This window comes from Kogia breviceps, chromosome 11 (assembly GCF_026419965.1).
Source record: "Kogia breviceps isolate mKogBre1 chromosome 11, mKogBre1 haplotype 1, whole genome shotgun sequence".
Taxonomy (NCBI): Eukaryota; Metazoa; Chordata; class Mammalia; order Artiodactyla; family Physeteridae; genus Kogia; species Kogia breviceps.
The window spans coordinates 88,298,403-88,368,582 of NC_081320.1; the positions used below are offsets into that span (position 1 = coordinate 88,298,403).

Sequence of the window (70,180 nt, forward strand, 5' to 3'; positions counted from 1 at the left end):
CAACAGACTTCAGAGAGTGCCACCTACCAGCACATCTGGTGCTGTTGTTCTCCATTCAGCCAGACATGTGCTGCAGCCATCTCCCCCAGAAAGACCAGGAATGTGGCTGTGGGTATGGGAAGATCCCATCAGGATTCTGGCTCAGTCCCATCTGATGTCCGGGTCTGGGCTTCCTCAGGCTCAGAAGCATTTCCCATGCTCAGTGGAGGGCTGCCTCCCCCCCAGGTTACCCAGGGCAACAGCTCTGGCATCCACACCAGGGTTGGCTGCAGCCCGGGCCCCGGCCACTGGCTTGGCCTACCTTTGAGTGGGGAGGGGAAGGGACCGAGAAGAAGGGAGTGAGATAGCTTCTTTTCCAGAAGCTTCACGGGGAGACCTCTCAGAGCCCTTCCTTGGGTTTGGGACAAATGGCAGCAGGCTGGCGGATACTGCCATCTTCTGGTCACTGGGTATAACAGCCTCACAGTGTGGCTGAGCTCCCTCCCGCTCGGATTTACAGACCAGGCCAGTCTGGGAAAAGACTCAGGAACCCCTGCACCCGCACCCTGCAGTTGAACCAGCTTACCTGGAGCTCTCAGGTATCCTGGGAGTTGAGGGGACAAGGATGACACACCTTCGCTGAGGTTGGGAAAGAAACTAGAATATGGGGTCATGATAAAGATCTGGCTTCCAATCTACCTTTGCAGTGCACCAGCTTTGTGACCTTGATTCAGTTAATTAACCAGTCAACCTCCATCTTTGAATGGAGACAGGGATTCCTACCTGTCAGGTGTGCCTAAGAATAAAGGGAAAAAAAGTAGGTAAAGTCCTTACCATAGTGCGTGGCTCAATAAATGGTGGCTTTTACAGTTTTCTAATTAAGTAAGTCCTGGTTTAACCAGTTGGAAGGCTGATCTAACCTGTCCATCCAGTCTCCTCTGTACGGCCACTGTCTTTGAGGCATTTCCCCTCTATGAATATCACTAGTCTGAAGTTGTGTCTCCATTAGATTTTTCTTGGAGACCTTTGTGGACACATGAGATTAAAACAAAACAAACTCCTTTTGGAATAAAAACTGGTAATTCTTAGAATGTGCAGTGATTTGGAATGCCCAGTCCTCCAATCTTGGTCAGGTAGGAGCCCAGGGTTTCTGTTCTAGACACACAATGAGTAGGGAACCAAACTGTCCTCTTTGCCTGGGAAGATAGGTGCTGACAGACATCAGGGGCAGAGTTGGAGGACCCAGAAGTTGTGTCCCCCAATCCAGGAGGTGAGACTTTGCAGACGCCCCAGAGGATGAGGACATTGGGACCAAAACGTCTCATGGTTCCCACAGCAGAGTGTCGAGCGGGAGCATCTCGGGGCAGACCCAGGGACCTGGTGTCACCAAGTTGGGTGGCCTGCCTCAGGTCTTCTGGCCCACATGGCAAAGGCATCTGTGAGATCTTCAGGGGGCTAGTCTCTGAGGCTGCCCTGCAAAGGGTGAGGCTACCTACGAAACTGGGGGCTTGGCCTTAAGCCACAGCAACCCCCGTGTGCTTCCCACTTTCCTAGGTAGCTGATCCACCTCTAAATAATACCTAATTTAGGGCAGAGCGCCAGCTGGGTTCTGTCCTCCCAGACATTTTTTCCTGGCTTGGATAAAGAGTTGGAGAACTCTGATCAAAGTGCTTATTGTGATTGCTGGGGGCACAAATCTGAAAGAGTTAGAAAAACATAGGGTGACAAAATCAAAATCCCAAAAGTCACCAGCAAATCATTGCACGTTGAAAGAATAGTGGGATGCCATTTTTCTTTACTTCTCAGGTCAGTAAAACTGAAGAATGTAAAAATCCATTATTGGTGAGAGGAGAAACAAGTGGGCATTCTACATACCCTTGGTGGGAAAATAAGTTCAGAGACATTTTTCCAAGAGCACTGTGACAGCAGCAATATTTTAAAGAAGGAAATCCTTTGATTCAGCACTTTCTTTTGTAGAAATTTAATCTGTTACAGGTATACTCACACAACTGAAGATAAACGTGCAAGGCTTTTGAAAATTGAGCTAATAGTGAAAACTGGAAATGACCAAAATGGCATTTAATAGGGTAATGACAAAATAAAGTATGATACACCCTCACGTGGGTTGGTTTTCCCCAATTGTAAGAATGAGCTAGATTGCGGGCATCTTTCTGTGCTCAGCTACCCACACGAATGGTCAAGCCACACTGGGGGACGTGTGTCTGTCCAGGTGTCACTGTGTCTGTCACTGTCCTTCCACCCATGCTCTGTATCCCAGCCCTCTTACCTCCTCAGGGATCTCTCTCACTTCTTTCTGCTCTGTCTAAAAACAGATTCACATTTTTACATCATGAAACAATTCATCCTCCTTGGAGAGCTTCATTATCAGATTTCAATATAAACGAATTCCCATGCAGTGCTTGAAGTGGAATTGACAGATCAGGACAACAGGATAGGGAGTCCGGAAGCAAATCACGATGTTTGTAAATATTTGTAGTACAATAATGGTGACAATTCCAATGGAGGAAAGGATGATGTGCTCAATAAAACTTACTAATGAATGATACTGGGTACTTGGCTAAGTATTTTGGGAAAAAAAGAAAATGACCCTTGTCTCATGACATAAACCAAAATTAATTCCTAGTGAATCAAGGAATGGATTGGAGAAAACATATTTGGAGGAAATATGTGAATATTTATACAGTCTGGGGTAAGGAACACTTTTCTAAGTATAATTTCATTGTAAAAACAACCACCAAGAGAAATGTCCACGGTTGGAGCTACATAAAAATCTTAAAACCTGCATGTAAAAAAATTCTAAAAACAGAATGGACCTTGACCAACTGACCCAACTCAACATCACCAATCACGGGGACGTTGACATCATGTGTCCCCTGATGTGGTCACCAACGTAGTGCTCTTGCCAGATAGTAACCTGCATCGAACCATGAAATTAAGTAGACACATCCCAACCCAGGACCATCCTAACCATTGGTGTGGGCCCCTCAAAGATGGCGGCGTCATGGATGATGGAAAAGCCCAGGAACTGTTAGAATAAAAGAGACTAAAGGAACATGACAATTAAATACAACGCACAGCCCTCCATCCAATTCTTAATGCGCAGCGGAGGGAGGGGAAAGCAGTTGTAAATAAAAGACACTATTGGGACAACTGAGCAAATTGGAATATGATTGTATGTTAGGTAATGGTATGGTGTCAATGTCAAATTTCCTGCCTATGGCATTGTGGTTATGAAGGAGAATGTTCAGGTTCTAAGAAATCACTCGCTGAAGTATTTATCAATAGAATGAAGCATCATGATGTCTACAGCCAACTCTTAAATATGTTTCAGGAAAAACACAGAGACACAGAGAGCGAGAAAGGATGAAGCAAACATGGCAATGTTAACAATTCTGCGGTGCATCTGAGACAGGCAGCCCACTCCCCTCTCCACGACTGAAGTGCTCATCCCCCTTTCCCTGCTGCTGAGAGCACTGGCAGTTCTCTGCTCAGTCCTTCCTGGGGCTCATCTTGGCTGAAGAGAGCTGCCTCATCCAAAGTCGGGCCCCTCCTGGGACGGCCCACATCCGAGACTGGTCGATGTCCGATGTCCGGAGTATAAAGGTCCATCCCCTTGTCTCAGCCCAGCTCCCCCTGCGATAGGCTGGGGCCTCTGCTGTGTTTGCATCACACTCAGCTCCCTCCACCCAGCCCCCTACCTCCACTACGTCCAGGTGACGTTCCTGCTTGTTCCATTTCAGACAGAACCCAACTTAGGTGAAGGGTGTACGGATGTAGTATGAACCCTTACACTTTGCTGTGAATCTGAAACGTTTTCAAAATAAACACTTAGGGGGAAAATATTAAAAAATAAATAAGGGATAATATCACAAAGTGTTAGTACCTTTAATATATAAAGCATCCTTAGAAATCAACAAGAATAAGAGCTTTTTTAAATGTGCAAAGGAAATAAGCAGGAGAGTTAGAAACATTCTAAGACCAACAAACTGGTGAAAACGTATTTAACCTCACTTGTAATCAAATAAATGTACTTCTAAAACAGGAAATATCATTTTTCACTTAACAAAGTCGAGAGGATTTAAGAAAATGAATGCAGGGCTGGAAAGGGTTTGGGAGGCACACTTCATCCAGCCTTTCTGGGACAGTTTGGTGGTAGATGTCAAAGCCATGGAATAAATTTTGCAACCCTGTGTGCCAAGTTCTCAGCCTTCTGCGGTCCTCTTTCCCCTAATATCCAAACAAAAAAGCTGGATTTGCTGTGACCAGGCAGTGGGGATTCCTGAGGATTCCCTGGAGCCTGTGCTTCCGCAGTCATGTTTCAATTCATGCTCCTTCCTAATTGCTGCTTACTTGTCACTGGAACTATGGTGCTGTGAACTCTGCATCCCACACCTGGTGCCATTTCCTTCCCTTATTCCAAAGATCATTTCCCCAAGACTGGTGTGCATGGTGGCTTGTGAGGGTTTGGGTTACAGAGCAGAACGTGCCTTCTCCGCGTGGTTGGGGGCCCCCCTTTCATCTCTCCCAGAGCTCAGGTAGATAACTCCCCCCAAATTTCTTTTATTTCATAACACAAAGATATTAAACTCTGGGTCTCATTTCTCTTCTCCCAATCTCCCCAGACCCTCCCTCCCTCAACAAAGTACACAGAGACTCACCAAAGTGTTTTCTGACACTCTAGCGCTTTCCCTCCAAACTTCCCCCTCATGTATTTGGCTCAAACATCAGCCAGCATTTCAAAGCTCACCCAGCCATCTCCCACCACCCACAGGCCACCTTTCCATCGTATACACGTAGCTTAAGGACTGGCCAAGTAAGTTATGGTACATTTGCACACAATATTCTAAGTAATCATTTAAAATGATGGCTTGGGAGGAAATTTAACATGGAAAGATGTTTACAGGGTAGTAAATGAAAAAGCAAGTTACAAAACAGTATAGCCAGTAAGATTATGTATCGTTTAAAAGAAAAGCTAGGGACTTCCCTAGTGGTGCAGTGGTTACGAATCTGCCTGCCAATGCAGGGGACACGGGATCGAGCCCTGGTCCGGGAAGATCCCACATGCCACGGAGCAACAAAGCCCATGCACCACAACTACTGAGCCTACGCGCTAGAGGCTGTGAGCCACAACTACAAAGCCCTCACGCCACAACTACTGAAGCCTAGAGCCTGTACTCTGCAACAAGAGAAGCCACTGCAATGAGAAGCCCGCGCGCCGCAATGAAGAGTAGCCCGCACTCGCCACAACTAGAGAAAAGCCTGCGCACAGCAACGAAGACCCAATGCAGCCCAAAAAAAAGAAAGCTAATTTCTTATACTTAGGAATAGAAAAAATGTCAGGAGGGCAAGAACAACAAAAACATTAATAATTGTTACATCTGGTATCAAATGAGAGGTGCTTTTTATTTTATTCTATGTTTTACTATCCATATTTTCTAGTTTTTCAGCAACAAGCATGAATTATCTCTGTATAATAGTTCTAGAAAATCCTCGGCTTGCCTCCTCTGCTTCAGAATCGAGCTTCTGAATGGTGAAGATTGTGCCTTATCTGAGATGCATTATCTGGTGCTATTGAAACATTGTATTAAAACTATCTGGAGGGACTTCCCTGGTGGTGCAGTGGTTAAGACTCTGCACTCAATGCAGGGGGCCCCGGTTCGATCCCTACTCAGGGATGCATGCCACATGCATCCACATGCCACAACTGAACATCCTGCATGCCACAACTAACGACGTGGGGCAGCCACTAAATATATATCTATTTAAAAAGAAAAAAAAAAAAAACTATTTGGATTAATGAAATAGATTCCGACGTCTACTGGGATAATTTGTATTTCTTTTCTCGAGATTTAATGCCAAAACTTTGTCATGTGCTTTAACTATATGACTATATGTTGTCCTCTTTAATAAACATTTTTAGCTAAGTTGCTTTGTTTCTTTAATCAAATATTTTAAATGATTGTGAAAATAAAACAATATATTAAAAAAAAAAAAAAAGCTTCTGGAAGAGGGTGCCACACTCACTGTCCTCACCTACTCACCTCCAGTCCCCTCCTGGGCCCTCCCTGACTCGGCTGTCATCTTCCTAGGCAGACATGGCTCATCACACCCCAGTTCCCTCGATATACTCTTGCCCTTTTGTTCGTTCTGTGAGTCCACCCTCTGCTTCAGGATAAATGTCAACTCTTTTGAGTGGTACACGAAAGAGTTTTGCGTGGCCTCGTCTCGCACACACTTCCCTACCCACATGAGAGGGAACCCCCCACACACACGCTTCTCCCCGAGGGAACCCCCCCCACGCTTCTCCCCGAGGGAACCCCCCCCCACACGCTTCTCCCCAGCTCCCCAACCACACGGTGGTTCTCTGAAGACACCCTGGCTTTGCACTGCCACCTAGAACATACTTTACCTCTTCTTTTCCTCCTCCTCAATCATCCCTACCCCATATTGAACAGTTTTAAGGTCAGCCCTCATGTAAGTACTTCATGACTCTACCAATAAGGACTCCATTGCAGAAAACCCTACTTAGAGTGGTTTAAGCACTCACTCACACAAGAAGTCTCAAGAAATTCTAGGGCTGGTATGGTAGTTCATGTGCCATCAGGTCCCCAGCCTTTTCCATCCTCCCTGTGTAGGCCCCAGTTTCACATTTGTGTCTCATTGTCACAAGATGGCTGCTGTCTCACAGGCTTCCTTGGTGGCGCAGTGGTTGAGAGTCCGCCTGCCGATGCGGGAGACACGGGTTCATGCCCCGGTCTGGGAAGATCGCACGTGCCGCGGAGCAGCTAGGTCCGTGAGCCATGGTCGCTGAGCCTGCGCGTCCGGAGCCTGTGCTCCGCAACGGGAGAGGCCACAGCAGAGAGGCCCGCGTACCACAAAAAAACCAAAAACACCAAAAAAAAAGATGGCTGCTGTCTCTCCAGCATCGTATCTCCTTTCTAGGCAGAAGATAGGAAAGGTACAAAGAGCTTTCTCCTAGCAAGGTGAAACCTCTGCAGGAACTTCTGTGCGTATGGCCAGAATTATGTCACATGGCACCTTCTAACCGCAAGGGAGGCTGGGAGCATGAATGCTTTAACTGTCTCGCCTCTATGGTAGTAAGGCAAAGAGGAAGGGGCTGTGAATGGCTTTGGGGTAGCTCAACTACAGTGTCTGAATTTCCCCTCATTTCAGTCACATTTTATCTCACTTAACTCACAGCAGTGCTGTGAATTAAAGATTTCCACCATGCCCATTTCACCAATGAGAAAACCAAGGCTCAAAGAGACAGCACCCACTTTTTCATGCCCTGAGTCTGGCACCACCTCCTCCTGGAAGCACCCCTGTATGCCTCAACCCCTGGCTGAGTTGGTTATATTATGCCCTTCTCCATGCACCCTGGGCCTGTACTCGTTTGGACATCTCCAACTGTCCTGAGTGGTATGTGAGCCCCGCCAGGGAGGCCTTCTGCATCCCCAGGGCCTGGAGAGGCCACAGGTCCAGAGCTGTGCCCAGGAGCATTGGCTGAGCGACAAATGAGGTGGTGGTCTTGCTAGATTTGGGGTGCTCAGCCCCCTGGAGCACTAGAGCATCACTATAGAGGACAGAGACAAATCAGCAGGTCCTCAGAAGACCCACCCCACCAGAAACCAGGGCAATGTTGGTGTATGGCAGGGCCAGCGCTCAGCTCAGTCTCCCTGTGGGCTGTGGTGTCTCTAACTGACCATACTGGCCTGAGGTCCAGCGACTTCCCTGGGGGGTGACTGAGGCCCAGAACGTTCCTCCCAGGGCAGCGGAAAGGGGGACTGTAAGATCCTAGGCAATGTGGTTTGTGTTACTGTGGCTGCAGCCATGGAAGGGGCTCCTTGAGGCAGGCAGGAAGCAGAAAATATCAGATTTAGATTCCACATTCCATGCATTGTATACAATTATCCGCTGGAGCCACATAGGGGCACGTGGGACAGAAAATGGGATTGCCTCAATAGAGGAACATGTGATGCTGGAGGTGGGAAGGTGAGCAGAACTGCAGAACAATCCAGACTGGGGACTGTGGTGGCACGAATTAGGGTGAGGGCCGCCCAGCTGGAGAAGAGGGCACAGGTGAGGGAGAGACTTAGGAGCTCGAACTGGATGAGACGGAATCGAGTGCGTATGGGTGGGAGATATGAGGCAGAAAATGGGATCGCTCTGGGGGACGGGGTCACTCCTTCATGGGGCACCAGTGGGATTCTCGGCAGGCACCAGGTGTGCCAAGTTCCCCCACGGCACGCACTCGGGAACCCTGGTGCCAGGGGTGAGGCTCGTTTGTCTGCAAGTCATGGATGACCGGCGTGCCACCAGCCCCAGCGGTGACACAGCGTCCCCCTCTTCGCAGCCCCGACCTGTGCTCGCCCTGGAACATGCGCGCTTCTCTGCACCTTCCTGGGCTGTCTCCTCTGCAGGCTCAGCTTTACCCTCAGCTCCAGTAGCTTTGTGACCCCCGCATCAGGGTCTCCAGCCAGGCCTGCCTCCCGGGGGCCAGAGCCACAGTCACCTCAATGTCCCCACGCCCTCAAACACCACCTGTCCAACACAGAACTCACCATCCCACCCGAAATGTGTCCCTCCTCCAAGTGCCCTGCCCCAGAGACTGGACCACCGTCCGGCTACTCCCCGGAGCCGAACTGAAGCAGCGTCTCGACTCCTCACCTTCTGCTCACCTTCCCACCTCCAGCATCACGTGTTCCAAACCGATGTCGGCAGCAGAGCTGGTCGGGCCACTCTGACGTTTGCAGTCCCGCGGTGGCCTCGAGCTGGCCTCAGCGTCAGCGCGAAGCCCTCAGCCTGGCGCACAGGCTCCTCTATGCCTGTCCTCCCCCTTGAGCTCCCTCCCCAACTTGTTCCCTGAATTCTCTTTCTTGTCGCCAGGACTTCATAGACGATATTCCTTCTCATCTCTTCAGGTTAGCCTTGGACCGTGGCTCCTTTAGAGCGTCCTCTCTGACCCCTACCCCACCCCAAGTATAAGGGCAAAGAAGCTCACTGCAGGCAGCGACTACGCCTCGTCCACTGTACTCTCAGCGCCCAGCACAGGGTGTATGGTCTACAAGTGTCTATGCGGTGGTGACCGCATGACCGGCTGGCCCTTCCCAAGGGCTGCGCCGCGCCGGCCTCTGGGGCGCCGAGGCTCACACCCTTTCTGCCTTCTCTGAAGTGGGGCATGTCGATTTAAACTCGACACGGGGGCCGTCGGCTCCCTCAAACTCTGCTCTGCAGACAGACAGACGGGCAGGTGCGCAGGCAGAGCGGACAGCGGGCTGGGGGGCCCTGCAGCCCTTCCGCTCACTCGTCCTTCTGCTCAGTCTCGCTCATCTTGTCCACGAACAAATTTGAAACGAGCCATTCAAGCATATGAACACATATATTCATTCAAGAGATGAAGTGGGGAAAGTGATTCGTTTTTCAAAACTTTTCACTGTAGGATTTCTTCACCAAAAGCGGAGTCAAATGCAGATAATAATGATGCTGGGGGGGGTGGGGGCAGCGGGTGGGAAGCCGAGGTCCACGGGGACACTGCGCTGGCCCTCCTGTAGGAACCAGGCTGCACACTACCCCGTCGCGCATCTCATGCCGCTACGCCCAGCTTCTGCTCTTCTCTGTCGGTGGGGCTCTCACGGACAGAGCACAGAATACCTGTGGCGATTTGCACTTTTCTCCAGGCCCTGTTTCCAGACCGAGCTTTCCTCTTTCTGGGCCACTGTGGCAGGTGACACAACCTCCGTTTCTCACCCCACGGACAGATGAATCTCTGATGAGAGGGTCTATTATGTCTGGCGCACCTCTACCCCAGAGTAGTTTTGTGATGGAGTCTGACTAGTAGCAGAAGCAGAGCAGACAGACCTGTCTTTTTAGATGCTAAACATTAGAGCAACGCAAACATTCGCACTGATTAAATGTCACTATAGGCCAGGCGGAGCTAAGTGTTTTACAGGTAGTTGCAAAGAGCTGGGACATGGTTGATCAAAGTTCCAGGGCGGTGCAGGTGGGGCAAGGGGCTGGTTTTGGGGGGAAATTCAGTCATGCAGAAGCCCCATCTCCTCTTGCCAGAGGGCAAGAGGAACAGCATGGAGCGCGGGTGTCATGAGGAGAGGAGGAAAGGAGGAGTGGGTCTGCACACACAGCGGGGGGAGAGAGTTTTTGCAGCTCCCTGAGAGGGAAACTTAGGGCAACAAAGACCCTCTCCTTGACCAAACTTCAGGCTCCTCTGAGCCCTCTTCTCAGCTAGGCCTTTGACCTTGGTCCCTGCCCACTCTTTGGCCTGCCCAGCCCAGTCTTAGCAAGAATCCTGCTAAGTCAGTTTAGAGAGGATCCCCACCCTTGATATTTGATCACTCTTGGTCTCTGATCAAGTTCCTCATCCCCCCCCTTTGATGTCTAAACCCTTGGCCTGCTTTCAGCAAGAATTCCCCTACCCTTGTCGGCCCCTCCCTGCTCCATGGCTATCAACCCCACTGTCTGCTGTATTCAAGGTTGAGCCTGAACTCTCTCCCCGTTGAGTCAGTCTTGACCCCTGTTGCCAGAGTCTTGAATAAAGTCCTCCTTACTGTTTTTTTTTTTCTATGTAGCATTCACCTTAATTTTATTTTATTTTTTTTAACATCTTTATTGGAGTATAACTGTTTTACAATGGTGTGTTAGTTTCTGCTTTACAACAAAGTGAATCAGTTATACATATACATACGTACTGTTTTAACAAGCGTCAGAACAACATTTGCTTAGTGAGCGAGAAGAAGGACACAGTTCTCAGAAGCTTTCTCTGGGAAGGCCCTGTAGGCCGTCTTACAGAAAGCCACTGGAAGGCCTCAGGGGTCGGGCTGATGTTTCTTCGGATCACCACCCCTCGCACCACAGAGGGGTCTGATTTATCTTGTTTTCTGGACTCTCCTAACTTCTCTCCGAGCATCCCTGGGGCCGTGAGCACCGCTGCCTTGTTTCCCGGGCACTCTCCCCAAGGAAGGAGAACCAAATAATTTCAGGAGTGTCTGACACTCGGGAGCAGGGAACGCGCTCAGCTCCGCCGGGGCCTCCAGCAGCGACGAGCGCGCGCAGGACTCTCAGCCCTGAGTCTCCGCCCAGAGTTCCAGAAAGGCCTGGAAACGCGCGAGCGCGGTGGCCACTAGGCGGCGGGCCAGGACCCGGGACGCGGCGACGCCGGCGCCCGCGGGTCTCGTGACCGCGCGCCCCGCCCGGAGCTTCGCCGTCATGCAGTCCCCGGCGGTGCTCGTCACGTCCAGGTGAGCCAGACCCCACGCCCGGCGCTGCGTCTCGGGCAATGTGGAGTCGGGTGCCCGGGAGCCGCGGCCCGATGCGCCCGGAGCGGAGGAGCCGGCGGAGGCGGCCGGTCCCGACGATCCCGCCCGCCACCCGGCGTCCCCAGCGCGCCGGCCGTTGACCTGGGCTCGGCCGCTCCACCGCCCAGCGGGAGAGGCGGTCGGCGGCGAGTCCCCTCCCCCCGCCCACCCCCTTTTACAGATGGGGAAACTGAGGTCCCTAGAGGGTAACGAACTCACCCCAAACCCAGTGGAAGGCCTGGACTGGCTGGTCCCGGGCAGCAGGCAAAGAGAGGGCTCTTCTCCCCCCTTTCCAGTCCACCTGTCTTCCTTTCTTTTCGAAGATCTAGTTCTGCATCTTGTCCGCGCTCACCGTGCGCCAGGCCCCGGGCACGGCACTGGAGATGGGGTGAATCAGGCAAGGCTCGGCCCTGCAGGGGAAACGGGGATGAACGCAGACCCTCGGGGCACAGATGCTGAATGGGGGGTAGTGGGTTCAGGTTGCCATGGGAACACAGGGCAGGAGGTAACCCTGGCTTCTGGGAGGGGGTGCATGAGGCCCCCCTCCTGCAGGAGGAGTGGAGGTTAATCCGGTGAAGGGGAGAGAAGAGGGGGCAGCTGCTCAAACAGGTAGCTCAGGAAAAGTGCAGTTACCGCAAAGGCCTGGGGAGGGTCCCTGGAGGCAGAGGATGCAGGGTGACCCACCCCGCCCTGACCCAGGCCTGGGGGACCCAGTGCAAGACAGATCCTGGAAAGGCTGGGATGGTCATGGTTTTACTCTTTCCCCCTTTCTAACATCTGTCAAGTGACTCACTGCAAGTATTTCCATACACTCCACCCTTGTTCCCCCTACCCAGAATCTTGGGCTAAGATATCAGTCGCTTACATAAATGAATGTTATTTTTCCAGCAGTAATCTGAACACCCCTGTGGCCTCAGGTCTAGAAAAGTATGTGTGATTCTTTAAGTGAACCCTGATATCAGCACCTGCTCGGTCTCTGCATGGTTGCTGGTTGTGTCCTCGCTGGCAGAAGAGGTTTCCCCAGGGCTGCATGAATCACCTCCTCTCCCTGAGCCTCAGTGTCCTTTTCTGCAGAAGGGAGCTTTGAGGTTGGCAGGTGTGAGCAGGGCCAGCAGCAGACCAGTGCGGGTGTGACCTTGGTGCTGGGAGCCTGGGAAGGGCGTGGGTGGCTTCCCTCACTGCCCCACCTGGGCAGGGCTCCTTAACAGATGCGGGTGCTGGTGGCGAAGGCCAGGAGGGTGGTTCTAGGATACAGTAGTGAACAATACAGAGTCCCTCTCGTGAGCTTTCGTGGGGCAGACGGACAATAGGTAACTATATGGTGTGTCAGGGATGATATAGGGTATGAAGGAAAATTAAGTGGTAGGGAAATAGGGTGCTAGGAGGAGTGAATACTATTTTATATGGTGTGGCCCAGGAGCGTCTTTCTGACAGAGAGTGGCAGTTGGGGAGACTCCTGACAAACGCCAAGAGAAATCTTGAGGAAGAGTGTACCAGGCAGAGGGGACAGCAGGAGCCAATGTCCTGGGGCAGAGAGGTGCTTGGGCACCAGCGAGGAGGCCAGGGTGGCTGGAGTGCGTGAGCCACGGAGAGCGTTAGGTGATGTGGTGCAGAGCTGGGGCCTTGGAGGCAGGGGACAGTCGGGACAGGCCTCCCAGGCTGAGGTGCGGCTCTGGGTGAGGTGGGACCTGGCTTGGATTTCACAGAGGTCATTTGGCCGCTGTGTTGAGCAGGAGGTAGGTGAGCAGGGTGCAGCAAGGAGACCGTTCTGGCAGTGATCCATGTGAGAGCTGATGGTGGCAGAGGGGGTGCGAAATGTTTGGGTTCTGGCTGTATTTTGACGGTACAGCTTTCAGGGTTGGCCGATGATTAGATGTGGGCCGCGAGAACAAGAAAGAGGAGTCAAGAATGACTGCAAGACTTGCCCTGAGTTCCTGAAAGAGGGAGGTTACAATGGACCGAGTCGGGAGACTCTGGATGGAGCAGGTTTAGGAAGGTGAGAATCACCCTTTGCCTGGACACGTTCATGAAGAAGCTTGTTGACAGCCGAGTGGAGATGTCGGGCAGGCAGCTGGGAGGAGTGTGGCCTTGAGGGGGGAGTCCAGAGCAGAAAGAGGAATGGAGGGCCATCCAGGGAAGCTGAACAGGGGTGGCCAGGGAGGGTGGAGAACGGAGGGAGAGTGGGGGTCCCGGGAGCAATGAAGACGGAGTCTCAAGGAGCAGAGAGGGACTGTCAGGTGCCACTGGAGTAAGAGGAGAGGGAGAATTAACCTTAGGGTTTAACCACGTGGACCAGTATCAGCATCACCTGACAGCTGTTAGAAATGCAGGTTCTCAGGCCAGGCCCCCGACCTGCCGGATCAGAATCTGCATATTGACAAGATCTCCAGGCAACGTGGATGCACTTTACAGTTTGAGAAGTTTGGTCTGGGGCATAGGTGGGCAAACTACACCCAAGCGCCAAAGCCTGCCCATCACCTACTTTTGTAATAAAGTTTGTGTACTGTCTTTAGCTGCTTTTGCTCTACAGTGGCTGAGTTGAGTAGTTGTAATGGAGACCCTATGGCCTGCAAAGCCTAAAAGATTCACTATCCGGCCCTTTACAGGAAGAGTTTCCTCGGGGGCCTAGGGGAGTGGGAGAGAGAGTGGATCAGGCTCAGGTGACTTGGTAACATGAAGATTGATTCAGCACCCTGGATCTGCCACTCTCACAAGTTCCCAGGTGATGCTGGTGCTGCAGGGGCCACACTCTGAGAACCCCAGGTGGAGACCAAGGTGGGGTTGCCAGGCCCCACGCTGGAGCTTGCAGGTTGTGGCCGTGAATTTCACGTGGGACCGGTCAGCACGTCTCTGCATTTATCCCAGTGACGTGCAGCTGCCAGACACAGGTGCGAGGGACGCGGAGAACCGGAGGGTTTAGGGGCGAGGGCAGGGGAGCTGCGGCCAAGGGCGTGATCCCAGCAGCGCGGCGGCGCGACAGGACGGTGGGGGAGGGGACAGTAGAAAGGGGGCGGGGTCACGGAGGCAGGTCCTGGAGGAGCTGGCGGGGTGGGATCCTGAGCCGGAGCAGCAAGCTGGGCCGATAGGAGGCGCCAGTCAGCGGGGAGGGGGCCGGCAGCCTGGAGTGAACCCCGGCTCCACCTCTGACCTGCTGAGCCCAAGGACAGGTGACTCCCCTTTTGTGTCTGTTTCTCTGACTTTAAGTGAGTCTGAGTGGTAGTGACCCTCGGTAGGGCTGAGGGAGGCGGGAGTGTCTTAGGCAGGCAGGTGCTTAGAACAGAGCCCGCGGTAGCGCGGCCGCGTCACGCCCGCCTCTCGACTTCAGTCCCCATCTGCTCTCCTAACAGTAACACCGCGCGCAGCGCCGCGAGCAGCCCGGTCTGTACCTGGTGCAAGGCCAGCAACGCTCATTTGGTTACTGGCAAAAGGAAAAGAGAGCTGATGGGTGTTTTTCCGTCTCGCACATATGTTGGGTTCATTCAACACCCGCCTGAAGGCAGGTTCGCCCGGGCCTTTCTAAGTGATTCATGCTCATCTTCGCATGCCTTACACCCTGTGAAAACGTTTGTGTGTGTAGGGGTTTGAATACTTAGTAGTATGTGGCTACGTGGCGGGCCGTCCTCCCAGTTGGTGACAAATGTCATCATGGTGACAGTGTCACATGCTTGGTGTGGAAAGGGGAGGAGTCTGTGTGGAAGAGTGCTGGGGGCAGGGTGTCATCTGATGGATAGGGATGTAGTTGCAGAGAGGGAAAGGGCCTTGCCCCAGACACAGTCTTAGCGCCAGTAGCCCCACCCCTCGGGCCCTCCCCTTTCCAATCTTTTGAAAGTCCTGCCCAGCACATAGTAGGTCTCGACCCTGATAACTGTATGCCTGGCATATCCTGTCATAGGTGCTTGTGTGATGTATGTTTGTGTGCATGGGTCTCCATTATACCCTTACATAGAATGAGGAATACATTTAACCTTTTTTCTCACCTCGGAGGAAACATTTCATAACTTCTTTGCTCATCGCGTGATTCATTACGTTTGTATAGCATTTAAAAATCCTCCAAGAGCTGTAATGTTTTGCTGAGTATCCTCTCAAAGCCTCATACAGCAGGCCTTATCAGTGCCTTGCAGAGTCCCCAGGGCAAATGATGGCCTGGTATCCAGTGCCCTTTCCATCCATCTTCCCCCAGCTGGGCAGGTTCTGTAGCGGCTCTGCTGCTCTCTGGTTAGCTGAAGAGATGCGTTTCTCTCTCCGGATTCCTGGTGGGGTTTCTTTCCTGCATTGTGTGCCCAAAGCCAGGCATTTCCCTTGGTTTGAATAGAACCCCTGGAATGCCATCCCCACAAATCCCGCAGGAGCTCTTGTGCTGGGTTTGTGTCAGACACCTAGCTGTTTGTGATTTTCCATGAGCCCCACCTTCTCTGTTGCCACCTGTTTTCCTGCTGGGGACAGCCCATTGTTCCTGAGTGACCCAAAGGCAGGGCCCAGGCTTGAGGCCTGGGAAGCCAGGCTTTATGAGGGGCTGGCCTGCAGCGGGGTGGGTAGCTGGGACCACAGAGAACGGCCAGTGGAGCAGCCTTGCCCCCAGGCCTGCTGGGCCACCTGACGTCTGGCCTGCATTTCACTCCAGAAGCCTGCTGGGGCTTCCCTGGTGGTGCAGTGGTTGAGAATCCACCTGCCGATGCAGGGGACACGGGTTCGTGCCCCGGTCCGGGAAGATCCCACATGCCGTGGAGCAGCTAGGCCCGTGAGCCTTGGCCGCTGGGCTTGCACGTCCGGAGCCTGTGCCCCGCAACGGGAGAGGCCACAACAGTGAGAGGCCCGCGTACCGCAAAAAAACAAAAAAACAAAAACAAAACAAGAAGCCTGCTGACTTGAACCTGAGCTTCTTTTGCCTTCTTTCTCTTTGGCAGGCGAGTTCAGAATGTCCACACAGGCCTGGACCTGACCGTGCCCCAGCACCAGGAGGTACGGGGCAAGATGATGTCAGGGCACGTGGAGTACCAGATCCTGGTGGTAACCCGGCTGGCTGCATTCAAGTCGGCCAAGCACAGGCCTGAGGATGTCGTCCAGTTCTTGGTGAGCTGGGGGCTCTGCCAGGATGCTCCCGAGGGTGCCCAGGGTCCGGGGGTCCAGCTGGGCAGACACATCTGCTGCCAGGGTGCGAGTAGCATCGCGGGGCGAGCAGTGCTCTAGCCAACGCTCACTCGGCCTGACAGTGCCAGAGCGTTTGGCGGTAAGGACACCGGGGAACCAGATGCTTACAGTCTGCAGGGAGACAGACCTGTAAAGAGACAGGAGCCCAAGGGGAGGGGAGGACTGTGGGAGGGTAGAGAAGGGGCACCTAACCCATCCTAGGGAAAGGGAGGGTTCTGGAAGCTGTCTCGGAAGAGGTCAGGGCTGAGCTGTGTTTTGAAGAGCAGGTGGAGACATCAGCGTTACTGCGGATGAGACACTCCCTTTGTCACTCCCCTCCGGTCTACAGCCAGTGGAACATCCCAGTCGGTCTCGCCCATCTGTCCGTCTAGAGGTGGGCGGACTGGAACATACAACGGAGGCAGAACTGAGGGAACAGCGGAGGGGGGGGTGTGGGCAGTCCCAGATCCCCAGCCCCGGAGGCCGAGCCCGCGGCCCCAGAGAACCCAGCCGCATCGGGAAGGCGGCACACACAACGCCAGCCTCCGGGCCTCAGCCGCGCCTGCAGCCCCAGGGGACTGGGCAGCAGGGACTGCAACACTGTCCCTCCAGTTGTAGAGCTGCCCACAAGTCTGGCCCCCTCTCCCCGACCCACAGTGGTGGCATCCCTAAACCTGACAACCCCAGACACGGCAGAGGTGCCCGAGACCCCAGCTCCACCCCGTCCAGTGGAAGCAGAGCCTGGGACTCAAGATCCTGGACACAGTGGAAGTGCCCAGCACCCCGCTGACCCAGGCAGCAACAACAGTGACAGCAGCAACCATGGAGGCACAAGCGGTGACAGTGCGGGCACCAGGCAACACCTCTGACAAGGGCAGTGGCGGCTGGAAAGTGCCAATCCTCTAATATAACCAGAGGCAGCTCAGGTAAGAGAAACCAAAAACTTGTTCTGTAGCGCCACCTAATGGAAAAGAAAAGAGAACAAAAGCCTCTAACCTGTTGAATAGTTGGAATCAAGTTTAAAAAAAAAAAAAAAGGCTTTACCTAAAGAAGAAAGGTGTTTGCTGCTTCAGATGTACCAGCAGAGGAACAACTCATCAAGCACCATAAAGAACCACAGTAACACTGTATCACAAAAATAAAATGGTGATTCTCCAGAAACCAGATTTAAAGTCACAGAACAGTGCAATCTGATAGAGAATTCGAAATAACTGTCAAGAAGAAGCTCAACGGGCTATAAGAAAACTCAGAAAGGCGGTTCAGTGAACGTCAGGGATGAATGAACAGAAGAAATACTTTACCAAAGAGACTGGAACTCTAAAAAAGAACCAAACAGAAATTCTAGATCTGAAGAACTCAGTAAGCAAGCTGAAGAGTGCATCAGAAAGGATTGGAAATAGAGCAGACCATATGGAAGAGAGAATTAGCCAGTTCAAAGATGGAAATCTAGAAATATATAATACAGTTAGAAGAGGAGAGAAAATTAAGATCCAAAAAAAAAGAGAGAGAGAAAATTCTACAAGAATTATCGAAGTCTTTTAGGAAGGGCAACATTAGGATAATGGGTGTCCCAGAAGCAGGAGAGAGAGATAGAGATAGAGATAGAATCAACACCCATTTATAAAAACTTTCAATAAAATGAGTATAGAAGGAATGTACCTCAGCATTAATAAAGGCCATATATGACAAACCTACAGCTTCCCCTGTAGGGTCAAGAATAAGACAAGAATTCTCACTTTCACCACTCTTTTTTTTTTTTTTTCTGCCCCTTCTTTTCCCTTCCTCCCTCCAGCCCACCAGGCTCCACTCATTTCCACTCTTACTCAACACAGTATTGGAAGTCCTAGCCACAGCAGTTAGGGAAGAAAAAGAAATAAAAGGCATGCAAATTGGAAAAGAAAAATGTAAAGCTTTCACTGTTTGTGAATGACATGATTTTATATATAGAAAACCCTAAAGATGCCACCAAAAACTATTAGAAATAATAAATGAATACAGTAAAGTTGCAGGGCACAAAATCAACACACAAAAATCTGTTGTGGACTTCCCTGGTGGCACAGTGGTTAAGAATCCGCCTGCCAATGCAGGGGACACGGGTTCGAGCCCTGGTCCAGGAAGATCCCACATGCCGCTGAGCAACTAAGCCCGTGATCCACAACTACTGAGCCTGTGCTCTAGAGCCCTCAAGCCACAACTACTGAGCCCCTGAGCCACAACTACTGAAGCCCACGCGCCTAGAGCCCATGCTCTGCAACAAGTGAAGCCACCGCAGTGAGAAACCCATGCACCACAACAAAGAGTAGCCCCCGCTCGCTGCAACTAGAGAAAGTCCGCATGTAGCAACGAAGACCCAACGCAGCCAAAAATAAATAGATAAATAAGTTTATTTTTTTAAAAAAGTCAGTTGTGTTTCTGTGTGCTGACAATGAGTGAGCAGAAAGAGAGTTAAGAAAACAATCCCATTTACAGCCACCACAGCAACAACAAATGCCCAGGAATAAATTTAACCAAGTACACTGAAAACTATAAGACATTGTTGAAAGAAATTGAAGAAGACACAAACAAATGGAAGGATATTCCATGCTCATGGATTGGAAAAATTAACATTGTTAAAATGTCCGTATTACCTAAAGCAATCAACAGATTCAATGCAATCTCTATCAAAATCCCAAGGACATTTTTCACAGAAATAGAAGCAAAAAATCTAAAATTTATATGGAACCACAAAAGACCCTGAATAGTCAAAGAAATCTTTTTTTCTTGGGAAAAAAGAACAAAGCTGGAGGTATCACATTCCCTGATTTCAAACTGTATTACAAAGCTGTAGTAGTGAAAACACCATGGAGTTGACAGAAAAACAAATACATAGATCAATGGAACAGAATTGAGAGCCCAGAAATAAATCCATACAAATGGACAATTAATTTATTGCAAAAGAAGCAGAGAACATACAATGAAGAAAGGGTAGTCTCTTCAATAAATGGTTTTGGGTAAACTGAACAGCCACCTGCAAAAAAATGAAACTAGACCACTATCTCACACCATACATAAAAATCAACTCAAAGTGAATTAAAGACTTGAATGTAAGACCCAAACCGTAAACTCTCAGAAGAAAACATAGGCAGGATTAGCTTTGACACAAGTCTTAGCAATATCTTGCTGTATATGTCTCCTCAGGCACGGAAAACAAAAAGCAAAAATAATCAAATGGGACTACAGCTAACTAAAAAGCTTCTTCACAGCAAAGGGAGCCATCAACAAAGCAAAAATACAAGCTTCTGAATGGGAGAAGATAAAACTCATATATCCGATATTACGCCTTTTAATAGTATCCAAAATATGTAAAGAACTCATAGAATTCAACAGCAAAAGACCAAACAATCCAAGTTAAAAATGGGCAGAGGAGCTGAATAGACATTTTTACAAAGAAGACATACAGATGGCCAATAGGCACATGAAAAGATGCTCAACATCACTAATTATTAGGGAAATGCCAGAGTTAGCTATCGCTTCACTCCTGCTAGAATGGCTATTATCAAAAAGATAAAAATGATGGCAAAAGTTGATGAGGGTGTGGAGAAAAGGGAACCCTCCTACACTGTTAGTGGGAATGTAAATTGGTGCAGCCACTATGGAAAATAGTATGGAGAGTCCTTAAAAAATTAAAAATGGGGAATTCCCTGGCGGTCCAGTGGTTAGGACTCCACGCTTTCACTGCCAAGGGCCCGGGTTCAATCCCTGGTTGGGGAAATAAGATCCCACAAGCCGCATGGCGTAGCTAAAAAATAAATAAGTAAATAAAAATAGAACTGCCATATCATCCAGCAATTTCACTTCTGGGTATTTATCCAAAGAATACAAAAACACTAATTTGAAAAGACATATACACTCCTGTGTTCATGGCAGCACTGTTTACAATAGCCAAGACGTGGAAACAATCTAAGTGCCCATCAGTGGATGAACGGATAAAGAAGTTGTGGTCCTTATATGCAATGGGGTACTACTCAGCCATAAAAAGATGAAATCTTGCCATTTGCAGCAACACAGATGGACCTTGAGGGTATCCTATTAAGTCAGACAGAGAAAGACAAATACCGTATGATTTCACTCACGTGTGGAATGTAAAAAATAAAAAACAAAATGTGAACAAACCAAACAAAACCACGTAGATACAGAGAAGAGAGTAGCGGTTACCAGAGGGGAAGGGGCAGAGGGAAGGGTGAAGTGGGTAGAGGGGATCAACTGTATGGTGATGGATAGAAACTAAACCTTTGGAGGTAAGCACACCATAGCATATACAGAAGTAGAAATGTAATGTTGTACACATGCAACTTGTATAATGTTATAAGTCGGTGTTACTGCAGTAGAAAAAAAAAAAAATTAACGAGCAGACAGAGCTAAGAACAGCGGAAGGGGAGAAGGGTGCCCCAGGCAGAAGGCACAGCCTGAGCAAAGGCACAGAGGCTAGAAACAGGGTGTTGTGTGGGGAGCTGTGAGCAGCTGAGTGTCGTCCTGGGTGAAGTGGGAGAAGAGGAGGGTGATGACAGACGGGCAGCATCCAGGTCATAGAGGGCGTGCAGGGAGCCCGACCTTTCTGGCAGTCAAGCAGGAGCTTTAAGCAGTGGAATGACATGGCCCTGTTGTCTCTCACTGCCTTTCTCGTGGAGAGTGGAGTTGGATTGGAAGCAACAGGGCAGAGGACAGGGAGCCCAGTGAGGAGGCTGGTAGAGTAACGCCGCAGGTAGAGGGGTGGGAGCAGGCCAGCGGTGGGTGGTACAGGACGGAGGGAGAGAGTTGAAAGTATTTCCAAGGTGACATGCACATAATTAACTGACTGATTGTTTCTACCCGCTGAGATAAAGGGCTCCGTCAGAGGGGCAGGTGGAAGGAGGACGTTTCCAGTGTGAAGTGTTTGTCTGATGGCTACAGGAGGCTGGAACTCGGGGCGGGGTCAGGCCCAAGGGGCTGCTTTGGGAGGCATCAGCTTGCAGGTGATGCTGAAAGGCTGGGAGCCAATGAAGTTGCCCAGAGAGTGGATGTGGGCGTGGAGGTTTGGGCTGAGGAGGAAAGCCTGGGGACGCTAGCACCTCGGGACAGTCAGGGAGAAGGAGCCGAGGCCGAGGGAAAAGAGGGGGCTCAGGGGCTTGAGAATTTCAGGAAGGGGCAAGATCGCAAACTCACTCGTTCAGTATTTACCTTTGGCTTCTTGTAAGAAGGTCTGGAGATGTGCCCAGGAGAGACGGGCCACAGGATTGTGAGAGAAAGTTAAAATGAGCAAGGGTCCTGCGGGTCAGCGCAGAGCAACCGGCTGGTTTGTTCCGAGTCTCCCGGCAGCCAAGACAGAAAGGCAAAGAGCGAGTTACCCAGGCCTGCGGACCTATCAGAAGAGACACGAGATTCTTCTTTTTTTCTTTTTTAAAATTTCTGTTATAATTTCTAATATGGGAAATCGCAATAACTACAGCTCACATAAACAAAAGTTCTTTGGGGTCCTCAATAAATTTTTAATGGGATCTTGATACTAAAATGTTTAAGATCAGCTGGATGAGATAAATCAATCCCCATTAAAATCGAGAAAGTCAAGTCCCATTATCAGAAGAGAATACGAAGGATGGATTTAAAATTGAAATGAACAAGTCAATGTTGTAGTTAAAGGAAGAGAGAATTCAGAGAGAAAAAAAAGGTATTTTTAGTAAGATTAAGAAAAAACATAATGTTTTAGGCAAAAGATCCATATGGCTCTGCACGCTTTTAACTTCATCAAACAAGGCCAACTGTTTTCCAGAGGTCACTACCAGCTAGCAGATAGTGTAATGCCCCTGTTTCATATGCTCATTTATCCTTGGTGTAGTCTGACATTTTGATTTTGTGAATCTGGTATTGATAGGTGTTAGCCTGCATTTCCTTGATTACTAATGTGGTTGAATATCTTTTCAAATGTCTGTGAAACATTGTTTCTGCTGTGGAATTCCTTTTGAACCATTGGCTGCCTTTTTCTTACTATGTATAGGAATTCTTTATGTATTCTTTATATTTATTGCGTGACAAATATCCTTTTCCAGTTTGGAGACACCAGCTTCTAAGGGATAAAAGTTTATGGCACAGTTCTTTCATTAAGAGACATTCAACACATCCTGGAAAGTGTCTAAAAGAGTGTGATGTTTTTCGTTTGCTCCTTGGACAGACTCTCGTTGAGAACCAAGGTGTAATGTAATGGCAGGTGATGGTTCTGGGTCTGCTTTGTTCTACTGGGTGATTTGCAGCTCCTGGTAATCTGACTTGACCCAGATGGAGCTCAACGCACCCATGTTTTTCAGGGACAGGAGCAAAGAGGAAAATATCTGAGACCCAAGTCTGTGGGCGAGACAGAGAGGCGGCACTCGGGGGCCCTTGCTAAGGTGCTGGCTGGCCTTATGAGCGAAGGTGTGGGGGGACTTCTTTGACACCTCCACGTGTCACACCAGTGCCACTCTCTCCTGACCAGTGACCCCCTTGCCCTGCGGGTAGCTGTGTGCACAGGTGCCTGCGCGTGGAGGTGCTTCCCAAACATTTTGAACCACCTGCGAGGGCAGAGAACGCGTTGACTCCCTATGAGGTCTAGGGGTGTAACCCCACCCCTGAACTTTCTTTGAAGTTTCACGATTTAGCTTTAAAAAACTAATGAGCATTTTGCGTTCTACTCCTCAAAAGGAGGAGTTCCAAAGCCCGTGCTTTGGAACACTGGTGAATGTGGGCCCTGCGTGGGGTGGCACCCAAGACTTGAAGCTCCCCGGCTGCCTATGCTGCCAGGGCCCTGGAGACCCGTAGCTCCCAGAAGCGGGGTCCTGGTGGGTCTGGTGGCCAGGCCTGCATGGAGCAGTCAGGCCAGCAGAGGGCGCTCCGCCCCCACCTGGCGGAGTCTCGGGTTCTCGGGACCGCTAGGAGTTGGAGCCTGCGTCACTTTTGTGAAAGGATGCTCTTACCTTTCCTTGAGAGCTGTTCTCAGGAAAGCTCCCGAGCCAGGCTCTGTGTTGACAACTGCAGGCCACAGTCCCCTGTCCCAGATAACTCCCCAGGGGGGCTCCTGAAGTCCCCCAGTGGCCCAGCCACCTGCCAGCATCTGGAACCCTCACTGGCCGGGGGCTCGGAGGATGGTGCAGGTTAGCTGGGGCCGCATGCTCCAGCAGAGCTGTGCGACGGCACTGCCAGGTGCCCCTTGTCTGAATGCGTCCAGACGCCTCACAGCCCATCAGCTACACCAGTGCTTCAACGGTGTGCTGTGTTCATGGCCCTGGCTTGGGAGAAGTGGGAATATCTGTCTTCATAATCGATGCTCCCACGGAGGAGTTACGGAGACTGGCCAGACGTGCGGGGAGAGCACAGAGGAGTCTAAGACAAGGGAGGACGCTGGGCTGTAGGCGGGGCGGGGTGGGGAGTGAGTGACTCTTCTCTGAGCACCTGTGGTGGCTTATACAGACCACAGTGATGGCATCGGACCCGCTGTGCTACCGCTGCTTCCTTAACTGGAGAGCTGGCGCCTCGGGGGCAGAGACCACACTGAGTGGGCTCATACAGAGTAAACGCACAGCAAGAGCTTGATAGTGAGTGGACGAGCCCTAAGCTGCGGCGGGAGTTCTGGGGAAAGATCGAGAGGCGGTAGCAGTCAGCCCTCGGCTCTGCAGGAAGCCAGGTACCCCAGGATGACTCTGACGGCCGAGGACCACCTTCCAGCGGACCCCCTGGCCTGCTTCCCCAAGGTCCTGGTGTGCAGTGGGCTCCTGGCTGGCACCAGGGCCAGAAACCAGCTTTGCAGAGTCTGGTTCTCCACCACCTGAGCACTGTAAGGTGTGGCCTTGTCAGAGGCAGCTGCTAGGTTCACGGGATAATGACCCCGCAAGACGCTGACCCGTTGTTGCAGGAAGATGACCTAACGGGGGCCAGACCATGAGGTCACCCTGCTAATGAACTGAAGGTCCAGAATGGAGGTGTAAGTCACGGTCGCCTGCAGGCCAGGTCTCTGTGTCAAGTGTCTCTACCCAGAGCTGTGATGGTGCCTGGAACCCACCACGACTGCATCTTTCCTTTGGGCCGCCAGGACTTTCAGGATTAGCACCCAGCGTTGACCAGGAGGCTTAGGAAGCAGAGCCTGAGGCAGGGAGCTTTGCGGAGGGTCCGGAGGGAGGCACAGCTTTCGGGGGCTGGTCCTAGGGGAGGACTCTCCAAAGAGTCCGGCGCCCTTGGGCCCTCTGTTGGGGCGGGAGGGGCAGCCTTCTCTCCTTTCCCTCTTCACTCAGGAAACCACGTGCTCCTCTCATTCCAGGTCTCCAGAAAGTACAGTGATATGGAGGAGTTTTACCAGAAACTCAGCAGTCGTTATCCAGCGGCCAGCCTTCCCCCCCTCCCCAGGAAGGTGCTATTTGTTGGGGAGTGTGACATCCGGGAGAGGAGAGCCATGTTCGATGAGATCCTGCGCTGTGTCTCGAAGGATGCTGAGTTGGCAGGCAGCCCTGAGCTGCTAGAATTCTTAGGTACGGGAGGCTCTGTCCCAAATTCCTGAGGTCTCCGCTGGCCCAGAACTAGGCCTCCCTGCCCTGGCTTGGCGGGAGGGGGGTCCACAGTACCCCCTGCAGCCCAGAAGCTTCAGCCAGGCTGTTGAGGCCCATGGGCCTTACTGCCGTGCTTGGGCCGGGGTGGTGGGTGGGAGAGGCCTGGGACCCAGCCCTGGAGGACTGACCATCTGGGTGCTGGATGGGGGTCACCCAGGGCCCTTCTCCGTAGTCTGACCCCACCCACTCCCCTCCTGGCCAGCCCCCTCCAGAGCTCCCCCCAACCCGTACACACGCCTCTGCCTCCCACCAGCCAGGCCTGGGGCCCTGCAGAGTCCGGAGAAGCCTGTGCTCCCACAGCCAGGCTGGTGCCCTGGCCCCTGGCGACACCTCACTCGGCTGGTACCCCTCACCGACAGGTTTTGGGCGTGGCTCCAGGCAGCCGGCCCACCCAGCGGTGGGAACCTGCAGCCCTGGCAGTCCAGGTCCCACGGCCTCCTGTCTTCCCGCTAGTCCTGTCTGCCAGATGGGAGTAGCCCGGCTACCAGGTGCCTGTGAGGGTCACGTGTGCTACCGCACGCAGAGTGCCCGGAGCAGAGCTCGCCACGCAGGAGGCGCTGTAGAAGCGATGGCTAACGTCTCACCCCGACTCACGCCTACTGGACTCAGAACGCTCCGGCCGCGTCCCCGTCCTGCACCAACACCCCGGGGCAGGAGGAGCGTGGGGAGGGCGCCCATCCGGGGGTTCGGGGCACTCACCCCATTGAACTCTTTTCCCGAGTACCGTGAATCTCCTAGTTTCCCAAGACAGATGGGAATTTTTCAAAAGAAAATTAACAGGAAATAAACCAATTTTGAAAAAAAAAAAAAAAAACAAGGTGGGGAAATAAAAGCGGAACGAGTGAATGCACGGAAAGCCGAGCCTGGGTAAGACTGCAGCACCGGTTTTCTTCTCTCCTTTCCCCCGGCCCCCACAAGGGTCTTCGTGCTGGGGTCTCTCCCGCCCTCCTGCTTACTCAGGTCCCAGCCCTCCGCCCTTTGCCTCTCTCTGGGTCTGCGTGGACTTAGGAAGGGGGCCCCAGCCTATCCGTAGCTGGAAGAAACTCCCCATCTCCTGGCCCTCTCTGTTATGGGGAAGCAGGATAGGATGGTCTGACTTTCCTAGCCTCTCCGTGCCTCAGTTTCCTTATCTGTAAAGTGGAGGTACAGATAGGATCTCTCACGTGGGATTTTTGCAATATTTAAATGAATCTGTACCTGTAAAAATTTTTATTACATGATGCTTATTCCATGAAATTGAAGGTTCATGAGATTTTGAATGGGATTTTTACCTTTGTCCTAATAAAATAACAAAGCATAATAGAATGCAACGTAATCATTATCACTTAGTTCTACATACTGTGTCAGTATACATATTACATCCTATGTGCCAGGCACTCTGTGACATATAGGTGGCTTCTTTACCCACAGGGTCATATACTTTGTAAGTAACTGCTTTCAAAAACATACTATTCAGTAAACTATTTAGATAGAGATAAACAAGTAGTCTAAACCCACGCTTCTCAAACCATTGTGGGGAAGGACTAACTTTTTTATTCCCAGTCTGTCACAAACAGCATTCCAAGGTACTGTGGAAGTTTCTGGATGCTTGCTCCGCCTTTCTGTAGTTACCTTGTGGTGGACACCCGCCTATGGACCACACTTTTGAGAAGTGCTTATGTAAGCCAGTTTGTAGTGAAGCCATCACAGTTCGTTCTCGAACCTTCCACGTGCTCCCCGTGCAGTCACCGAGCTCCTAGTCTAATCACCCAGACCCTCGGAGCAGGTCTCCATCCGTGGTTGGCAGAGCTCCCCGATGGGCTCCACAGCTGCAAAACGTTTCTGGAACTGTTCTGTGGGAACCCACATAACGCTGGCTGGCTTCTGCCATCAGCCCATGCACTGTAGCCTGTCGTCCCAACAGGCCCTGGGCTGCAGAGGTTCAGGAACTGCTCCCTCTGTGTTCTGAGGCTCCCGCTTATAAAGGCTCCACCCCAGGCTTTGCCACCCCCATCCAGACTCACCATCCTGGTCCCAGGATGCTGCAGGAGGCCCCCAGCCTCGGGTGCTGGCACAGGAGCTTGCGCGCCGGGAAGTGCCTCCTCGTGTCCCCCCGGCGGTGGGTGTCAGGCGCCCTCTCTGTCTCCCTCCACAGGTACCAGATCCCCCGGGGCTGCGGATCTCAGCAGCAGAGATTTCTCTGTCCTGGACACAGACAGCCAAGAGGGGGACGACGGGGATGCCTTCGACTTCTTCCAGCAGCAGGACCGAGTGGAGGGTGAGGGTCTCCCCACGCTGGACCAGAAGGGCCAGGATGCAGGGAAGTCCTCAGAGGAGGAGGAGGAGGAGGAGGCCCTGGACCCCCTGGGCATCATGCGGTAAGTCTCCTCTTCTGGGTGGGCCCACCCCCACCCCCCCCACCCCCCCGCCACCCACCCCCACCCCCCCTACCCCCCCCGCGCTGGCTTTCTCCAGGCTCCTCCCTCCCTCCTGAGGGTCTGAGAAAACCGGTATCCCTGGGTTATTGCCCCTAGGGGCCTGGTACTCAGGGAACTGGCTCTCTGCTCGTCACAACATCACCTGGGTCTTTGGGGCTCGGCCCAGGTATCTCCTGCCCCTCTCTGCTCACAGGGTGGCCCCCCGTCCCCTAGTTCTGCACTGAGACCAGGCAGGGCTGCCCCCACCCCTGACAGCTCAGCAGCCCAGGAGGCCTGGGTTCTCAGTCCAGCTCGTCGCTGACAGCCTGTGACTCATGGTGCGTGACTGGAGCTCCCTGGGCCATGTCCCGCTGCCCTGGGGACAGGGCTGTGTACCTTGGCCCTGCCTCCCCAGGTGGTTGTAAGGCTGGGGGGGACCGGTGACCCCTAAGCTGCTGACTGTGATGGAAGGAGGTAGAGTGAGCCCCAGGGTAGACTGTGTCCCCTTTACACGTGCACACTTGCACACACACGTGAACACACACACGTACACGGGAGAAGAAGAGGCAACTAGCTGTGGTCTTGATGGCCCCTTGGTGTCCTGATTCTGTCACCTTCCTGTTCCTTCTCCTTTCCTGTCCCTCTGCCTGCTTTAGCCAATCAGTGAGCTGCTCCTGAGCCCCCACGGGGGGGACACCCTGAGCTGCGGGGAGGGGCTGCAGGCTAGATGAGACCGGAGAGCCGGACATCTGCCCCCCAGGCCCCTGCGATGGGCACAGGCTGAGGCGTTGGGCAGGACCTCCCGACCAGAAGGAGATGAGGGGGAGCCCGCCAGGCTCAGCCCGCCTCCCAGGACCCTCACTTCCTGGCCCCAATGAGCAAGAAACAAGGTGGGAACTGTTGATTTTGAGCACCTGATATGCGCCTGGCATCGCACTTTGCACTTGGTCTGCTGTGTCTCATTGAGAGCCTGCCCCGCCGACAGCCGTTACTATGCCGTTTGACAGGTTAACGAAACTGACGTCTGCAGCGGCCCGGTGCCTTGCCCGAGGTCAGCGCTTGCTGGATAACGGTACTGGGCCTCAAACCGAGCTCAGAGTCCTCCTGTGCTGGGCTGCGGAGCCAGACTCCCTGGACCAGAATCCCGGCGATTTACCCCTTTCCTTCGGTTTTCTGCCAGGAAAGCAGGATAATGATGGCACCCATCCTTTGCGGCTCTCATGAAAATTAAGTGAGGTAGACGTCACGGCCCCATCTTTCTGCCCCACCACCTCTGCAGAGGTGGACAGACCACAGACCCAGAGTGACATTCTCTCTGCCTGTCCCGCCGGTCCTGTTCCAGAAAGAAAGTAGAGCCAAAGAGAAATCAGGCAGGGACAAGTTCAACTTAAACAGCATGAAAAATACAGTCCAGAAAGCACTGCCCACCACCCGTAGGCCTTCCGCTCCTAGTGGGGTGTGTGAGGGTGGGCTTGTGAGGACACGTGGCTGCAGGGTCGCCATGAGACCAGCCTGGAGGGGACGAGGTGTCAGACTCGGGAAAGGTCCCAGGCGCTCTGGGAGACGGGGGCCGGAGCCGGAGGTCCTGCAGCTCCTTCGTGCCAGGTGTCAGGCCCTTCCAGCACCTCCCACCCCCATTGGCCTTGTCCTAGGAGGGGGTCAGCGGCCTGTGGGATTGACAGCGAGGTTATGTTGGGAGAAGTTCCTAATGGCCGCTCCTTATCCGCCTTGTGCGACCTGAGGGCCTCGTTGGGCTGTATTTGTTTGAACTCAGCCTCTCTGTTGTTCTGAGTCACCACATGTCCCTTGCTGCCAGCAGACTGCTATGGGCTTGCGTGGTTTGTACCAGCCTTTGGCTAAAGGACGTGCTTAGCAAAGCAGCTCCTTTTTTGGGTAGGAAAATGCTCTTTGGGGTTGGCAAGGGCCGCCTTTAATTCCCTGCTTGCTCCAGTAGCAGATGGTTGGGTGAGGTGCTGGCTCTCTGGGGACCCCCTGCGCCCCAGCGCCATCCCCAGCTCTGCACTCGGGGGCCTCCTTTCTGAATCCGAGGAGAGCTGAGCACCTAAAAGGGATCCCGGAGGCTTTTGACCTTCCGCCAGTCTTTCTTTTAATACCACTGTGACAATAGTCAGTGCTGTTGTCTCCACTGGGAATAATAAAAACTAACAGTTTTTGAGAGTTTATTAAATGCCAGGAACTGATTAGCATTTACATGAATAGATATTTTTCTATTCTATTTCTTTCTTTCTTTCTTTCTTTTTTTTTTTTTTTAAGGTCATGACTCAACCAAATTGCTTTCCGGATCCACTGTGGGTCTGGTTTGGGAAATGGTGCCCTAGGAAGCAGGTTCTGGCATCAGGCTCGTTCTGTGTGTGAGGAAGCTGACATTTGGAGTCAAGTAGCTCATCCAAATTCATCCAGCCGCAAATGGCAGAGTCAGGACTTGGTGTCACCTCCCTGCCCTGTCCCCGGATTCCAGTCTCCCAGCAGATTGGGAGGCCGGCAGGGCCCTAGGATTATCCCCCCTTCAGAGATGGGAAAATTGAGAACAGAGTTGCGCGGGCACTTGGCCAGTGCCTTGTGTGTGGCAGGGCCCTGGCTTGAAGCGAGGGTGTCCCCTTGGCCTCTCCTGGGACACCCAGGTGGGCCTGTTGACTTCTTTGTACGAGGCTGCCTACCCGACCCTCTGGTGAGGAACATTCTGTTCTTTGCAGGAGACTTATGCTTGGCTCGCGTATTTCTCCATCCTGTGCCCTCAGTTCCGCTGCGGCTGCGGCATCCTTGCTCTCCCAACCCCCCACCTCCGGAGCACCCATCTGGGCCAGATGCCGGCCTTCCCCAGGCGGCCACGTTTCCAGGCGGCAGGCGCTGGCCCTTCCTGCCGTGGCCGCGCCGGGGCGCTGTTTCTCCACTGTGGGGTTGCCGGGCCGGTGGGGGCCAGGGCACAAAGCCTGGCTTTCCTTTGTCTGTAAAACCTGGTCTTGATTAGGGAAGGACGCGCTGCTGCGCCCTTAGAAAGTGCCTCACGATAGACAAAGCCCTCACCGCCTCCAAATCCCACGCTGCCGCGCTCCTCTTTTCAGGATTTCTGTGTGTCCCTGTCCCGGCCCAGCCCATGTAACCGCAGACATAGTACACATGCCTTTTTACACTCTGCTCTTTCACTGAACGTCCTCACGATCGGTTTCCATGTGGAACACAGTTTTCATGTTTAACTTTCGATTTTAGAGACTTCACAGTCCTGAGAAAGGTGAAGTTCTCCCATAATAGTTTTGCCTTCTGCCGGGAATACTCTGCGAGGAACATTTTGCATTGTAACTCAGATCATGTATGATTAGTATAGAAACATTGAAAACACCGTTAAAAGCCCTTTCATCGTGAAAGGTATGCACTTTGGGGTATTCGTGTTTTACTACCCAAATGGAACCGTGTTATGTGCGCCGTTCCATAATTTGCTTTTTTTCAGCTTACCTACTGGGTCTCTCCAGACCAATAAATAGACTCGTACATTCTTAACTTGGTGCTAGTCCGTCAGGTTGAGATTCTGTCAGTGGCATTTCCCAGGCCCCTGCGGGGGGGACACTGTGGCGTTTTCCATAGGCTTTTGCTATCACAGGCAATGAAAAACCTTGTTCGTGTATGGAGTGTTTATTCTGCTGAGCTTTCCCCCCGGTTACCGGACCCGGAGCAAAGGTCCTAAAAGCCTCTGCTGGGGGTCTGGGTTGTGCATCTCCAGCGAAGGGTCTTTAAGGACTTAACTCCTCCGTGTTGGGAAGTGCTCCCTGCCTTTCCAAACACTGCCCGTCCACAAGGCCCGCTGCCCCCCCCTTCCTCCCCCCGGTGTCCAGGGAGCTCCTCAAGCGCCAGGCCCCAGGTCCCCGAGGACCCTCAGCTTCCCAAGGGACAGGCTGGTTCCCGTAGGAACACGCTGTCCTGGAAGACCGGGCTTCCTGCTGTCTGCTCAAAGGAGGGCGAGCCAGCACCCAGGGCCCTGTGCCGTGGCCTCAAGTGGTGAAGCGGGACGTTTCTTTGGAACGTGCATCGTGTGTTTTGTCATAAATATTTATACAAATTTTGCTTTATCTTTCATAAAATAACCATATGTGTTTTAGTATAAAAATACCTTGCTTCCTCTATCTGGATGGAACTGCTACTCCGGGATGATTCTGTGGTTCTGAAGACTTCCGGCACGCTGCCAGGTGCCCCCAGACCTACTAACCCAAGATTTACTTATTTCCCACCCCCCCCCCCCCCCCAGCCTGACTGAGATAACATTGACGTGTGACGTTGTGTAAGGTTAGGGTGTGCGACGTGATCGTGCGATACACCTGCGTAGTGTGACATGATTACCACGGTAAGGCCGGCCATCGCCCCCCCGCCATTTCCAAGATAGAGAAGCGAGGCGACCCCCGAGGACCTCACGAGGGGCCCCAGGAGCTGCTTCTCCGCGGACGCCTCTTGCTAAGGATCCCGGCTGTCCCTCTTGGGCTTAGGGCCCCTTTAGTGTTCAGCCCCCGCCTAGGATAGCAGAGCCCGGCCGGGAATTCTGTACCACCTGGAGCTGCTTAGAAATGCAGATTCTACCTCAGGCCCCCTCGAACCTGGGTGGGGCCCAAGAACCTCTGTTTGAACGAGCTCTCGGCGCGCTCCACAGGCAAATTCATGTTTGAGGAGCCCCCAAAACCGAGCTCAACAGAAGCCTTGGAGAAGCAGGAGGACAGAGATGCAGAGAGCAGGTCCACCAGCCGCCAGGCTCTGCTGCTCACAGGGGCTCCAGTAGGCGGGCTCAGGGAGGCCTTTCCTGTTACTCTCAGCCCCTGGCCCATCACTGTCTCTCGGGTCTCCCTCTCTCGTCTCCTGCTGGAGGGCCGTCCTTCCTGATCGCTCTTGGGGCTGTGAGCCAGGGCTGGCGGCCTCGCGCTGTACCTCCACGCACAGCACTTAGCCTCGGCCTGTCCCGGGTCCAAACAAGGAGCATTCAGAGGGCACGGTGGGCCCCCTCGTCTCACCCTAGAGTTGTCACGGTGATTGCAGTGTCGGCTACCGTTGGGGGTGGCCACAGCACCCCCTACAGGCACGGGTTTCCCCATCCACGGCAGTGCGCAGAGTCCGTCCTGAGTGAATAGAACTGTCAGGGACGGACACATGGAACAGTGCCTTCCACTCTTCTAATTGAGTAGCAAGACGCTTTGGTTCTAGAGAAATCTCATACAGGACCCTGAAATATAAAACAGACAGAAGTAAACTTGGCCCGGTGGGGACAGGAGTGGGGACTGGATCTCTGCCCCTCAGCCTCAGCCCACCTCTGTGGCGGCCCTGGGCAGCTTTGCAGAAGGTCAGGGCCCCTGCGCGTGGTTCGAAAGCCACTGGATGGAAAAGCAGGAAAACCTAAGATGTGGGGTCACCCCAGAGCAAGGTTAGCGGCCGTCTGTCCCAGGTTCAAGCCCCAGCTCTGCCACTTAGCGGCTGGTGGGCCCTGGGTGGGTTGCTGAACTTCTCAAAAGCCACAGTTTCTCTCTTTGTAAATTAAAGTCCAGGCCCAGTGATTGTAAGGGTAAAATGGGATGAAGTACAGGAAATTTCCTTTGTATGATGTTATCACTTTTTGAGGTTTACTTTGCTCTGAAAAAGCCCTTGGGTGTTTAAAGTACACAATTGAAATGGAAAAGGCAGCTTTTCCGTTTCCTGTTGTCATGCAAATATCAGCACTGTGTGTTGTGTACACAAAGGCCTTTACCTCACCTCCAGCGTCTTTGTGGTTATAATTGAGGAGGCTTTCCGAGATCACGCAGTCTGGGGCGTGGTCCAAGCCTCCTCTTGACTACTGGCCCAGGACTTACCCCATCACCCCCAGACCGAGACCCCACCTGTGCCGGGTGCCCGCTTCACAGCCCTGGTCCATTTGCTCTCCATGGCGGGTGATGTAGGGGATGGGTGTCCTTCACCACGAGGACCACCAGCGTCCACCGGTCACGTCAGCGTTTGGAGTATCGTTGGGGGTATTGGAATAAACGAAGACCACCCAGATGAGAACACGCAAAGGCCACTTATTCAGAGCAGGCCATAGCAGGGGGCGCTCAGCCACCATCACCTGCCTTTGGGCAGAGACTCACAGGCAGGCGGGGAGCGGGAAGGATTTCTGGTGGCAAAAGGGGAAGGCTCGCATCTGCCTGACTGGAGACCGCTGGCATGCGAAAGCCAGAGGCCTAACCAGAAGTGGGGCGGCCTGCAGCCTGTGTGTTTGGTTGGGGGAGCATATTTGCCTCTGTCGCTGGGCCTAATAGGTGGGAAGCAGGGTAAAGACTAGGGAAGCTGGCAGTTACGGATCAAGGCCTGGCCACTGGGGCCATACCTGCAGAGACTGCGGTGCGGCTTCCTGGGCCGGTGGCTGCAGGAAGGTTGTGGGTTCTGTTTATATCTGGCCCGGCGGTTGCCTGTTTGTTCATACAGTCTGTCGGGGCCGCTGCGGGTGTGATCAGGGTTGGGAGCTTTGCTTTCAAGCCGGGGGTGGCAGAGCCCCTTCAGCCGGGCCGCCCTGGTTTCTTGGTGCTGCTGCCGTGGTAGGTGAGGGGCAGCGTTTGGCTGCCCCTGTGCAGAGAAGGAGAAGTGTCATCCCGCACAAGCTGAGAAGAGAGAGAGGTCCCTGAGGTCCTGGTCCCTCGCGGGGGGGCGCTCAGCAGCCTGGAGAGTCAGGCTGGGGCTGTTGAGAGTGTGACTTCTGGGAGAGCAGCAAATGGTGGGCGTCCGAGGCAGCTACCTGGACTGGCCAGTTTACTTTTTAGAGCCCAGAACGAAGTCACTTGGGTCGAAGCACAATGTGAGCTAGACATCCTCAAGCAGCACCTGTGATCGCAGGCCTCTGCTTTGCCCACCTCAGCAGCATAGGGTCTCCACTTTGCAGCTTCCAGATCATTCCTTATTCCCACTGAACAGATAAGGAGACACTCAGAGAGTGAAATGAATGGCCTGGGGTCGTACACAGGTTCTCCTGCATCCCCCTCCAGGGGGTCCCCTCTCAGACCGCTCAGAATCCCCCCATCCCCGGCCCTGCGGGATGTGGCCCGACTTCCCCTCAGACCCTCCCCCTCCTCCCTCCACGCACCTGCCGTCCAGCTGTTGGGCACTCGAACATACCAAGCCCCTCCCGCCTCAGCGTTTCCACAGGGGTCTTCTCTCCGCCTGGAGCACAGCTTTTCCAACCCTGCTCATCCTTCCTCCGGTGCTTCCCTGAATCCGCTGGCCCGGCGGGGCTGGTGTGGGCCCACAGGGTGAATGCCTCTCCTCCGTGATCTGCGCGACTCTTGTGATCGGGTCACGGTGGAAGCCCGTTGCCTAGGGCTGCTGCAAGTCACATGGCCCTGGAGTGAATGTCACAAGTTCCGAGAATTTTCGCTCCTGGAAAAAAAAGTGAATTTAAGATTAAAAAATGAAAAGTGCTTTATTTTGAAGCAGGAACGTTACGTGCTTGGAAGAGAGTTGATTTCCGTGTCTGCTTTAGTTTCCCCCTGGCTTTGAAGGTAACAGTCATGTTGTCTGTGAGTCTTGGCTTCAGAAGGATCCACCGTCTTCTGGTTCGTCTAGGAGATGCCTCTGCCACTCAAGTCCACTCAGGACCTGGGCCCTTGGTCCCCATCAGGCATCTGTCACAGGGGCAGGTGCGTCCGGGAACACGGACACAAGCCCCCTGGGTGGCCGGAGGAGAGGACGTTCTCGCGTCAGTCCCCGTCACCAGAGCCGCCTGAGCCCCGTGGAGCAGGGCCACTCCTTGGCCTATCAGAGCTGTCAGCTGTGGCACCTGCCGCCTCTCGCTCATGCGCGCTCCCCGCCCGCCTGCGGCACGTGGCCTGGCCCGGACATCTGTCTTCTATCAGGCACACACAGCAGGAAAGCTGACGTCTGTGTGTGCACACGCGTGGGTACTGCAGGAGCACGGTTCCATGTGCCTGCACCCGTCCAGGGACCTCCCCCCCCGCACGACCTCCCGCGACCCGTGCTGTGCGGGAACCCACACGAGGTCGGGGGCTACGGTTCCGTCCATTGCAGACCCCACTGTTTGATGCTCCGTTGCCCCATCCCCGGTGACAGGAGTCTGATGGTACCAGCCTCCCTTCGGAGGAGGGAGAAGGGGGGCACCCTGTATGGCTCCGTGCAGAGGCTGTGCTGGTGGCGGGCACAGCAGAGCTGGGTGGTGTGTGCTGCGGGCAGCCAGGTGGATGCGGGTGGAAGGGACCTGAGGGGGGACAGAGGGGGCACCGGAACCGTAGCCGTGTGTGCGGTCTGAGTCCACGCTCACACGATGTGTGTGTGAGGGAGGGGAGGGAGCGGGCTTGGAGTCTGAGTGACTCACCTGACGTTGAAATGCCTGTGCTGTGCCTGAGTCAGGGTCTGGCCCCATCCTAAACTTGTCCCTTCTGCGCGTGGGCCACTTCAGCAGTCCACATTTATCAGCACTCTGCCTTCTGACGGCCTCCCTGCTCTCATTGTCCCCAGTCCGGGCCCTGGTCGTTCCTCCATGGACCAGGAACAAAGCTTCCACGGGGCGCTGGGTTCCCGGTGGTGCCCAGTCCCGCAGCCCCTCACAGATTGAGGGTCTCTCTGCCTGTGTCAGCCTTCTGCCCTCAGCCCCCCAGGGCACCGGCCACCTCTGCGCCACCTCCCCTAGGAAGCCCTCGGGCTGGGTTGGCTCCTTCCTCTGGGCTCCGGCTATCACGGGATGATTGCCCTGTGTGCTGATGACGGGTGTATGTCTGTGACCCTGCTCGGCTGTGAGCCTCTGGGGACAGTGCCAGGTCCTCCTCACCTCTGGGCCCTCCTCACCCGGCACAGGTTCTTACCCGTGGGAGGTAATTCCCAAGCGCCGGCTCCTAGAAGTCACTCCGAGTGAAAGGATGAGCTTTTCTTCCGTTTCTGTTTTTGTTTTTCGGTACGCGGGCCTCTCACTGTTGAGGCCTCTCCCGTTGCAGAGCACAGGCTCCGGACCCGCAGGCCCAGCGGCCATGGCTCACGGGCCCAGCCGCTCCGCGGCACGTGGGATCTTCCCGGACCGGGGCACGAACCCACGTCCCCTGCATCGGCAGGCGGACTCTCAACCACTGCACCACCAGGGAAGCCCGGATGAGCTTTTCTTACGGGAGGGCCGAGGGGCTGCTGGAGAGACCAGCTGGGGTGCCTGCGAGATCCCTGGAGGGGGAGCCATGGGGTGGAAGGCCTCTGTCTGAGACGATGCTGGCTGCCCCTCTCTCTTCACTCCCTTTCCCCCCTCCCCGGGGGTTGGAGGTAGAAGTAAGTCTGGATTAGAGAGGTACTGTCACCCTGTTGGTCCATCTATCCGTTCGTCTGTCTGTCCATCCTTCCGCCACCCCTCCATCCATCTGTTCTTTCGTCTGATATTTATTGGGCGTCTGCGCTGGATCACGCACACTACTGAGTCCCCAGAGACAGAATGTGGGGCTAACCAGGACAGGACCCTGGGGCTTTCAGCCCTCAAAGCTCCATGCTGCTTCTTGTTTTTTGTCTCCCCTGGAGACGGGTCGGGGGTAGTCGGGGAGACAGGGGGTGGCCCGGGAGGAACGGGGTGGGGTTCAGATGGTGCCTGACTGGGCAGCCCCACGTGCTGTAGAGTCGCTTTATTTCAGTTCAAGACACAGAAGATAAAAAAAGTCTCCAGGGAGAAAAACAGGAGCATTCATCCGATTTGAGAGGAAAACTCACATAGCAGGAAAGCCAGGCCTAACTTGTGCTCTCCGAACCAGAAGTAGGTGCAAGAAGGGAAATCACTGAAATCTCTGCCTGGCTTCTCCAGAGATAATTAATCACGTCTGTCCGTTCACTTCCTTTGTTCTTCACACCCTTCCGTCTCTCTGGGCTCCCTCTGATTTCTGCTCGGTGGGAAGCCCCCAGCCCCTGCCCCAGGGGGCCAGCCCTCTGGGGAGGATCTGTGTGTGCCTTCCCCACGGGCGGTTCCAGAGCTGCCGGTTCCGGTTCCGAGCAGGCTGGACCTGCGGACGTTGGCTGCGAGCTCCCTGCCGGGGGCTCCCCGCCCTTGGCTGCTGCAGCCCCTGCCGGGTCCAGGAGCAGAGCCAGGCAAAGGGCGGCTGCGACGGGTAACTGAGGGACAGCCGTGGGACAGAGCCCGCAGGCCCCTGGCTGGTCCAGTGGCTCCCGGACACGGCTGGTCATCAGAGTCCACGGGAACTCAAGCAGCTCCCAGGGCCTGCCGCTGGGGTTCTCATTCAGCGGCTCTCGGCTGGCTATGGCCATCTCCAGCCGGCCTGCCCCGAAGGCCAGGGCCTCGTCAGTCCCCACTGACTGCGGGTCATTAGAACGGCACTGGCTCTGCCAGGTCTGTGAAGCAGAAGGGGAAGACATCCCAGGAAGAGCAGAACACCCTGACTCCTTATGATGTGTGAGGAAGTGCAGATGAAGTTTCTGGAGAAGCCCGGGCTCCCTTCACCTTGCCCAGCACCACAGGCAGGGCCTGGGGATGGCACCACAGCTGAGGTGTGGCCCTGGTGGCCTGTGGCCTGAGCCCATCTGGCTTGTGCCCAAGATGGAGAAGAGTGCAGGGACTGGGGTGTGGCCACTGAGTCCCTGGTCCTGCCTGCCGTGCGGCCTTGAGCAGACACCCAGCTTCTTGAGCCACCGTTTCTGCGTCTGCTGAGAGAGATCTTCCCGCTGGGGCCTCGGCCCTGAGCGCTGAGGAGTGTTGGTCCCACGACCTTCCAGAAGGTGCAGCCTCACCTTTCCTAGCTTCTCCCCACATCCACCGGGAGCCTGAAATTCTAGCAGACGTCTCAATCCAGACCATGGGAACGGCCACCTCTGAGCGCCCTGCCCTCCTACACCCAGGGCCGCCCTGCTGCTATTTTTATCTGCTGCTGGTTAATCTGTGAGTTGTTTGCGGTGGTATCAGCGCCGTTTAACTGCGTAGTATCGCCCACATGAGCTCCGCTGGTGACCTCGGTCCAGTGGAACGGCCCTCCAGGCCGACAGGCGCACGGAAATCCCACCTCCGCTTAAAAGCTTATTTCTGTTGTTTGCAGGAAACTTAAAATGGCTAATTTAGGCACCACCAGCAGGGGTTGGATCACCTTGTTAAAATAAAAGCAAGTTTGTTTATTTACTGGCGCTCTAACTTCCAGTGACGTGTGTAGATCTGCCGTCTTCAGGTCCCCGAAGGCTGACGTGTCTGCTGTGTAACCACCACCCGGATCAGGAAATAAAGCCCTCCCGGGGCCCAGAAGCTTCCTCGAGTCCCCTCCTGGTTTCCCGTAGCAGTGTCTGGCCCAAAGCAGGACGTTGGCCAGTTCGACGAATGAGACGTAAAGGGACGCGAGGGGTGCAGAGGCGACTGGGGCTCTGAGTAGCCAGAGGGGTTTCCTGAGGGAGGTGAGGTTTGCTCAGTAGGACTGAAGTGTCTTCTGGAACGACGGAGGTTCGACCGCTGAAGGGCAGGGGGCGTGTGTGGGTGGAAACGAGGGAGCATGGACCAAGGCTGCCTTCTGTTCTCCCCTGGGTCCAGGCCCTGAGGTGTGCAGACTCACGTGCGTCCAGCCCTGTGTCCGAGCGGCTGTCGGTGGCTCTCTGATGAGCCTGGACCCCGGGGTGCTCAGGTGGTGTGGCCTCGCGGCTCCGGAAGGAGGGCCCGTCCCGTGACCTGTGGCCCGTCCTGCTGGCCCTTCAGGGCTGGAGCTGTCTGCAGTCAGTTGTGTAGTCCGGACAGCCTCCTGCTCCTCCCACACACCCCACAGCGACCGTCCCCTGGGCGCAGGGCTGGGCTGCTTCCGTAGCAGCGTGTCCCCAGCTCACCGTCGCTCCTTGGAAAGCTCCTTCGCGACACAAGCTCAAGCCTGCCCAGTGCCTGTGCGGCTGGCCGGCAGGGCTCTTGTGAGAGACACTAACCTGGAATTCTGTCTGTGATTCCCCAGCTCCAAGACGCCCAAGAAACGCCCGGAGGAAGTGGCCGTGAAGCCCAAACCCTCACCCTGTCTCTCCATCTTTGATGAGGAGGTGGACCCCGACGAGGGGCTCTTTGGCCCGGGCAGGAAGCCCTCTCCCCGGAGCCCCGCAGAGGACGCGCCCCCCAGGGACTGTAAGTAGAGCCCCGGGGGCGTTCCTTTCACTCTCGGCGTCTCCCGGGTGACCCAGCCAACCTCTGCGAGCGGCTTTGGACCCACCACACAGGAGCAGGATGGTTCACGTGTTAACACGATGCAGATGCAGTCAGTAGAGAAATTTTCTGCTGGAGAAATCTAGTCTCACACCTTGTGTCCCCATAACCTGGAACGTTCCAGGGCCGTGTGTTTATTCTAATCATCCCTCAGAAGGAAAGAGTAGTTTTCTTTGCTGCTTTGAAAAGTGTGGGTTGTGACTGGTGTAGAAGTACCTTTGTTACCTCCGCAGCCAGATGTGGGCACCAGGTGGAGAGTGCACGCTGGCCTGGCCCCCCGGCCTGCTGGGGCTCTGCGTGACTTGGAGTCTAACAAGAGGCTCTGTGTCCCCTGCAGAGACCCCGAGGGAGGGTCCAGTGCAGAGCTGGAACAGGGAAGCTGAGCAGCCTTGGGACTTCCACACTCGTCCCTGTTCTGACCCTTCCTACCCCCGCCCGGGTTTGCATCCAGGGTAGGGAACTGATGTCACCCATTAATTCAGCCGGCACCAGGCGCCCACCGATGGCCAGGCGCTGTGCTGGGCCCGAGACACCTGGATGAGTGAATCACAGTTCTGGCCTCAGGGCCTCCCTGAGGGAGACAGGACATCTCCTGACCATTAGAGGCTAGCCTGGGTCTGTAACAGGTCTGAGCAGGACGTCCGTGCCTGTGGGGACCCCAGGGAAGGCTTCCTGGGTGAGGGTCGGGGGGAGCAACTGTACCTGAGCTGGATCCTGAAAGGTCAGCGGAGTTTGCCAGGGCCGCTGACAAAGCAAATTCCAGGCGAAGAAGCTGCAGTTACCTTTCACGAAGGGCAGCGTTGAGCAGTGCAGATGGGGAGAGGGTGGGGAGTGGACCCCGGCTCCTCGAAGGCAGAGGCTGTGGTCAGAGCCGTGTCTGCTCACCACTGCATCCCAGAGCTGGCAGCCCCGGGCCAGTGGTTGGAGCTCCGTGAGCGCTTGTAGGAAGACTGGGGTTCAGCCCTGGGGGCCGAGCTAAGAGATCCACCTGGCTGGGGCCAGGTGAGCTGAAGAGGCTGTTTCCTCCTAAAAGCAGTGGGGAGGCCGCAAGGACTTGAAACCGGGAGGGGTGCCGTCAGGTGGCTGTGGCCCAGCGTGGGGGAGGCGGGGGCCCGTGAGCACCTACCTGCCTCTTGCCCCACCTGGCCCCAATCTTCTGGTACTACCACAATCTGCCTTGCAGACCGAAGTGACAATACTGCCCCCTGTCTCCTGGCTGTGCCAGGAGGTTGGGCCAGACTCTCTCCACCCTGCACCCCGCAAGCAGCCGAGGACAGGCTAGGACTTCTTCTGACCCCTCTGCTGCTGCCTCCTCCGCAGCCCTGAAGCTGTTCGATGATCCTGACCTCGGCGGAGCCGTCCCCCTGGGTGACCCCTTACTGCTGCCAGCTGCCCACGAGAGTGGAGGACCCACGTCCCGCCCAGGCTGCAGGGAGGCCTCCGAGGAGCTGTTCAGGTACCACCTGTCCCCAGTGCTGCTTCACCAGGTCTGAGAGTGGCCTGGACAGAGCCGGGGACCCATCCAGTCTGGGGGCACTTCACCATCCTTGGGCTCCGAGGGAGGGAATCCCGACCCATCAGAGGCAGGAGCCTGTGACTTTATATATACAAATAGTGTATATAAAGAATAAATTATGTAATTGCACAAGCAAATATAACTGGCATAAACAGGTTTGGGAACAGGTATATAACACTGACCCTTGGTAGCACACAGCTCACGTCCGGGGAGCAAGGTGCAGATGTTCTGGGCAGTGGCAGGTACCCACCGGCAGGCCTTATGGAGGGGAGGGCGAGGCTTAGCCTGTTACGTGGAGGTCGGTTGACAGAACATGTGCACACCTGAGCGCCGCGAGGTGTGTGCTGTGTATCAAGCAGTATGCTGGGCTCTTTCCATGTTATCTTATTTAATCCTCGCGGCAGCACCGCCTCCCACCCTCACCCTCCACGTAGGTGCTGTTGGTTATCTCCTTTTTACGGAAAATGGAGGGTGGGAGGGGCAACTGGCCCAAGGCTCCCAGGTGACAGGCGGGGATTAGGACCCAGGTCTGCCTGCCTGTGTCCCGTCCTCCCACCCTTCCAGGACTCTGAGCGCTTGGGGGAGGAGAGGCTGCCAGCTCCGCCTCCCACCCCGGGGCCGCAGGCTCTCCCTGGGCTTCAGCATGCGGGGCGCTGTGCGTCTCTGCATCGCATCATCTATGTCCCCAGGAGGCAGGCCGAGCCTGGCCGTCTGTGGGACTCTGAGCCCTCTCTTTCCAGGAACGGTTACGTGGCGCTGGACATGCGATCCCGGGAGGCTGTCACCACCCCCCCTTGTTAGCAACCACGGGCTGTTAGCCTTCCAATCGCCCGCCGAGCCTGAGTCACGGCTACGGCTCCTTGTCACGCCATCTCCCCACGGCCCCCGGCAGCTGTTCACGCTCATGCTGTGTCCTCACCGCCGACGTCCAGGCAGCAGTACTCCCTGGGAGAAGCTGGGACTGTTGTTATGTGCTTCGGGGTGACACTGAGGCCCAGGGAAGCAGGTCAGCCCTGGGGGGCCTCTGCCGTTTCCAGGACTCAGCGTGTCCTAGCAGGGCAGAACCAGCGGGTCCTTTGGGCATCGTGTATATTAAACCCATTACACTGGCACTTTCCAGCCCATGTTCTGCCGAACACCGGTTTGGGGGGGTTTGAAAGGTGTTACCTTCGAAGGCTTTCTGTGGCCAGATGGCCGGGGTAAGCGGGACTTTCCAAGCCCTTAGTGTGTGGGCACGCGCGGCTCAAGGGCGACGCTACGCAGCATCTCACGTTCCAGTTGGTCCCCGGGACCCTTTCCTCTGTGAGGCCTCCTACATCCCACAGGGCTCTCTGGGAGCCACTGCCTTAGAGAATGTGAGTCCTGCGACCCTGCCTTTGCTCTACCAGACATCTGGTAAAGAAAGAATTACCCTCTTGGGAGCGGGAACCACATTTTAATTTTCTTTGTGTGCGTCCTGGGACTATCCAGGCGGCAATCGGGCTTCCTTATGATAAACTTTCTAATATTCATCCATCCATCAGTGCTTTCATCACCCCTTCGTTCCATCGCTGGCCTCTGCCGTCCGCCATCCTGAGGCAGCGTGGAGGTGCATTTGAGCCGGGTTTGGAGTCTGAGAAACCGCCGTGCCCTCTTGCTCTGGGGCCCCAGTTTTGGTCTTTAGTCAAGTTCTGCAGGGACCTGGGGAAGTGGAGTGGACTTGGGACCTTCAGACCTCCCTCCAGCCCCTCGGTGGTTGACCTGACACCTGCAGGGCCTGGAAGAGAGGGGAGCTGGACCTTGTGTCAGTGGGACCTGCTTTTACCCGTGACTCAGGGAGCCCAGCTGGAAATAGGGTGCTTGGCAAGAGATGCTGTGTGGCCACCTGTATCCCGGGTGGGACTGCCCCACCTTCCACCTCAGAGCAAATCCAGCTCCTGATTTGCTCCCCAGAGTCACTGCTTTGCCAAGCGGTATAAATCCTGAACTCCGACACAAGCTTTTAGCTGCTGCTTTATCTCCCTAAGGGCCCCTGTTTGAGGATAACTCAGTCCCTCAGAGCTCTTCCTGGGTACCCAGCCTCCAGGGGAGGATGCAGGACAAGCCAGCACCTGCCCCAGGGGTGCTCGAGCAAGGGCAGCCACTTGGAGGGAGCGGGGACACAGCTGAGCTGGACTTGCCAGGAGCAGCGTGTCCCGGGGTGATGCCTCCTGGCATTGCCTGCAACTCACTCTTTCAAGGCCTGGCTTGGGCCAGCCCCTCCGGGTCTGGAGGGACACCTTTTGCTCACTTCTCTGCCATCCGTGGGAGGCTCTTGAATTCTCCCCTTGGGGTCTGTGCCCCATCACAGGAGGCTGACCCAGGAAGCAGGCAGGGTGACCCACTGCCCCTGCCGTAGCTGCTACCTGGCAGGCAGCCCTTCCCGGGAAGGGCACCCCCACCCTCACGTAGACCTCTGCCAGGCCCTGTGGTGCCGGGAGTTGTTCTGACCAGGCGTGCCCTCCCCCCGGCTCCTGCCTTTACTCAGCCGTGCTGCGGTCTGAGCTGGAGCCCGTTCACAGATAGGGAGACGGAGGGCCAGGCAGGCGGGGCGGGCTGAGGCCACTGAAGGAGTAGCAGGATGAGGAAGGGAACCGCCCTCCGCCTGCCGCACCGCGTGTCTTTGTACGTGGGGTTGTAACCCTGTGGGGTGATGCTGCTGTTCCCATTTGGCAGATGGGAAGCCAAAGCTTGGAGAGGCCAAGTGGCCTGCACGCGACCCCCCGGTCTTCTGCCTGCAGCGCCTTTGCTCTCCTTCCCCTGTCCCCAGCTAGCTGTGGGCCCCAGGCCAGGCCCTTCATCTTCCTGTGCCCCAGTTTTCACATCTATAAAATGGAGCTAACACCTGCTACCAGACAGTGTCTTGTGATTGCTAAATGAGTTAACAGATGCGGAAAAGGCCGGCCGTGGTAGGTACCCAGCCCAGCGTTGATTGGGCGGGCGGGTCGGGGGATGGGTTGAATGGGTCTTTTCGCTGTGCATCTGGTCTGCAGGAGTTCAGTCCTTGCACAAGGAGCTGGCAGCAAGAGCTCCCTCGGGCAGAGGGCAGAGCGGGGCTGCCTTTCTTTCCTGCTGTTCAGGACTTGGGCTGGTCCCGTGTGACCGTCACACTACCGCACCTTGAAAGTTCCACCAACAGGCTGTCAGGTCCGGGGCGTGGCGGAGTCTTGGTGGGTGATGGCCGAGGCTGGCTTCGGCCCTCAGTGGGCCGTGTCTAACGAACGCCCGGGTGGCCCACCGGGGGAGACTGTGGGCCGGCAGACCCCACCCCACTGTGGCTTAGCGCCCCTCCTTCATTCTTTCTCTGGCTGAACTTGGCCTGGATGAGAGCCCAGCGTCTCAAGACAGACTTACTGGTCCCAACTCAGGCCGGCCACACGCTTTCACCTCAGGCAGGTGGCTCAGCCTCCTAGGACTTGAGCGTCCGCATCTGCAGGGTGAAGATTGCGCTGTACCTCCCCAGGGGTTGTTGAGGATAGAGAAAGACGATGGGTCTAAAGCGCGTGGCCCAGAGCAGGAGCTCCGTATGTGGCAGCTGTTACTGTTAATTCTTGAAGGGTTGAAGGAAAAGTCACCGAAAGGAGCCCGCGTGTCTGGAGTGGGGTCACCCAGTCCTGCAGAGGCTGCCAAGGGGCCGGCTCTGCTCGCGCTGGGCTGCGGGGTTGCAGGGAAGGAGAGCCCTGCCCCCTCAGTTCCTCCCCGGGGGCGGAGGGGTGGAAGGCGAGGCTTGGAGGCGGGGGGACCGAGCCCAGTGCCCTGCAGGGGTGCCCACCTCGGCAGGGGGCACCTTGCCCCTTTTGCAGGAGATTGTGCTCAGGGCTTCTCCCTCTGGTTCTCTAGAGTCGAAGAGGACTTGGACCAGATTCTGAACCTGGGGGCTGAGTCCAAACCCCAGCTTCAGCCGCAGCCCAAGCCCAAGCCTCCAGTGGCAGCTAAGCCAGCGCTACTCAGAAAACCAGCTGTTCCCCCCAGAGCGGGTTCATCTGAGGCTGTGGCCAGGCAGCAGAAGCAGCAGATCCAAGCCATGGACGAGACGGACATCTTACAGTACATCCGGGACCACGACGCGTCTGGCCAGGCTGCCCCCAGCCTCTTCTGACCGCCCCCGAGCCCTGTGCTGTTCCTGAGCCGGCAGACTCCTGTGGAGGGGCACGTAGTGAGGTGCAGACTTGACCCTGTAGGGCCAGAAGCTCTATTCCCAAGGGAGGGAGGGTGGAAGCCGGGTCACAGGACCCCTGTACTGCCTGTTTCCTTTTTCTCAGGCCTGTGGGTTCGTGGAATCCTGCAAGAGGCAGAAGGCAAGGTCACTCTAGGAATTGGAGCCTCAATTGTCTCCCATGTGGATGTGGAGGCGAGAGCCTGTGGGGAGGCCTTGCTAACCAGGAGCCCAGCCCCCAGGGTGTCATGAGACTGGGAGCGCCGGGGGGGCCAGGGAGGCTCCAGTCGGGGTGGGAAACTTTGTGCCCACTTGTGCCCACTGGCTCTGCCAGCCCCAGCACGGGAGGCAGGGCCTGGCCAACCTGGGGTTTGGGTGGGAGTCTCTAGTCACCATGGCTCCTGGAGGCCTGCAGGCCCTGGCAGGGTCCCCAGTAGAGGGATGCTGAGTGGGTGCCCAGGAGAGCCTGGCTAGGTGGGGTGGCCCAGCCACCTCCGGTTACCAGGTGCTAAGCGTGGTGCCTTCCCAAGTGTCGGAGCTCAAGGGAGACGTCAGGCCCAGCCGTGCCTCTGGTGTGCAGATGGCCTGACAGTCCCCATGTCTTCCTCTCTCTTCCTTTCCTAGGGAAGGCCTGGCCAGACCACGGCCTCCTTGGGCCTCTGGCCATAGGGCCGATGTCCACCGTTACAGCTTTGAGCACAGGTGTCCCTGCATCCTTCAGGGACACCTGTGGCTGAGGTGCCCCTCCTCACGGCAGGCCTGGGCTGGATGCTCTTCGGCCGCTACTTGAAGGGCCCTGTCTGTCCAGCGGAGGATGCTGCCAGGCCTTCCCTGTCCTCAGGGTCTGGATTTGCTCACTGGCCTTCCCCGAGTGGGAGCGTCCTTCCCGGGAGAAGGAGCCCTGTGCCAGGCAGGGCCAGTGCCTTAGACTTCTTCCCGACCCCCTTGCCCCGGCATACGGGTCTGAGCACGGTGCGGCGCTCAGGAAACTCTCCGTGAATGAGTGATGTCTAATGGAGCAAAGAATGCCTCTTTTGTTGTTGTTGTTGTTGTTGTTTGATATAGTCTTCATGTTCAGAGTTAGTTTTTAAGGAAACACAGGTTTTTAAGAAAATACAACCGCTGTTGTCCCTTGGGCTGTGCTGCTTGACGGAGAGGACTGGAAGGAGGGTTTGGGAGTTAGGGCCCCAGGCCTCTCCCCATCGGGGCCAGGAGCCAGCCCTGATCCCTCAGGGACTCTGCCGGAGCCAGGCCTCTGTTTGCTGCCCTCAGGGTCTCTAGCACCCGCTGCCCAGTGCCAGGACCTGCAGGGCGGGTGGGAGCGCTCCGTCTGGTCTGTCCCGCGTCTCACGCACCTCGTCAGCTGTCCAGTCCCCAAAAGGCCCAACCCCTTCCCCTCCGCTGGTGCCAGCGTGAGAGGAGATAGGCGGCTCCGGGGACCGAGAGCCTAGTTCCTCCTCCCCCTCTGCCTTATCTGGGCCCCGAGGGCAGCCTCCCTGGGGCCCGGCTCTGGGACAGCCTCAGCCCCCAGCACAAGCCGCCCCTCTTCTCTTTCGCTGCCAGGCCTTCACGCCCGCACGCCACGCTGGGGTCCGCGCCCTGCAGGAAGGCCTCCGAAAGAAGGAGCAGGCGGTGAGGCGACGGGCTGCCGTGGCCTCTCTCCTCCCTGTTCTCTCCTCTGGGCCGCTCCCTCCCGCCCCCAGCGTGCGACATAGGAGACAGGGTGCAGCTGGCAGGTGCCCGTGGGGGGCTGGTCCTCTGGTGGGGGGGGGTCACAGGTGGAAGCTGTCACTCCGGTGTGGCTTCGTCCACTGCTAGCCCGGCCTCCTCCCTGGAGGCCTGGCACTCGGACACCTCAGCAGAGATACTGATGCTCCGTGGCGCCGCAGGTCTGTGACCCACCAGCCAATCTGTGACCTCCAGTCATCCAGTAAAGTCCGCGTCAGCGGCTCATTCCTGCATTTGTTAGTGGCGACCTTTTCTGACCCCGGGCTGATGGGGGACAAAGTGGGGCACTGTCTTTACAGCCCCGGGCTGACGGGGCTCAACAAGGGGCGCTTCCCTCGAAGGACCTGGGGTATGCCAGGCCTCCCAGGCTGCTGCTGCATAGGGCAGGGCGAGGGCGGAGGCAGGATTCCACTGTGTGAACTGAGGCAGAGGGGCCAGAGGCCCCAGCCTGGTGGGGTCATCGGTCAGTACCTGCTCAGCCAGGACCCGTTTGGAAAGAGGACTTTTCCCTCCTCCAGACCTCACCCCTGTCTCCTCAGGGCAGGGACTGGTCTAGGCTTGAACTGGCCTTGAAGTCCTTTCAGCTTTGACACAAGACAGCCCCGCCGAATAAACCCGTCCATCCGTATCCAAACCTGTCCTAGCCTCCACTCTCCTGCCAGGGTCAGATTCTGAGATGCTGCTTCCTGCCCGGGACCCAGAGGATCTTAGCAGACGGCTCTGCAAGCCGACATCCCCCAGAGCACTAGAAGTGGGTCCCCGGGAGCCCGTGCAGGGCAGTCTGCGAGCCCACGCCGGCCTCCCTCACCACTCGGCTTTGGAGCTCGCAGCTAAGCTCAGATGGGGGTCTTGGCTCCCGAGGACAAGCAGTTGGGTCGTTCTGAGAAGGGCCACGCAGCCCACAAGGCTGCCGCGGAGAGTCCACCGTGGAAGGAAAGTGAGGTTCACTGGGGGCAGCGTTTGTTTGTTTTGCAGCTGTGTGAGCCCCGTGGACAGGATGTGCCGGCTGCTCTGGGGGCCCCGCTCCCATCCCCTATTTTTCCTCTCAGGAAGCCGGGAACTCCAGCCACTTCTCCTGGAAAGTCCCCATCCTGGTGTCTGTCCCGGCCGGGCCGGGAGGCGAGCTCCGCTGGGGGAACCCACCCTTCCACACTCTGGTGTCCCGTGACCCTATCAGTGCCACAAGTCTGGAACCCAGCCTGCCTCTGTGTGCTCTGGGGCTGCCCCGAGGCTCAAGCCCTCACACCAGACGCAGATGAGGCAGCAGAGGTCCAGGTGATTTGGGGGCCCTATGGCCCTCACGCCCAGCTGCCAGCTTGGCGTTGTCGATACGGTCCGTGTGGTGTTAGGCTTTCCTTTGTCTCTGGGGAGACCTGGCGTTGGAAAGTCACGTTCGGCTCTCCAGCTCACCAGCTGCCCAGGTGAGCATATCCTGCGGACGGGAGAAGGGAGAAGAGCTACCAACACGTCCCTTGGATGGTGGCCCTGGCTGGACAGCAGGCACCTCCCAGTGCCGCCGGGTCTGTGTGTGGGTTGAAGGCCACCCCGAGCAGGCGTGGTCCACGCTCGGGGCACCTTTGAGTGGATGACCTTTCAGTGTCAAGTTGTGGATGGTGCCGTTCAGTGCAAACCCTCATCACTTAATTCCCTTGAGGCCTCACGGTTGGGGGTAGCTGACCAGAGGGCCGGGCTCCGTGGGCCTGCAGGGATCTAGGTTCTGGTCCAGCTCGGCTCTCCGAGGTCCCCTCACCCTGCAGTGCCGAGTGAAGAGACTTCCCTGGGTTCATGTGAAGGGCCAGGTAGGCAGTAATGTCCTATTCGTGCCTGAAGGACTTTCCTTGGGCTGGTCACTACAGTTCATCCCAGAGGGACCCCTGCCCTGGACAGGCTGCATGCTAGTGAGATGGGGCAGGCTGAGGATGGCTGGTCCGAAGGCACTGCCAGCTTCGGCCCAGCCTCGCCCGCAGCCCCGGGCACTGACATCGACTGCCAGGTATTGTGCTACGTACGACATGGTGAAGGGGACCCAGGTGTGCAGCATGGTGCGTACAGCCCGGAGCACACGCGCTCACCCCTCTCATGGCTGACCTCTGCTTCTGGTTTAACACGGCCATGGCCGCCGGTGAGAGCCGAGGGATTTCATCTCTCAGGTCACACTCAGGACGAAGCTGCACTTCTGGAGCGGGGATTATGGGCTCAGCGCGTGGCCTCAGTAAGCAGGAATCCCTATTGACAACCTTCAGAGGTGCCGATGCTTCTCTGCTAATTCAGCAAATAGCAGCAGCCTCTAAATGCCTTTTTTAGTAAAGCTGGGGTAGCTTTCTCCAGCCCAGCCGGCCAATCCCGTCTGTTTCCTCACATGCCGAACTCATCCAAAAACACTAAGCACGGGGCTTCCCAGGTGGCGCAGTGGTTGAGAGTCCGCCTGCCGATGCAGGGAACACGGGTTCGTGCCCCGGTCCGGGAAGATCCCACATGCCGCGGAGCGGCTGGGCCCGTGAGCCATGGCCGCTGAGCCTGGGCGTCCGGAGCCTGTGCTCCGCAACGGGAGAGGCCACAAAGGTCAGAGGCCCGCGTACCGCAAAAACACTAAGCATTTAATGGCACCTACTGTGTGCGGGCACCATGACACGTGGAACACGGGGAATCAGGTGGGTGAGGCGTGGTGAAAAGTGCAGGTCGGCCCTTCCGGTCTACAAGCACCCCATCGCGCTTGGGCATCAGTCAGTTTGGTGAATAAGCGCATACAAGGAGCAAGAAAAGTGCATGAACAATACAGGGCAAAGCAGCGGGCGGCAAGGACTGTGTAGGCGCCACAGCTCTGGTGCTCAAGAGAGACCAGGCCAGCCTGGCCAATGAATGTTTCCTGAGCACCTCTGGGTGCAGTACCTGTTCTAGGCACGATGGAGGACACAAAGATGATAACACACGTGAGTCATCAAAGCCGGATCTGCCATGAGCCACGCCGAACTGTAGGTTCTGTTCTGTTCTCTGGGCCTCCTGCCCAAGCAGCAGACTCAACTAGGAAAAGCACCTCCTCCCACGCAGCCCTCTCTGCCCCTCCCCCTCTGCCCCCGCCCCACCCCCCAGCACATACAGTGTTACATGCAATGTGACCCCAGCTTGTAGTCACTGTGTTAATTTCCTAAGGCAGCTGTAGCAAGCACCACAAACTGGGTGGCTTTAAACAGCAGGAATTTATTCCCATTTCCGGAGGCCGGAAGTCTAAAATCAAGATGTTGGCGGGGCCGTGTTCTCTCTGAAGGCTCCGGGGAGAATCCTTACTTGCTTCTTCCAGCTTCTGGTGGTTGCTGGCAGTCCTGAGAGTTCCTTGGCTTGTAGCTACATCACTCCAGCCTCTGCCTCTGTCTTCGCACAGTCATCTCCTCTGTGTCTTTTCTGTGCCTGTGTCCAAATTTCCCTGTTCCTGTAAGTAAACCAGTCATTCGATTAGGACCACCCGAATCCAATATTACCTCATTTTCCCTTAATTACATCTGCAAAGACCCTATTAAATAAGGTCCCATTCACAGGTTCCATGTGGACAAAAATTTGGGGGGGGGGGGACACTGTTCCACCCAATTCAGTGCCTCAGGGTCTGGTACTTTTGAGGAGGCTGAGTCTTGGTGCTGAGATGAAGACCTCCAGGAGACCTCACTCCAATGAATATTCCCTGGGGTGTGAGGATCTGTATTAGTCCAGTGGTTCGGACTTGGAGCTCCCACCGCAGGAGCTTTGGCCCCACAACAGGCTCGTGAACCAAGATCCCACAAGCCGCGTTTGGGGGGGCCAAAAAAAAAAAAGAAAAAATAACAGAGTTAAAAATAAAATTAGACTAGGAAACTAACAGATATGTTTAAAAAAATAAAAATAAAAATATAAATGAAATAACAACCAGAAGGTAAAACAGAGCCACAGTAGTAAAAAAGAGGAGGAAAATAAAAAGTGGAAAAGGCCTTGGCTGTGGAGGGCGGGGCCTAAGCAGTGGCGAGGTTTGGGTGCTGAGCTGAGCAGGGCCTGTGCTTAGAACCCACAGGGCTGGAAAAGGCCCTGGGGCGGGGGGTTGCGGGGTGGGGCTTGGGCTCAACAGAACAGCGGGGGGGGGGGGGGGGGGGGGGGGCCCAGGCGTTCCTCCAGCCTCTGGTCTCAGAGGGTGGGGGACCCCACCTGGGTGCCCAGCAGGCTCCCTAGGCCTTATTGGGTATGGCAAACCCCCTCCGCTCCTCTCCTGCTCCTCCCATCCTGGAGGACCCCACCTGCCGGCCTCTCCTGGCCTCCCTCCTATGCCGCCAGGACCAGCCCAGCCCAGAGGGGACCTCTGAGGGCCTAGGCTGGGGAGCCGGGCAGACTTCCTCGCCTGAATGGGCAGGGCAATCGCTGGGCAAGCTCACCCCTGATCCAAGACCACGAGGGTCCCTCCAGGTGTGGGAACCCCTCCCCCTCTCAGCCACCCCTCAGGGGCTCTGGTCTTGTCCAGCCTCCACTTCTCCTCCCCACTCAGTCCCCCCACGTCTTACCAGTTCGCTTGGGGGTTCTTCCCGACTACTTGGGTGTTGGCGTCCCCCATCAGTGTCAAGCAGGTGCCCTAGTTGTGGGGAGACGCTAACTCCACGTCTTCCCACACTGCCATCTTGACTCCACCCCTCAAGTTAGTTTTGATCCTTTATATTTTTCTAGAAAATTGTCTACTCCATCCAGATTTCAAATACATAACATACTCTCTTATAACTTTAAAAATTATCTCATGTTTGTCGTTATAGTCCAATTTTCATTTCTAGGGTTTTTCTCTCTCTTTTTTCAATTGGTTATATTAATCAGAAATTTATCCTCTTCATCTTTTCAAAATTTATCCTATTCATCTTCATCTTTAAAACCCAGTTTTGGGTTTTAAAGATCTATTTTACTATTTTTTTCCATCTAATTCATTCATTTCTATTTTTAACTTTATCCATTTCTCCTTTTAGTTTTATTAAATGACATTTTAAGTTTATTTTCCTTTTAGTTGTTAATTTTAAAAACACTTGAGCTGCAGAATTTCCTCTAGAAGAGTTTTGGCCCCCTCACATAGATTTTATCACATAATGTTCTCATTTTAGTTAATTTTCAAGAAGTTAAATTTGTAGTTTTATTTCCTATTTAAAACTGAAAAACTATTTTAAATACTAGTAGTGTTGGTATGTTTGTGCTTTTGTTTCCAAGTTTCAGAAACTTGTTTCCAAGTTTCCAATCTCTTTGTAATTCATTTCTAGTCTTATTGCATTATGATCTGAGAACGGGAATCTATATGACTATTTCTGTAATTTAAAAATCTTTCTTGGCATCTAGGATACAACCAAATTTTAAATGTTCAACAGATACTTTAAAATATTTATTCTATTTGTGGAACATATATATATATATATAATTTTGAAAGTATTAATTATGTTTTTCAGAATTCTGTATCCCTATTTACTCTGGATGCACTTGACCCTGAGAGGGGATTGTAAAACTCCCACTGTCACGATGGTTTTGTGCAGTTCTCCTGGGAATTGTTCAATGTCAGTTGTGGTTGAGGATCCCCAGCAGCCTCTAGCCTGGTCTCAGAGAGGCTGAGAGCTCCCATGAGGATATGACCTCACCTTAGCCAAAGGAGCTCATGATCCTGGGCTTGCCTGGCTTCTGTCTCTGGATTTATGTTCCAAGCATGTTTTTTTGTGGCTCAAGCTATTGTCTTCACAGAGGTGCTTGGCCTCATGGGCATGGGCATCAGGGTGGGCACCGACAGGATTCCCCTTCAGCTAAGAGAGCAAAGGGTCCAGCCCACAAACAAGGGTTTCCATGCCAAGTTGGCAGGTTCTACCTTCTATGGAACAGGTGCCTTGGAACACCTGTGCCTCTTGGATGGCAATCGGTTCTCTCTGGGCTCCTGCCAATTGAGCCAGCAGGAATCGGTGATCTGTTTTTCCTGTGGCAAGGCAGGCCCAGACATAGCTCTTTTCAGCAAGCCTGACCTCTCAGGCTCTTGGAAAACAGGTGCTATTCAAGACCCCAGCATATATGAGGTTTATTCCTGTCTCCTTCGTGGTCAGGACTGAGGGAGAAGGCCAAGGAGAAGAGACATTGACTATTTGGGGCCACATGGGTGAGGTTCAGAGAACTCCTCAAAAAACTCTTGATTTGAAGGATGGGGAAATTCACTGGATTGCAGAGGGCAGAGGTGGGAACTGGAGGATGTGACAAAGGCTGAAGAGTGGTTTCCCTTGGGGCAGCAGAGTGGGCGAGGGCAAGGAGCCAGACACCCTGAACAGAGTGGGCAGATGAGCCAGTGAGAGTCAAGAGAGCACTTGGTGAAAGACTGAAAGCTTCCCGCTAAGTCAGGAACAAGACAGGATGCTCACTTGCACTACTTCTCTTTAGCCTTGTCCTGGAAGTTCTAGCCAGAACAATTAGGCAAGAAAAAGAAATAAAGCAAATCCAAATTGGAAAAGAAGCAGTAAAACTATATTTGCAGATGACATGATCTTATATATAAAACAGCCTAAAAAATCCACCAAAAAAACTATTATAGCTAAAAAATGAATTCAGCAAAGTTGAAGGATAAAAGATTAACATACAAAAATCAGTTGTATTTCTATGTACAATCCGAAAAGGAAATTAAGAAAATAATTCCATAGATGATAGCATCAAAAACAATAAAATACTTAGAAATAAATTTAACCAAGGAGGTGGAAGACTTGTACACAAAAACTATAAGGCATTGCTGAAAAAAATAAAAGAAGATGGAAACAATAAATGGAAAAACGTCCCATGTCCATGGATTAGAAGACAATATTGTTAAGATGGTAATACTCGCCAAATTCGTTTACAGATTCAATGACTGTTTTTATAAAAAATGGAAACACTAACCCTAAAATTCATATGGAATTGCAAGGAACCCTGAATAGCTAATGCAATTTTGAAAAACAAGAACAATGTTGGAGGACTCACACTCCCTGATTTCAAAACTTACTGCAAAGCTACAATAATCAAAATAGTACGGTACTGGGACAAAAATAGACATATAGATCAATGGAATGGACCGAGAGACCAGAAATAAACCCATATATCTGTGCTCAATTGGTTTTTGATAAGGGTGCCAAGACCATTCAATTTAGAAAGAACAGCCCTTTCAACAAATGGTGCCAGAGAGGCTATCCACATGCAAATGCATGATGTTGGACCCTACCTCACACCATGTACAAAAATTAACTCAAAATGGATCAAAATCCTAAATATAAGAGCTAAATCTGTAAAACTCTTGGAAAAAAATGTAGGGATTGATCTTCATGACCTTGGATTTGGTCATGGATTCTTAGATATGCCACCAAAAGCACAAGCAGCAAAAGGAAAAATAAATTGAACTTCATCAAAATTTAAAACATTTGTGCTTCAAAGGATACCATCAAGAGAGTAAAAAGTCAACTCAGAGAATGGTAGAAAGTATTTGCCAACTATCTACCTGATAATGGTCTAGTATCCAGGTTATATATAGAACTGTTACAACTCAAAAATAAAATAACACAATTTTAAAATTCACAAAGGACTTCAACAGGCATTTCTCCAAAAAAAGATGTACACATGGCCAAGAAGTGCATGAAAATATGCTCCATGTCGTTAGCCAACCGGAAAATGCGAAGCAGAACCACAATGACATACCGTTTCATACTCACTAGTATGGCTATAATTTTTTTTAAAATTGGAATATAACAAGTGTTGATGAAGATATGGAGAAATTTGAACCATCATAAACTGTTGGTGGGAATGTAAAATGGTGCCCCTGCTGTCCAAAAAAAGTTTGGTCGTTCTAAGAGGTTAAAACAGAGAATTAGCCTAAGATCCAGCAATTCTACTCCTAGGTATATGCCCCCCCATATTGAAAACAGATTTTTCAAACAAAACTTTTACGAGCATGTTCATAGTGGCACCATTCACAATAGCTAAAAGATGGAAAACAACCCAAATGTCCATCAACTGTTGAATGAAAACCAAAATATACACAGTGTGTATATCCGCACAATGGAATATTATTCAGCCATAAAGTCTCAGCACATGAAATACTGATACATGCTCCAGGATGGAAGACCCTTGAAAACATTAAGCTGAGCAGAAGAAACCAGACATAAAAAACCACATGTTATATGGTACAATTTATGTTCTATTTGCCCAGAACAGGCAAATTCAAAGAGACAGAAAGCAGATTTGAGGCTGCTAGGGTCTGGGGACAGGGGGAATAGACAATCACTACTTAATGAGTATGGGCTTTCCTTCTGGGGTGATGAAACCTTCTGAAAGTAGATGGTGGTAATGATTACACAACATTGTGAATGTATGAAATGCCACAGAATTGTACACTTTATTATTTTATTTTATTTTTTGCGGTACGCGGGCCTCTCACTGCTGTGGCCTCTCCTGTTGCAGAGCACAGGCTCCGGACACACAGGCTCAGAGGCCATGGCTCACGGGCCCAGCCGCTCCGCGGCAAGTGAGATCTTCCCGGACCAGGGCACAAACCCACGTCCCCTGCATCGGCAGGCGGACTCTCAACCACTGCGCCACCAGGGAAGCCCAGAATTGTACACTTTAAAATGGTAAATTTTACATCGTGTGTATTTTACCACACACACACACACACACACACACACACACACACACGCACAAGTGTATCTAGGACATGATGGCGAACAAGCCCAGCGAGGAAGCCCAGGAGTCACTGGATGATGGGGAGCAGGGGGTGATGTGAAACCTGGGGGGCGGTGGAGGCGAGAAGGCAGCATGCTTCCACAGCTGATGCTGAATCTGGTTGAGAGAGGCTGCTGGGAGTGCAGGCCTCCCAGGTTGAAGAAGCCTGTACGTGTTTGCATGTTTCCTGGGAATGATAAGGGCTGTGACTTCTCTTTCGTGGCTGCGTCTAAACTGAAGACAAGCTCTCCCCTGGTTTGGCAGGAAACATTTGAAACTATTGCCAAGACATCTGTTTCATTTTCTTTGGCAACAAAATGCATCCTGAGAGATAGACTCAAGGCTTACAACCGGGAGCATCCGTAATTCTTTCTCCTTTTCTCCCATAGGAGTTTAAGTAGAAGCTCCCAAGCTCATGTTTAGAGAGGGTCAAACCGGAGGTGGCGGAGCTGCAGAGCATCCAGCATTGGAGGAGGGAAATGGGCAAAAGTGAGGGGGGCAGGAGAGCGGGCAGCACACCCGGGCGACGCCCAAGAATGTCCTGACAATCCGGAGTCTGGGAGCAGAGTCCCTCTTAGGGGATGCGGGTGGAGGAGACCCCTGTTGTCTGTGACCTGCCCCACTTCTGAAATGGAGAAATTGGGGGACTCGCTCCAGGAGAACGAGCATGGGCTTTGGCATCAGACAAACTGGGTTTGAATCCAGCTTGCTTACTCTCTGCGTGACCTTGACCTTACTCCCCGTGTTCTCATCTGTAAAAGGGAGAAATAATATCTACCTCATACGTGTGTTGCTGGGATTAAGTGAGGGGATGCATGTGAACCATGACACGGAGCGTAGCACACTGGTGGGGGGGGGGCTCAGTCAATGCTTCTGAATCCTCCAGAGAACTGAGATGGAGAGGCCCTGCAGCCTGGCCTGCATGTCTCTGTGCCTCAGTCTCCGTGTCTTGAACGTGAGTGTGCCTGGAACTGGCTTTCTGTGATTTCATGACTAAGAACTGCAGATCCAGGGCTATCTCTGGGGATTGTTTAAAAGTCGGGTGGCTTGTACACAAGCTGAGAGAAGCAGGATGCAGGGTATAGACTGAAAAGCTATTGATTCCTCAGCTGAGAGTCAAGCCGTTACATGACCACTGGGGGTACCAGTGACAGCTCCTCTCAGGCCATCCCCGAGACAACGAGACCCAGTCCCACTCTGGGCCAGCCCCAGCTACACTCCTGCCTTCCAGCATGCCCCCTGAGTTTTGTCGGACCTGTAAAGTCTGGTGAATTATTTAAACATCTAAACATCAGCAAAGCCAATGGCAGTCAATTCTCTTGAAGAGAGTCTGCAAGCCCCACTCATTTAGGAAGTTTAGCATCTTCTGAGGCCGGGGGCCTTGGAGGGCCCTCTGGGGAGCAATATATTCAGTTACTACTGAGTTGCCAGCACCCTTCCACCCAGCACAAGCCCACCGTGCATCACATACCACCGTTTCCATTTTAGGGAGACGAGGCTCTTTGTCTGAGGAGGTTGCATGGCTGGGAAGTGGCTGAGCCGGAGTTTGAGCTCATCTCTGTGCTGCCACGTAGACCTGGGTTCCCGTTAACGCTCAGTCTACTGAGTGGCCCAAGCACAGTGACTCCACAGTTTTTTTTTTTTAAACAGCTTTACTGAGAAATAATTCACACGCTGCTTAATTCACCCATTTAAAGTGTACAATTCAGTGGTTTTCATTACATTCACAGAGTGGTTCAACCACCTCCACAATCTATTTCGTAACATTTTCAGCACCTAAGAAACCCCATAGCCCTTAGCTATCACAGTCCAGCCCCCCCCCCCAGCCCTAAGCAACCATTAAGCTATTTTCTGTCTATATTTGCCCATTCTGGGCATTTAATATCAGTGGAATAAAAATATATGGCTTTTTGTTGTTTGTTTCTTCCAGTAGCATAGTGTTTTCAGAACTCATTTGTGCTGTAGCGTGTATCCTGCTACTTCACTCCTTTTTATGGCCAAATAATATTCCATTGTATGGTGGCTATATCACAGTTCATCTCTTCATCAGTTAATGGACTTTTGGGTTGTTTCTACCTTTTGGCTATTCTGAATACTGTTTCTATGAACATTCATGTACAAGTTTTTGTACAGACATGCTTTTATTTTTCTCGGGTGTATACCTAGGAGTAGAATTGTTGGATCCTATGGTAATTCTATGTTTAACTTCTTGAGGAACTGCCAGTCTGTTTTCCAAAGTAGATGCACCATTTCACAATCTCGCCAGCAGTGTATGAAGGTTCTGCTTTCTCCACAGCCTCCCCAAAACGTGTTAATATCTGTCTTTTTGACTATAGCCATCCTCATGAATGTGAAGTGATATCTCATTATAGTTTTGTCTTGTATTTCCCTGATGACTAATGATACCAAGCATCTTTTCATGTGCTTATTGGCCATTTCATATCTTCTTTCAATAAATGTCTATTCAGACCTTTTGCCCATTTTTATTTGGTTTTATATTTTTTATTATTGAGTTCTAAGAGTTCTTTATGTATTCTACATACAAGTCCCTTGCTAATGAGTTGCAAATATTTTCTTTCATTTTGTGGGCTATCTTTTCTCTTCTTTGATTGTGCCCTTTGAAGCATAAAAGTTTTAAGTTTTTATGAAATCCAACTTATCTAGTTTTTCTTTGGCAGTTTATGCTTTTGGTGTCATAGACTTCCCAGTTTTTTAAAGCAGTATTTAACATAGAGAAATATGGCCATACCAAAATAGCAAGAGATATTGATTCTTTTTATGTTTTTTCAAGCTCAGACTTTTAAATAATTCTTTTATTATACTCCACTTCATTCCAAAAATAATTTGATGCCACCTATGAAAATTCAAATAATGCAAAAGGATACCATAAATAAAAAATTCTAGGCAAAAGGAAAATATGTATCAGAAATGAAGCCAAGGGTAAAGTCAGTGTGTAGAATTACATATGTAGAGCTTCCTAGTGACCAAAGCAAAGAGGAAAATGCAATTATTTATAAGATTCACAGGCCCATGAGATAAAAATATATCTATATCTTAGGGGAAGCATTACTTTTCCTGGCACAGAGTCTGGAAACAAATTTCTCCTATAAGTCCTTTTAAAGGGAGAATATGTTTGTGTTATCAACTAGAAGAGAGCACATATATAAAATCCCCAATAAACTATCTCTTCACAGCCCAATTTCCTTGCCTTTCTGTTTCCAGATCCACATCTCTTCCTGGCAACAGTTTTGCTATACATGAAATTGTCCCTGTTGTAGTAATCTTTTAAAAACACAAATATGAGCACCTCACTTCCCTTCTTGAAATCCTTCAATAGCTCCCAATGGCCCTTGTGATAAAGTTCAAAGTCTTTAACATGACTTACGTGATATCACGTGATATAACCCCAGCCTACAAGAGCCATTAATTTTGAACCCCTCCCCACGCTGGATCTCAGCTTGTCAATGCCTCCACCATGAAGCCCTCACTCAGATCTATGTTCTCTTAGTTTACTCACACTTCTAAGAAGTATATGTGTTTTTATCAAGATGACAGTAGATTAGAAGCACCAAATTAAAAACAGTGTAAAAGAGTTGCCACAGGTGGGATATTGAGATTGCCAATTCATCAGCAGTGGTAGACACTGAAAAATTATAAAAAGCAAATCTAAATACACAGTAAGCTGAGTAATCTGAGGCCATTTAACTCAGGCACAAATACTGCTCATCCAACAGCCCTGAAGATCAGCCTATTATATAATAAGTTGGAATTTGGACCTTTTACAATGATGAAGTTAATGATAAATTCTTTTCATTGTACTCTGTTGTAAGAAGGCATGAGAATATGGTGTTGTTTAGAATAACTTTCTTATATACTAGTTGATGTAAAAATTTTTAAAAAATATTTGTTCTTGAATTAATAAAATATTAGTTATCAAGAAAACTTGATTCTCCAAAACAAAGCCCCCTCATGAGTTTTATTAACTGAATTTTGATTACAGAGGGAAGGAATGAACACCCTCTAATTCTCTGAACCACTTTTTAAGAAAATAAAGTTTTTAGAAGTACAAGAGAACTATATGTTCCTTAGAGAAAATGCAAATAAAACAAAAGAAAGAAAATTACACATGATCCCACTTTTCAAAGATAATCACTGCTAACATTTTGAAATATTTTCTTCTATATTTTTACTGGGTACATACATATATATATATATATATATTTGTTACAAAAATGGCATCTTACTGACAGTTTTGTGACCTTGTTTCTGTAAATCATGAGGACTTTAATGTAATAAATATAACGGACATCGTCATTTGAATGACTGCAATCTGTGCTATCGTTCGGCTGTCCCATGCTTTATGTAACCATCTGTTGGACATTTGGGTTGTTTCTAGTTTTTCTCCTCCTCCTCTGATTCTGCACTCAGGGTGACTTTGAGGCTGACGCTGGAACCATTCTCTTTAGTGTACTGGGCTCTCTGTGACTTGAAAGCATGATGCATCTCTTGGTAGGGCTGTTGCAACTGGTAATAATGGCGCTTTGTGGTTGAATGAGAACAGGGCTCTATAATCCCTCTTTGTCTGACCTCAGCCAACTTCGGTCTCAGTAGAAGCAGGATTCTTAGGCCCTTGGGACCCTATTGAGCTGTCGTCATAGTGATTGGTGCCGGGGGCAGGGTCACTGGGCAACGTCCCTAACCAGGCCATCTCTGTCTTAATGACACACTCAGGTCACAGCTGTTCAATCCCAAACTCAGAGAGAGACCCGACTAGCCCCGCCGTGATGCCAGCGTTTGGTCTGACTGCCCTGAGGCCTGGGGGCTCTGAAGACTTTCTGGGGCTTGGCATAACTTTCCCCAGGAAGGCAGCTCAGCTCACCTGTCCTCAGAGCCCCAGGGCTGCTCTGCTGTCACCCCACAGACCTGAGACCACTCCCAAATGATGGCCCCAGCTTCTGCTTCTGAAGAGAACTCTCAGATCAGAGAAGGCCCTGCACAACCCGGCCCGACAGCAAAGCTTCTTGTTACCTGACGTCAGGGCTGAACAACCTTGGAGACTATCGGGTCCACCTCCCCCTCGTACAGATGCAGACACTGAGGCCCCAGGAGCCAGATCTGATTCCAAACCATCTGGCAAGTCAGGAGCACTGTCTGAACCAAGCAATCCCCACCCACCGTTCTGGAAAGGAACATCTCTTGTAGGACAGCTGATATTTTTACAATAAGTTTTTTAGGTTTGGTCTTTAAAAAAAATAATACACGTTATTATTATTACCCAAGTAGTCCATGAATACATTTTCCTTGAAAAAAAACAAAATAGAACATTGCAGAGGAGGCTCAAAGCCCTTTTGGCCTCTGTCTCCAACCCCAGTTCTCTTCCCTGAAACAAAGTCCTGGTTTGGTAGATAACCAAATCTGACTTTAAAGTACCCAAATCTTATTTGAGTTGGGTGGCCAGAACAGCTAGGGTGATGCAGACCCATGTCCCCAACTGGGCATGAGTCCCGGTGGCTCACAGTGGCTGGCAGGACTGCCCACACAGGATGTATTTCCCTGGCCCCAGGGTGACAGGGAGTGTGGGACGCGCCGGCACTGCTGTGTCCTCACTCAGCCCCGGGCTGTGACTTCTCCCCCATCTTCTTTCCCCATTTCCTGTTTCAGAATCCCAACAGCCTGTGCTACTGGCCTGGATTGGATGCCAGGAGTCTAAGCTGAAAAATAGAAACTTTTCTACCAGGTTTAGCAATCTCTCCAGCAGACCGCAGGCCCCAAGGGACAGTGCTCACACTTTGGGTTCCTGGGCCCGTTTGGATTTCCACCCCATTCCCGCTACTCCCCACCCCCCAACTTGCCTCCCCAGCATCAGTTCCCTCCCTCCCAGGCATCCGGGACCCTCTGCCAGGGAGAAGCTCAGCTGACCATCTCAGTACCCCCTGGAGAAGGAAGAGGGAGGTTTAAAAGAAGAGTTTACATTGCACAATGATATATTCAAAGCAGTTAGTCTTACATGAGAGAAATTACGACACCGAAGACAAGTACAGGGTGGAAAGAGGCCTCCCTGGTACACCCACCTCACACCAAGTGGGGGACCTCGGGGTCCCCATTTTTGTCTCGCTAACCCCCTGGGGTCAAGCCTTGCTCCAGGCATTGAGGCAGTGAAGCCCCTGCTAAGGAGATGGCAGGACCTCTAGCCATGCCTGGGAAAGATAATAAGTGTCATGAGAACAACAGCAACCGTTTACGGGCTGGAAAACGGAAAACAGTTCTCTTCCCTTGAATTCTTCCAGTCCTAATCTTTGAGAACCTACCACAGGTTCAGTGCAAACTGTTTAAGTATCTCAATGCATAGAATCAAATCCAGTAGTTTTTAAGATATTTTTTTAATCAATGAAAATCTTTATTATTTTTTCTCAAGCAAAGAATCTTGCCCAGAGTTTTGACATAAAAAACTCAATCAGAGAAGTTTTCTCCAGGCAAAGTATTTTGTTTGGCAAAAGGACTCTAATGTCTGGGGAACCCCTAAGCTGCCTACATCCTTTTTTGATCACCTCTCATCAAAATCAATTTCCTTCTTCTGCAGCTGAGAAAATGGAGACAGAAGGCTCGGGGCCTTGCTGAAGCCCCTAGCAAGTCAGCGGCAGACCCAAGATTGCCCTGGACTCCTGGAAAGCTGGCCAGCACTCAAAACCCAGCACGAGACTTTCCTTAGCCTGAAACGGTAAATTTGGACAAAATCCGGGCTTAGGAGGACACTTCGCTAGTCCAAGGCTGCTGGGGAAGGATGGGGGGGGGGGGCAGGGAGAGATGATGTTGCCATGGTTACCTTGGCCCAAGAAGTGACTCTTTGCTCCAGAGTGCTGGAACCAATGCTTATTTACTGCTGGGCTGGGGGAAAATGGCTGGGGTTGAGGCCAAGGGCCTCGTGCTGCTCACGGCCTGTGGATCCCATGTTTCTAAGGCCATGCCACGGACATAGAGGGAGCCCAGGGGCCCTGGGATGGGGGATGAGGCACCTCTGAGTGGCGGGTCTCACAGCCTTGCCTCCTCTGGGTCTCCCTCTTCAGGTGGAGATGAGTGGTGATACAGGCTCAGCCCCTTTATGTGACCACGAGGGCGACCCTGAGCTGGACCCCAGACACACTCAGGTGGCTCAGATCCCACCCAGAGTCCAGTTTGCTGAGGTCCCTGGTGACGCCTCAGGCCTGCGTTAAGCAGTCACCAATGGGGCACCTTGAGGGCCTAGCCCGGGAATGCAGTGATGAAAAGATACCAGGCTCTGAAGGAGCCCAGACACATGGGACAGAGAACTGGGTACTTCAACACAGTGGGAGGAACCCTTTTATGGTAGGGACGATGGAATATAGAAAGAGAAAGAAGGGACCACTTTGCCCATGTATGTGGGTGGCACGGAGGAGAGAGATCAAGGTAAGCTTCTCAGAGGAGCTGGGGTATTGAAGGATGACTAGGAGTTTTCCATGAGGAGAATGGGAGGAAGTGGGGGAGGAGAATGGGAGGAAGTGGGGAAGGAGAGGAGAGAAACTGGGCATTCGGGGATGACAAAGCAGAGAGTGTCAAAACATGTGAGGGCCAGGACGGGAACAGGAAGAAGCTAGAGTGGCCAGAGGTGGGGTTGGAGCCATGTTGGGAGGATGGAGGGGAAAGTCATGAAGAGCTGTAGACATTTGGGTCCCATCAAACCACTGGAGCCCTGGGTTTGCGGGGAGCACTTCAGGGCCCTGAAGCTGTGGACAGGGGGAAGATCTGGGTCACTGCTTCCTCCGTTCTATATTCTGGGCCTCCACACAGGCAAAGCTCTGAACTAAGGTCCCAGTGGTTAAAAACGCAACCTGAGAAGTCTGTTGTAAGCCAGGCTAGAAGCTCCTGTTGGTTAGCCCAGGGCTCTACTTCTTGGCCGCTGCCTCTTGTTGGACTCAGGGCCCCTCCTCCCTACCTGGCCGAGCCCTGGAGGGCAGCCACTGATGAACAGATGTGGCCATCACCTGGCCCACCTTCCCTGCCCAGCAGGGTCCCGTGGGGATGACTTCAGCGGCTGGCTCCCTTGACTTTGAAGTTGGTGTGTCTCTTGTCTCATTTGCATTTATATCACAGAAGAGTCAGCAGGAACCAAAACATAGAACTAGGAAAGAAAACAGTCATGCTGCACAGAGCAGCACAGAGCAGACCACAGCCCCTCTGGGAGAAGTCAGTCGCCAGAAACAGGCTGTGGATGGAATCACTGGTTGTTATGGCCCAGTGAGGCCCAGCTCAAATCCTGCCTCTTGCATGCAGTTCTCCTGGGGCCGAGTGGGAATGACTCCCTCTTACTGGGCCTACCTGCGTGGGTAACTGTAATGATGGTGACAGTGGCTCTGTGTGACGTGCAACTCCAGAGATGCCACTGGCTCACGGGGAACCTTTGTGCAAATTGGGAATAGGCGCCCCTTTCTCTGGGTGTGCACAGCCCTACCCCAGGGTGAGTGGCCCCCACTCGGCCCCTCAGTCACTGCCTTTCTGCAAAGCACAGCTACACGTGTCCCGCCTGAAAGGTCGACGGCGGGTGTGCTCTCCCACCTCCCAGGTGGGAAAGTGAGGCTGTCATCATGCTGTGGGAAGGGTTGTGCTGGGGTCCACGGCTGTTCTGGGGAAGCCTCACTTCCAGCAGCTGCGGACGGTACCCGGCCAGGCCCAGCCAGTGCTCCAGGCCTTGTTGATTCAAGTCCTGAGCGAGAGACCAGCCTCGGCCGCCAAGTACCACAGCCACACGGGAAGCAAGATGGAGGGCAGGGCTCTCAGCTGATTGGCCAGTGGGCTCCAGCCCAACCTAGGGAAGGAGCGGTCTCTCCACTGGGTCATCGAGGACTTCCTGACCAGCAGCACACACTAGTTGCCTCCGAGTCACCATCTACACTCAGCAAGAATTGTTGGTGCCACCAGCTACTCTTTTCCAGCCCTTCACCTCCTCCACAGGACTCACTCTCTACCACAGGCATCCCTAGACTCACAGAGACCTGTAGCACCCTCCCAAATCATCTCATGGAGCTTTTTTTTTTTTGCTTTTTTTTTTTTTTTTTTTGCGGTACGTGGGCCTCTCACTGCTGTGGCCTCTCCCGCTGCGGAGCACAGGCTCCGGATGCGCAGGCTCAGCGGCCATGGCTCACGGGCCCAGCCGCTCTGCGGCACGTGGGATCTTCCCGGACCGGGGCACGAACCCGCGTCCCCCGCATCGGCAGGCGGACTCTCAACCACTGCGCCACCAGGGAAGCCCTCTCATGGAGCTTTTGCATGCCTTCACACTCTCTCTTCTCCCCAGCCTCCGCAGCAGACATCACTGATTGACCACTGCACTTAGTTCCTTTTACGCCTGGACCGAACCTCAGAATCCTCAACACTGTGCTCTAGGCAGCCACAGTAGAGCTATCTGAGTCAGTAGTTACGAGGCACCTATTTTAGCCATCTCTGATGTGTTCAGAGCCCAGGATTAGAGACGAGGCAGTAGGAGGTCAGCAGCACGAGGGAACTTGTGCGGGCCCCATAGCCAGTCACCAGCAGAGGCATGGTGAAAGACGAGTGTCCCCTCTATCGCCAGGCCCAGGGCTCTCTCATCTACCTCTTCTGAAACGGCAGTGTGGTGCTATTAGTCAAGGATTTCCAAATGTGTAAAAATGTGCGGGGCTGTATTTTTGGGGTGGGGTCCCCCACAGTTAGTGTTGCAGGGCCCCAGGGCGAGGCCTGAACCTCGGGAGACCCTCATCCCAGGCGTCAGTGCATCAGAAAGACGACCTGCCCCTGCCTGACACCCCACCCCCACGGTAGTTCTGGAGACAGGCAGGGGCAGCAGCGCCTACCTGCCCTTCCCGCACTGGCCCCTGTGCACACATGGCTGAACGTGACCAGAACCACAGTGGGCCAGGCGTGGGGAGGAGGCGCCAGGAAGGGGCCAGGGCCCGGGGCTGACTCTCGGGATGGGCTCAGGGAGCGTTTGCTAACCCAACAATGCTCCACTTCTAGACTCACGCATCGAAAAGAAGGACACAGAGGCTGGCTTGCGGGGCCCTCACGAGAGTCTAGGCGTTCCAGGAATTCAAAGAAGGTGGGGTCAGCATGGTCCGGGGGTTTCCATGATGGCTTCCAGGAGCTCACAACTCAGCCTGAGCGGAGGCTTGGTCATTCACTCATTCATTCATTCATTCATCCATTCACTCATTCATTCATTGATTCAACCTAGACCTACTTGTACCTGGCATTGTTCTAGCTGCTGGATACAGCGGTGAACAAAACTGACAGAAACCTCCCTGGCCTCTAGTAAAGGGGTCAGCTGACCAATAAGATAAATGAGTGAAATGCATGTATGTTTAATGGTGATAAGTGCTGGAAAAGATAAAGCAGGAGAGAGAGAGGAAGTGTTCTGGAGAGGGTCACAGTTTAGACGAGGTGGCCAAGGAAGGTCCCATCAGTAACAGACCATTGACTGAACCTGCAGAAAGCGATGGAGAAAACCCTGTGGACGTCTGGGGAAAGACCATCCCAGATGGAGGGACCAGCACCCGTGAAGCCCAGGCAGGCGCGAGCCTCGTACGCTAGAGGAGGAGCTGGAGCCCTGGGGCGTGAGGAGAGGGGGCCGCAGGGTGGAAGTTGTTGGCCTGAGATCTGGGGGCTGTGAGGTGAGATGGGAGGTGCAGAGGTTGGATAGGGACCAGATCCCGCAGAGCCTCATGGGTCAGTGTAAAGACTTGGGATGTGTAATGTAAGGACTTGTCATGGGTTGAACTGTGCCCCCAGGCCGGCTAAAAGATAGTCTACATCCTAACCCCTAGAACCTGTGAATTTGAACTTATTTGGAAATGCGGTCTTTATAGAGGTAATTAAGTTCATATTTTGAGATAAGATCATCCCGGGTTATCCAAGTGGGCCCTAAATTCAATAAGTATCCTTATAAGAGACCCACAGAGGACAGACACAGAGGAGAAGGCCATGTGAACGCAGAGGCAGAGATTGGAGTGATGCCGCCACAAGCCACAGAGCACCAGGAGCCACCGAAGCTGGAAGAAGCAGGGAAGGATTCTCGCCTACAGCCTCTGGAGGGAGTGTGGCCTCAGTGCCAGGGCTGTGCTGTCCTTCGACGGTCTGTGGCTCCAAGGGGCCAGAGGGCAGCAGGCCGCACGTGCAGCCCGGCAGAAGTCTGACGGCAAAGACTCCAGCATTAAATCCTTGGACAGCTTCTGATTCTCAGGGCTCCCAGACTCTGAGTGGCTGTGGCTCTCTGGGGGCCAGTGGCCATGCTCATGTCTGAGGCTCTCTGTGGCCTGGTGGTAGGTGGCTTCAAACGAGACTTGGTCCTTTTTCCGTAAAGCAGGAGGTGGTGTGCCACAGGAGGGCTGTTTCTTGTCCTGGGAAGACGGCGAAGGTTTCTCTTCCCTTCGCAGCTCCCATGGAGGGAGGGGCTGATGGCATCACAGGGACATGGGGACAGATGGAGACATCCCTCTTCAGTGATGGGGGCAGGCTTGGCTCCTGCTTCCTGCATTGTGAGAGCAGCTGTAAACTATCGGAGCCTGGCCGGCTGGCTTCAGGCCCCCAGTGTGACCATGCTGCCCCTGTGTTCCTCCCTCAGGTTCTCCCCTGCTTGGAGCTGCCACGCTTGCCAGGACTCAGGGGCTCTGTCGCAGGGTGAGTACGGTGTCATGCAGAAAGGGGGAGGGGTTCAAGTAGGCGCAGCCCGAGAACGGCTGAGACCTGGGTGGCCTCTGGAATGTGCAACCTGTCCCCTCTCTTGGGGGCCAAATTCCTCATCATAAGGTGGGCAGCTAGCTGGCCAAGCCAAGAAGTACCTGTTATATATATATATATATATATATTTTTTTTTTTTTTTTTTTTTGTGGTCCGCGGGCTTCTCACTGCTGTGGCCTCTCCCGTTGCGGAGCACAGGCTCCGGACGCGCAGGCTCAGCGGCCATGGCTCACGGGCCCAGCCGCTCCGCGGCATGTGGGATCTTCCCGGACCGGGGCACGAACCCGCGTCCCCTGCATCGGCAGGCGGACGCCCAACCACTGCGCCACCAGAGAAGCCCATAAATTTTTGAAAATATAGAAAAGCACATGGAAAACTAACATCACTTTCCATTCTATCACCTATTATAACTATAATTTGGTCTCTTTTTTTTTAACATGTTGGAGAGACATGTCCATTTCCCTTGGTCACCAGCTTGGGGGGGCCCTTATGTTCACAATCCGGCCCCCAAGAACTGGTATGAGAATACCTACCAATCCCACTCTGAGGTGTCCTGCTTCCCGGGGCACTGGGCTGGGGACATTTTGTCATGACCAAGCCTGGTCCTGAGCTCAGTGGTCAGGCTCCCCTTACCTCCTGGCCACTTGGATCATGCCCCTCAAAGTGGTCCTATTCTTGATCCACTGGTCCTGACATTTTCTGACCTACCTTGGGACCTGGATCACCATCCCCGGTGGCACCCAAACATCTTGCTTTCCAGGCACTCTCTTCTTACCCTGGAACTTTCCTCAAGCTCCTCCCCCATTCCCAGCCCCAACTCCATCCTCTTAAACATTAAATGGTCTCAAGACGTGCCTACCTTCCTCGGGAGGGCAGGGGATAGTTAGTGCCAGCTTACATGCTTTAGAGATTGTGCCTGAGGGGAAAGCATCACGACTTACTCCCCCCCTGCCACAGACGTACCTGGGTGATGGTTGTCATGTTTCTACGTGGCCATGTCATTCATATGTACATATGCTGTTTAAAATTGGGATCATACGATTGCTTTACAGCCTACTTTTTTCACTTAATATTTTATAGTTCTTTTTCCTTTGCATAAACATTCTTCAAAAATACCATATTGAGGGGCTTCCCTGGTGGCGCAGTGGTTGAGAATCCGCCTGCCGATGCAGGGGTTACGGGTTCGTGCCCCGGTCCGGGAAGATCCCACATGCCGCGGAGCGGCTGGGCCCGTGAGCCATGGCCGCTGAGCCTGCGCGTCCAGAGCCTGTGCTCCGCAACGGGAGAGGCCACAACAGTGAGAGGCCCGCGTACCACAAAAAAAAAAAAAAAATACCATATTGAAGGGCTATGTCATCACATAGCTGGACTGTAATGTATTTAATTATTCACCTATTGTGGAGCATCTGGGCTTCCATTTTTTTGCTATTCCACATTCCCTTTGTTGATCATCTTAGTCAATAATTTTTTGTTTGAATTTCTAATTATTTCCTCAGAGGAAATTCCAAGGCATTTAAGTTTTCTAGTTAAATATCCTTGATAAGTTCCATGAATGTGTTTCTAGAAGGGGTACGCCTGGCTTATTTATATGCCACCAGCAGCCCAGATCTGAGAGGGCTGGTGTCGTGGTCTGGACCAGCTTATGGTAACATCCGTAAAGCAAATCCTACTATCTAAAAGGAAAATAATGGTATTTCAAAATTAGAACACATGATTATCCGCAAAACAGAAACGTTCATAATTATTAAGCCATTTTAAATTTTGGAGGGGTCAGTTATCTGCTTCTGTTGCCTGTTTTCCTAACAAGGTTTTGATGGATTTATTTAAAAATCGTTTTATGAGCTCTTTATCCATTGCTATTGTGACATTTGTGGCATATGTGTTTTACGAGTGTGTTGATTAGTTTTATGGTTGTTTTTGATGGTTTTTAACATACCAAAGCTTTATATTTTTACACTGTCAAAGCCATTGGCTTTTCCTTTTGTGACATTGTCCATTACTTAGAAAGTCCTTCCTGGGAAATAGCTTTTTAAATGGGTCAAGAGGCTGCCTCTTCCTCTTCTTGGCTCTCTATTTTTGGTAGATTTTGAACAAACATCCTTTTCCCAAATCCCATATTCCCTGGAGCATCTGGAATGTGCTTGCTTTTATTTCTTGCTCCCCCCAAAGGCCAGCGTGCTGGGGCAGGAAGAGGCTCTATGACATAGGGTGATCTCTGGGTGGAGAAACTGGAGCGGGGAGGTTTGGGCTCTGGAAATGGCTTGTTTTCCACCTTCAAGGGGGCCGTGCTCTGTTCTAAAAGACATCTAATCTTTCCCACCAAAGAAGGGAAAAGGCTGTTCGAAAACCTCTTCAACGTAAGGTAGCTGCAAGTGAAGACCATCTGTATATGGTCAGACCAACTCAAAGGGCTTATTTCTGTGCTTTGGGGCAAGACGGTCCTGTCTCCTTGGCAGCCAGAATGCCTGGGGGCCTTGAGGGTCTGTGGGTCCCAACACATGATTTAGCCATTTGTCTGCCATGGGCCCCCCGGAGCCACATTCCCTTGTTGCCTGCTTCTGAAGGGCCTGCACCATGGAGAGTTCCCTCAGCTCGAAGCTGGAGTCCCAAGTTCTAGCCCCAGCTCTGCGTCCTCCCAGAGGTGATAAGCTGCACCACCTTCGGGAGTTTTCCTTCTGCAGAAGGAAGGCTCCAACACCCAGCTTGCAGGGCTGGTGTGAAGATTAGCTGATCGTACCTTGTGCCTTGTCTG

At 53.1% G+C, this 70,180-nt stretch overlaps 1 protein-coding gene across 2 annotated transcripts; it reads left to right on the forward strand.

Moving 5' to 3' along the window:
• The first annotated feature begins 11,154 nt into the window (after positions 1-11,154).
• Positions 11,155-47,237, forward strand: HS1BP3 (HCLS1 binding protein 3). Of its 2 annotated transcripts, none has more exons than XM_059078909.2 (7): positions 11,155-11,252; positions 16,214-16,379; positions 24,736-24,943; positions 27,156-27,378; positions 39,345-39,508; positions 40,907-41,042; positions 44,961-47,237. In XM_059078909.2, exons 1-7 carry the CDS (start codon positions 11,221-11,223, stop codon positions 45,217-45,219), a joined length of 1,188 nt encoding a protein of 395 aa, XP_058934892.1. In that variant the 5' UTR covers positions 11,155-11,220; the 3' UTR covers positions 45,220-47,237. The 2 variants fall into 2 exon arrangements, with proteins under 2 accessions (XP_058934892.1, XP_066864148.1); XM_067008047.1 differs by lacking the exon at positions 44,961-47,237 and adding an exon at positions 41,843-42,214 and having other exon boundaries at positions 11,178-11,252.
• The last annotated feature ends 22,943 nt before the right edge of the window (positions 47,238-70,180 follow it).

Bases quoted from the DNA above. Each gene is read 5' to 3' on its own strand.
- HS1BP3 (XM_059078909.2), top strand. From the start codon at position 11,221: ATGCAGTCCCCGGCGGTGCTCGTCACGTCCAG. The intron at 16,380-24,735 runs GTGAGCTGGGGG...CTCTCATTCCAG, and splicing joins AGGATGTCGTCCAGTTCTTG to GTCTCCAGAAAGTACAGTGA. The intron at 24,944-27,155 runs GTACGGGAGGCT...CTCCCTCCACAG, and splicing joins TGAGCTGCTAGAATTCTTAG to GTACCAGATCCCCCGGGGCT.